This window comes from Sminthopsis crassicaudata, chromosome 4 (assembly GCF_048593235.1).
Source record: "Sminthopsis crassicaudata isolate SCR6 chromosome 4, ASM4859323v1, whole genome shotgun sequence".
NCBI lineage: Eukaryota > Metazoa > Chordata > Mammalia > Dasyuromorphia > Dasyuridae > Sminthopsis > Sminthopsis crassicaudata.
The window spans coordinates 224,252,786-224,324,874 of NC_133620.1; the positions used below are offsets into that span (position 1 = coordinate 224,252,786).

General features: G+C 35.3%; 1 protein-coding gene across 2 annotated transcripts; it reads left to right on the forward strand.

Annotated features, from left to right (window-relative positions):
* Positions 1–15,198: 15,198 nt before the first annotated feature.
* Positions 15,199–41,024, forward strand: CGA (glycoprotein hormones, alpha polypeptide). 2 transcript variants are annotated; one of them, XM_074310344.1, is made up of 5 exons: positions 15,199–15,403; positions 26,207–26,275; positions 37,506–37,612; positions 38,894–39,078; positions 40,675–41,024. In XM_074310344.1, exons 3-5 carry the CDS (start codon positions 37,513–37,515, stop codon positions 40,750–40,752), a joined length of 363 nt encoding a protein of 120 aa, XP_074166445.1. In that variant the 5' UTR covers positions 15,199–15,403; positions 26,207–26,275; positions 37,506–37,512; the 3' UTR covers positions 40,753–41,024. The 2 variants fall into 2 exon arrangements, with proteins under 2 accessions (XP_074166445.1, XP_074166443.1); XM_074310342.1 differs by lacking the exon at positions 26,207–26,275.
* Positions 41,025–72,089: the final 31,065 nt, after the last annotated feature.

Here is a 72,089-nt window from a genome sequence, read left to right on the forward strand (position 1 = left end):
TGGCAAGCCCTCATACCAGAGGTACTAATTCTCCCTGAACACTTCATATACTGTGTGTGTGAGAGAGAGAGAGAGAGAGAGAGAGAGAGAGAGAGAGAGAGAGAGAGAGAGAGAGAGAGAAAGAGAGAGAGAGAAAGAGACAGACAGACAGACAGACCGATGGACAGACAGACAGAGAGACAAAGACCGAGAGAGATAGGCAGAAACAGAGAGATAGAGAGAGAGACAGATAGACTGAGAGAGACAGAGAGACAGAGAGAGACAGAGAGAGAGATAGAGACAGAGAGACAGAGAGAGACAGAGAGAGACAGATAGAGAGATAGAGAGATAGACAGAGAGACAGTGAGAGACAGACTGAGAGAGAGATAGACAGATAGACAGATAGAGAGAGAAAGGGAGGGGAAGGAGGAAGACAGACAGAGATAAAGACAGAGGAAGAAAGAGACAAAGAGACAGAGACACACACAGAGAGACAGAGAGGATTAGACAAGTATTTTAGGAAAATCACTTGGCAGCTGAATGCAGTTGATCTTTGTAGTTAAATTATGAGATCCCTTCTAGATCTGAATTCTGTGAAAAAATAATACGACTATATATAAAGTATGAAATGAAAATAATGATACACAGTATAATAATAGTTCATATTTCTATAGCTCTTTGAAGTTTGCACAGCATTTTTGGCATATCCTCTCACAATCTTCACAAATGCCTTGGGACATAAATGCTGTTATCACTGAGGAAAATAAAACTCAGAGATATTAAGAGCATTACTGTGTTTTTACATTAGGAATAGGGCTTGGGATCTATTCAGGGATTGTAAATTTATATCATCTTCATTATACTGGGAAAGGTTGGTGGCCCCTTTATGAAGGGTGGGGTCTCCCCACTATATAAACAACAAATAGAATATTGAGAACTGGAGATGAGGGAAAATGGCTCCTCATTAAGGGAATCTACAAAAACATAGCTCTAAAAGTAGAAAAGATCTGAGGTCACTTAGTTCACTATGCTTCATTTCTACAGATAAAGAAACTGAAGTCCAGAGAAATTAAATGATTTACCCTGAGGTGACAAAGATAAGATTATGGATGGAATTTGAATTCGGGTCTTTTGACTCCAGAGCCAGTATTCTTTCCATGGTACAAAGCATATTACCAAGTCAAATCTATATTCAGACATATATTAACTCTGTGACTCTGGGCAAATCACTTATATCTGAAAAATGAGGGTAGCATTGTTGTGAAGATAAAATGAGCTAATATTTGTAAAGAGCCTTGCAAATTTTAATGCTTTATCTAAATGTTAGCTATTATATCCAGAATTATTTCCCCTTCTTCATAACAAGGTATATTTGAGAGATCCTTGAAGGTCAATGGAGGACACTAGGAGTGAGAAGAAAAAATACCTGCAAAAATCAAGAATAAAAAGAGGAATTGAATTCTTTTATAAATCTTGGGAGGTAGTGGAGTTACCACTGAAATTTTGTGATGGTGAAAATTTTTATGAAATTGAAAATCATAACCCTTTATACCACAGCCCAGATAAGATGTTTGTATACCTTGGGTAAAGATAGAAAATGGTAGCTCCTTCTGCATTTGAAAATTGTGCTTCTGGCCATATGGGAGGAATTGGATTGTCACTGTAACACATGCAAATTGTTACAAAATAAATACCCACATGCCTTGGGAAATAGAATTTTCTGGTATTAAAAATATGTACAGATATAAAATATAGTATTAAAAACCATTCCTTGTTTAACTTCTCCTCTTCCTCCCCCAGGCAGCTGCCTAACTTTTACATTTCTAGTCCCATCTTTTCACTATGTAGACATAAAGGGAAAATACATGGAGTCTCCTTCTGATAGCATCTTTACTTGCCTCTTCAAAGTGACCAGCCATTCCCCTTTTAGAAAGGAGAGATATTTGATGAATCTACCCCTGGGAGACTTCTAACCTCTCACAGCTCTTTTCTTACTACACTGGAGGTGAGATCATCTTTGTTTCCTCTTATGTAGTACTACACATAGGAATTATTCCATCTATGAGCCTGCTTCCCTTATTGTTTTCCAGAAAACCCATTTCTTCTGTGAAGCCATTCATTAAGATTCCATTACTGAAGACTTTATGAAGTGGAAGTAGGAAGAGCTTTGTATGTACATTGGGGGAAAAAAAAGAAACTGAAAAAGGCTAAGCAAATTATTTTTAACTCAAGAATTTTCTTTGTCTTCTCCCAGTCTTATTTGCTTAGGCTACTGACATTTTAGACTGCAGGCAGATTATATATAATTGGAACAGCAGTTCCTCTCTTTGTGTGGGTTAAAGTGACAGAGATTGTTAGCCTGAAAAACAGGATGTTTGCAGGATTTATCAGGATTTACTGTTTTGACTGAAATGACAGAAAAATCTCTGGACTGATTTATATGTCACACTGTTCCCCTTCATATTCATGAGTTTTTCATTAAAGATATTAAGTTTGCGTGAATAATTAAGTTGATGTCTTGGAAAAACATTGTCTTGGAGACTTCTTCTATGATTAACCTTTTTACCTGGTGATGCTGATTAAAATGATATCTCTATGATGAAGAGGTAATTATACACTTTAGGTGTTGTGGCCATAGTGTAATTGAGTGTTCCAGATGATCTTAACAATAGATACAGATTTCCATGTGGCTGATTTATTTGTGCTGAAGCTGGCTATTATTATAACTACAGAGAAAAACAACTATCACAATTTGGTTGAGCAACAGAGGTGTCCTAAGATGAAGATACTGTACATTCTCCCTTGGTTATTTCTTTCCTCCCTCTTTCCTTTTCCTTCCTTCCTTCCTTCCTTCCTTCCTTCCTTCCTTCCTTCCTTCCTTCCTTCCTTCCTTCCTTCCTTCCTTCCTTCCTTCCTTCCTTCCTTCCTTCCCTACCTTCCTTTCCTTTCCTTCCCTCCTTCCCTCCTTCCTTCCTTCCTTCCTTCCTTCCTTCCTTTCTTCCTTCCTTCCTTTCCTCCTTCCTTCCTTCCTTCCTTTCCTTCCTTCCTTCCTTTCCTTCCTTCCTTCCTTCTTTCCTTCCTTCCTTCCTTCCTTCCTTCCTTCCTTCCTTCCTTCCTTCCTTCCTTCCTTCCTTCTTTCCTTCCTTCCTTCCTTCCTTCCTTCCTTCCTTCCTTCCTTCCTTCCTTCCTTCCTTCCTTCCTTCCCTTTCCTTCCTTCCTTCCTTTCCTTTCCTTCCTTCCTTCCTTCCTTCCTTCCTTTCCTTCCTTCCTTCCTTCCTTCCTTCCTTCCTTCCTTCCTTCCTTCCTTCCTTCCTTCCTTCCTTCCTTCCTTCCTTCCTTCCTTCCTTCCTTCCTTCCTTTCCTTTCCTTCCTTCCCTCCTTCCTTCCAAGGATTCTATTTTCATTCCCTTTAATTTGACTTAATTGTTGTAAGGAATTCTCCAGTAAGGAGATGTTCCTTTTCAATGCAAACAAGTAACTGTTCTGCAATATTTTTAGTCTTAGTGAGCTGTTTATGAGCTCATGAACAGTTAATTGACTTACTTAGGGTCATACAGCCATATGTCAAAGATAGGACAAGAACTTGTTTGTCTTGATTCTGAGGGCAGCTCTATATCTACTATATTATGCTACCTCTTTCTTTCTTCTTAAAAATAGATTAAAAATAATTGTTAATATCAATGTTATGTTCAAATGCCTTGCTTATAGTGCAGAAGTATAAGTGAGCAAAAAAGAAATCCAAATACATTGGCCATATCTGATTATATACACTGCATTACATATCCATAGTTTATTTCTGCATACAGCTCTTGTCATTCTTTTGAGTTGACTGGACATTGCATTGATTAATTCTGATATCTTTCAGTATTGTTGTCCTTTGAATTATGTAAATTGTTCTAGTTCTGTTTGTTTCATTCTGTATCAGTGCATTTCTTTTCCAAAGTTTCTTTATATCCATTTTTTTTTACATTCCAGTGATAGTCTATTACATTCATATATAACAATTTGTTCAGCTATCACCTAATTTATGGCAATATAGTACATTGGAAAGAGTGTTGCCTCTTGAAACAGGGTCAAAATCCACTTATAATGCTTACTAGATATGTCATTTTGAACCACTCACTTAAGCTCCTAAGTTTCAGTTTCCTCATATGTGAAAGGAGGAAACTGGACTGGATGGCTTTGAGGTCACTTTAAGTTTTAGTTCCACTTTATTACCAATTTTTTTCCTAACACAAAGGATGTGGCATAAATGTTTTTATTTTTATGATATCTTTTTAACCTGTGATCTCTTTGGGATATTCACCCAAGTAGTAATATTGTTAGAAGCAAATAGTATGTATAATTTAGGGACTTTTCCATAGAATCTTTGAAAAGAAACCATTTAAAAATATCCACTCCATTTCTTCTAAAGTTATTCTTTACTTCCCTGCAGTTGTTCCCCAAGGTTCTGTTCAATAGAATAGAATGCTATTTTCTCTTCTCCTCTTCTCCATTTTCTCTGTCTCTGTTTTTGTTTTTTTCTTTCTGTCTGTCTTTGCCTCTCTATGACTGTCTCTGTTTTTATCTGTCTATCTCTCTACTCATTAGCTTAACTCTCACTTAACTAGTTTAACTACCACTTCTATAGGAACAATTATAATATAATATAGCATGATATGATATGTGGCACAGTATAATATAATATGATATGATATATGATATGAGATACTACAACATAATATGATATATTAGATTAGAATATAATAAATGGCATGATGTACAATATAATAGAATATAAATAAATAAAATATAATATAAGATAAACAACTATATCATACTATACTATTCTAATCTATACTGTATTATCCTATACTATACTCTCTCTCTCTATATATATATATATAAATACCTACATATATACACATACACATATATACAAATACATACATGCATTCATATATACGTACATACATATACACACATATCTTTCCCTGAACTTTAATTTTGTATTATTATTATTTATTATTATGTATTACTATTAGATATTTCAAATGCAATGTCCCAGAGACATCTTAAATGCAATATGTTCATTATCCTTCAAAGTGTCCCATTTTCAAACTTTTTTATTTCTGTCAAAGTTATTACCATTCTTCTATTCAGCTGTGTTCATAATTTTATGATTATCCTTGATTCCTCACCTTATACACACACACACACACACACACACACACACACACACATACACACACACATATATATATGGTGATTCTTCACCTTATATATCTGATCATTTGCTTATGGCTACCACCTTAGTTCATGCCTTCATAATCTCTTTCCTAGATTATTTTAATAGGCTCAATTTATCTCTCTATTTCAAATCTCTCCCAATTATAATCCATATTATTATTATTATTATTATTATTATTTTTGCTGAGGCAGTTGGGGTTAAGTTACTTGGCCAGGGTCACACAGATAGGAAGTGTTAAGTGTCTGAGACCAGATTTGAACTCAGTTCCTCCTGACTTCAGAGCTGGTGCTCTATCCACTGCACCACCTAGTTGCCCCCTATCCTATCCAATAGAATAATTTTCCTTAGAAGTAGATCTGACTTTGTTAAGTCCCTTAATCAATCAACTTCAGTGATTTCCTATTCCCTTTAAGATCAATTATGCTGAGAATGCTTGTGGCAGCCCTCTTTGTGGTGGCCTGAAACAGGAAACTAAGTGGATGCCAATCAATTTGAGATTGGCTGAATAAATTGTGGTATATGAATGTTATGGAATATTATTGTTCTGTAAGAAATGACCAACAGGATGATTTAAGAAAGGCCTGGAGAGAGTTACATGAACTGATGCTGAGTGAAATGAGCAGGACCAGAAGATCATTATATACTTCAACAACAATACTGTATGATGATCAATTCTGATGGACGTGGCTCTCTTCAACAATGAGATGAACAAAATCAGTTCCAATAGAGCAGTAATGAATTGAACCAGCTATACCCATTGAAAGAACTCTGGGAGATGACTATGAACCACTACATAGAATTCCCAATCCTTCTATTTTTATCCGCCTGCATTTTTTATTTCCTTCACAGGCTAATTGTACACTATTTCAAAGTCTGATTCTTTTTGTACAGCAAAACAACTGTTTGGACATGTATACATATATTGTATTTAATTTATACTCTAACATATTTAACATGTATTGGTCAACTTGCCATCTTGGGGGGGGGAAGGAAGGGAAAAATTGGAACAAAAGGTTTGGCAATTGTCAATGTTGTAAAATTATCCATGTATATATCTGGTAAATAAAAACTATTATAATAAAAAAGATCAATTATGCCGTTTACCTTTTTCATAATCTAGCCTCAATTTATTTTTATAGCATCTTTGCTCATTCCTCTTCCTCTATTCTCAATTCAATCAAATTGGCTTTCTCTCTTATTTATATCCATTTTTTCCTTTCTCTTTTCCTTGCCTTGGAAAGGGCTTTTCTCCATCCTTGGAATTTTCATCTCTATCTTATCTCTACTTAAGAGGCACTTTAAATACTCTTCTTCTCAACAAGCACTGGGTTTAGCTATTTTGTTCCTATTGGTATTTCTTTATATACTTATATACCTATTTATGGTCTTCCCTTTTTTTTGTATGAGTATCCCCAGGACCTAACACAGGTCTTGTTGTTAATTAATTCTTAACTCTTCTGGTTTTCTTTGCCTTCTCTTAACACATAGTATTTCTTCATAATATTATTTTTCTTTTGCTTATCCAACCTCATTTCCTGGATTAAGACTCTGTGCTTAGGTCAGTCTCTGGTTCCTATCCCTACTGAAGTTTAGATGCTGTTGCCAGCTTGCTACCACTGTTTTGAATGAAATGACTGGGTACTGGACCCTCTTTCTTCTCTAACCCTAATTAGGAACGTGAAGCTACGCCTTGAACTGAGTCTAGTAAAATTCTCTGCCTCAATCTCTGGCTTTCTGCCTGCCTCCTTCTGTCTTTTGTTGGCCCATTGTGGTGCCAGTTTTGTTCATTCTTATGGTTCTGCAAGGCTCTGACTGAATTTACCAAATTATATTGGATTCAGGACTTCTGGAAGCCATTCACTGGGTGTCTCTTTTATCTCTGTCCTTCTGAACAGTTACCTACTAGGAGATGGCTGTCACTAGTGCAGTCTTGGCAAGATATTAGAACACTTGCTGGTTTTAAGCCTTCTGAAAGACCTGGAAGGATGGGCTTCCCAGGTGCCTTTGTTTAATGTTTTCCCTTGAGTAATTGCTTACTGGGAGTCACTTTTGTGTTCTGCTATAATCTGGACAGACTTTATTTCAGTCTCAATTTAATGGAAATTACAATGGCTTTAGGTCCTATTCTGGTGTACTTGGTTGCAACTTAAAAGCCTTTAATAGTCTTCTGGTATAATATTAGACGATAGTGAGAAAGTTTTTTGTTTTCCTTTCTCATCCATCAATTAATGCTGAATTTGGCACCCTTTCTTGCCTTTGCTTGGGAATTTTTCATAGATCTGTACTTGCTAAAACCTTTCATCTCAACATCTTTGCCAGAAATTTTTCCTTAGGCATACAACTCTTTCCATTCTTCTTCTTATTTTTTGTTATGTGTTCTTTTTAATTAAGGTGACCGTCCACTTAGAGCTTTTTGGATTGGTGAAAATCTCATTTCTACCAAAATGTTTTTTATTCATCCCAGAAGTTCTTGTAGAACAGGAAACTCTTGTCACTCTAAACAGGCTTTTCAGAAAACCATGCAACAACATACATTACTATGTCATTGTCATATAATTGTGTAGTTTCATTCTCATATAATTGTATAGTTTCTTGCCTGGGGTGTAGAGAAAAGAAGCTGAAAAGAAGAGAGCTGATCAAAGAGCATAGAAAAATCTAGGAAAAGCAACAAGATGAGAAGAGGCAGCTGCTCTTGTAGAGTTCAAATCATCATATACAGATAAATGAGACGATAAAAATGAGATGATGTGACATTTAAAAGTTTATAAGTTTCTTTATTTATATATGCTGTCTCATTTGATTGTCACAATAACCCCATGAGGTAGATGTTCTGAAAAAATCGTGAGATGTGATTGCACAAGCTCTATCAGTGATGGTTGAAAGAATGCTATATAGAAAGGGTATTGACAAGCCTGGGAGTGTCCAGAAAAAAGGCAATAAGATGGTGAGATACCTTAAGACCATATCACATAAGAATTATTTGAAAGACCTGGAATTTTTTAGCTTGGAGAAGAAAAGACTGATAGAAATGGGGAGAATGATGATAGCTTTTGCAGGTAGTTGAAATGTCACTGTTTAACTCTAGAGGGCATCACTAGGAGCAATTAACTATTCACATTGTTTTAAAAAAAAGAAGAGATTTTGTACAAACAAAACTAAAACTAATGCAAACAAGATTAGAAGGGAAGTAACAAACTGGGAAAACATTTTTACAGTTAAAGGTTCTGATCAAGGCCTCATCTCCAAAATATACAGAGAATTGACTCTAATTTATAAGAAATCAAGCCATTCTCCAATCGATAAATGATCAAAGGATATGAACAGACAATTCTCAGATGATGAAATTAAAACTATTTCCACTCATATGAAAGAGTGTTCCAAATCACTATTGATCAGAGAAATGCAAATTAAGACAACTCTGAGATATCATTACACACCTGTCAGATTGGCTAAGATGACAGGAACAAATAATGATGAATATTGGAGGGGCTGTGGGAAAACTGGGACACTGATGCATTGTTGATGGAGTTGTGAAAGAATCCAATCATTCTGGAGAGCAATCTGGAATTATGCCCCCAAAGTTATCAAACTGTGCATACTCTTTGATCCAGCAGTGCTACTCCTTGGCTTATATCCCAAGGAAATACTACAAAAGGGAAAGGGACCTGTATGTGCCAAAATGTTTGTGGCAGCCCTTTTTGTAGTGGCTAGAAACTGGAAAATGAATGGATGTCAATCAATTGGAGAATGGTTGGGTAAATTATGGTATATGAATGTTATGAAATATTATTGTTCTGTAAGAAATGGCCAACAGGAGGAATACAGAGAGGCTTGGAGAGACTTACATCAACTGATGCTGAGTGAAATGAGCAGAACCAGGAGATCATTATACACTTCAACAATGATACTGTATAAGGATGTATTCTGATGGAAGTGGATATCTTCAACATAGAGAAGAGCTAATTCAAATCCAATTGATCAATGATGGACAGAATCAGCTACATCCAGAAAAGGAACACTGGGAAATGAGTGTAAACTGTGAGAATTTTTTTGTTTTTCTGGGAAGAAAATATACAGAGAATTGACTCTAATTTATAAGAAATCAAGCCAGTCTCCAATCGATAAATGGTCAAAGGATATGAACAGACAATTCTCAGATGATGAAATTAAAACTATTTCCACTCATATAAAAGAGTGTTCCAAATCACTATTGATCAGAGAAATGCAAATTAAGACAACTCTGAGATACCACTACACACCTGTCAGATTGGCTAAAATGAAGGAACAAATAATGATGAATATTGGAGGGGTTGTGGGAAAACTGGGACACTGATGCATTGTTGATGGAGTTGTGAAAGAATCCAACCATTCTGGAGAGCAATCTGGAATTATGCCCCCAAAGTTATCAAACTGTGTATACCCTGTATATACTCCGAATCCAATTCTTCCTTTGCAACAACAACAACAACAAAATTCGGTTTTGCACATATATATTGTACTTAGGATATAGTATAAGATATTTAATATGTATGGGAATGCCTGCCATCTAGGGGAGGGGGTGGAGGGAAGGAGGGGAAAAATTCAGAACAGAAGGGAGTACAAGGGATAATGTTGTAAAAAATTACCTATGTATATGTACTGTCAAAAATGTTATAATTATAAAATTAATTAAAAAACATCTTTTTTCAAGAAAAAAATAAAAATAAATAAAAATAAAAAAAGAGAAAGAGGAGAAGGGAAAGCAGAAAAGATAAAAAGGAAAGATGGAATAAAAAAGGAAAGGAAGGAAAATGAAGAAAGGTGGAAGAAGGGAAAACTTTCCATGAAATTTTAAAGGTTCCAAAGAAGTATTATCAGAACAGGAGAGGAAAAAAAATCAGAAATAAGAAGCTTATATTAAATAAAAAAAGGACACTACCATCAATACTTTGAAACTCAAATATAAAGAATAAGAGGAACTAATTGATAATCAAATGAATATTTATTAAGCATGTACTATATAGAATTACTGTTGCATAGTGGACAAAGACCCAGTATTGGAGTCAGGAATGAATTCAAATGTGATTTACATTAGTTCTGGGAAAAACACTTAACCTCTCTCAATGGAAAACTTGCTAAGATTGTAAATTGCAGAACAAGTTGCCAATCTTCATGGTAAAAGGAATTTCTTCATCAGGACTTCCTGACAGAATAACCAGTGCAGACCAAAATGAAACAAAGCAACAAAATCTATATTGGCATTGTACTAGGTTCCAGGGAATACAAAAACTATATAGTCCTTTCATTCAAAGCTCTACTAGTCTAATATGGAAATTAAGATGGATATATAGATAAATATGGTACTGGGTAGAGTGTGATAGGAATAAAAGAGATGTAGGCAATAGAGATCTCAAAAAAATTGAGAAATTTTGAAAACCAGAAATCAAAGTTAGTAGAAAATGAAGGAAGACTTCTTGAAGGAATTAGAAACTGAAACAAGCTTTGAAAAGAGAAGGATTTGAGTAAGTAGAGATGAGGATGACCCATATTTCTGGAATAGCAGGAATGAAAGAACCTGAAGGCACCATTCTGGGGAACATGTGTCAGAGATCTACTAAAACCTTCAGGGGACTTCAAAAACATGGTGAATCATTCCTTAAGTGTTTGATAGTGATTAATTTTCTGACTGCTCCTGGCCTTGTGATGTCCCAGAACTGAAAGGACTTTGTGTTTTGATATGAAATGAAAGGCCTTGAAGAGTTTCTCACTCATTCTTGTATTTTCTTCCCATTTCCCATATTACTCACTTTCTTCCTCCCAAAAAACCCAAACTATTTTCTGCCCTGAGTCTTAAATGTTAGCTTTATAACTGATTGTAATTGTAGTTATAAGATACTTGAATATCATTCTAATTATTAATACCATGATTATAGATAGCATCATGGAAACCATGAACGTGAACTTGGACACAATTAAATGACTGAACAACAGCCACAATTATTTTATACTTCCATTCCTCTTTCTGTATAGAAATTAACATCTCATTACATACCAGATTCATGCTGTGCACTGAGTACCTTTTAGGTCCTAGATTTGAACTATAAGTAAAACCATCTCCCTAGTAGCCAGGTGCAAGGTTTGAATCTGAGGATGGTAAATTTAATCCCTTTAATGTAAAAGAAATCACCATTCCTCAACATTAAACCTGAAACATGAAGTGACTCCAGTCTTTTTGGGATCAGCTGCAGAGGCTCTATATTAGACTTGTATGAGGATCTAAGGAGACAGGAGAATGAAGTACAAATTTGGGAACAGCAAATAATAGGGTTTGGCTGAAATTTTAATGTAAAAAAAGTCTAGTATGAAATAAGATTGATAATAAGTGGTATTAGATTTTGGAGTTTCTTAACAAAGTCTGCATTTTATCCTATTAACATAGGAAGGTACATAGTCAGCTTTTATCAAGGGAATTGGTGTAGTGGAAAGAATACTGGTTTTAGATCAAATTTGCTTTACTACTTATTTGCATTATTTATAGCAAATTAATAATCCTTGATTTCTTTATCAGTAGAATGAAGGGATTTTTCCAGATGAGGTATAGTGGAAAGCACAAGGGATTTGGAAACAGAGGACTTTGGTTATAATCCTGGTTTCATGTTATTTCAGTTATAATACTGATTTCATGACCTTGGACACTTAACTTACCTCTCTGGATCTGAGTTTCCTCCTCTGTAAGATTGGGCGGTTAGATTTGATGACCTCCAATTTTCCTTATTCATAGTTCTAAATCCATGGGAACATGATCTCTAAAGTCCTTTCATGCTCAATCTTATGATGTTTTTTGGTAGCTGTGTATCTGTATACATACAAAGGGAGAGAGAATAAAGTCAGAAAGACTTGTTTGGAGGCTATTAAAATAGTCTAAGTGATAGAGGGTAAGCTGAGCTAATATAATAAAAATGATATTTCTACTTAAATTATCCTATTTATTCAGTACTATACCAACCAAATTGTCAAAAATTATTTTATGTAGAAAAAAAATAGCAAAATTAACCTGTAAGAACCACCCTAACCCCAAATGCCTAGCTGTGCCAGACCTAAAACTATTATTATAAAGTGGCAATCATCAAAGCCATTGGTATTGGCTAAGAAAGGGAGTAGTGGATCAGAGGAGTAGGCTAGGTACTTAAGACACAATGGTCAATGACTGTAGTAATCTACTGTTTGATAAACCCAGACTCCAGCTTCTGGGATAAGAACTTACTTTTGACCAGTACTGGGAAAATTGGGAAAAAAATCAAAGCATAAATCAATATCTCACATCATTTACCAAGATAAGATAGAAAAAGATTTGTGATTTAGACATAAAGGAAGATACTATAAGCAAATTAGGAGAGCAAAGGATAGTTTACCTTTGGAGAATCTTTGGAGAAGGGAGAAATTTATGACCAAACAAGAAATGGGTAATTCTGATTATTTTAAATTAAGAAAAGTTTTTGCACAAACAAAACTAATGCAGCCAAGATTAGAAGGGAATTAGAAAGCTGGGAAACAATTTTTACAGCCAGTATTTCCAATAAAGACTTCATTTCTAAAGTATTTTGAGAACTGAGTCAAATTTATAAGAATACAAACCATTTCCCAATTGATAAATATTCAGAAACTATGAACAAATAATTTTCAGATGAAGAAACTAAAGCCATCTATAATTATATGAATAAATACTCTAAATCACTATTGATTAGAGAAATGCAAATTAAAATAACTCTGAGGTACCATCTCAACTTGTAAGATTGACTAAGATGACAGGAAAAGATAATGACAAATGTTGGAGGGGATGTGGGAAAACTGAGACACTGATGCATTGTTGGTGAAGTTGTTAACTGATCCAGACACTCTGGAGAGCATTTTGGAACTATGCCAAAGGCTATAAAACTGTGCATACACTTTGATTGAGCAGCATTACTACTGGATCTATATCCCAAAGAGATCATTAAAGAAGGTGAAAAACTCATGTGTAAAAATGTTTGTAGCAGCTCTTTTTGTAGTGTAAAGGACTGGAAATTGAGTGGAGAACTATCAGTTGAGATGAGAGATCTTAGGACAGATGACTTTAGTCTTTTCATCAAAGCAGAAGGCCATGCCATTTGCTGAGACACACCATGGATGAAGTTGGTATTGGATACTTTAAAAGAGAGGGGAAAGCTTGGAGTAGTCACTCACAAGAGGGATTGTAATAGAGAGTGAAGTAGAAATGAATAAAAGAATTGCCTTGCACTGGTGAGGGCCTAGTTGCAGTTAGAAAGCATGCCCTTCCTTCTTTCCTCCTTCCCCCCCCCCTCCCTTCCTTCCTTCCTTCCTTCCTTCCTTCCTTCCTTCCTTCCTTCCTTCCTTCCTTCCTTCCTTCCTTCCTTCCTTCCTTCCTTCCTTCCTTCCTTCCTTCCTTCCTTCCTTCCTTCCTTTATTTTCCTTTCTACAGGCCCAGTCAGTAAGGTATCATGACTTTTTCCAATAGCTTTTACTGGCTTGAGAGTACAATCACTAAAAACAGATGTTTGGGGATGACACAAGGTTAGGGATTAGCAGCACAGGAACATTGAAAGGGCAAGAGGATGAAGCACTTAGAGGTGGAGGACAGGATATGGTTGTTATGACATCAATTTTCATAATGCTCAAAATCAATTTGGTGAAGTGTGAGGGGTGGGCAGGGTGGATAATAATCTCTATAGTGGAGAGAAGAAAAAGAAACCAAGTCAACAATTTGAATAGGAAGGAAATAGGTAGCTAGGATAGATAATCACTTTATTTTCTATACTGGCCCCTAGATCATTAGATCTCAAAGCTTCAGAGGGAAGTTTTGTAAAGGATGGTTCGAGATTTGGAAACATCATAGTTATTCTTTCAAAACAGATAAAGAAAATCTCTAACACCCCAAACTACTGCAAAGTGGGTTTAGGATTTTAGAACCTGTGATCCTTAATTATATGCATGATTCTTGTACAAATGAATTGAATATCATGAATTGGTTTGAATTAGAAAATAACCAAATATTTCTATAAATGCAAAAAAAAAAAAAAGAAAAAATAGCCATAAACAAACCTTAAGTCAAATCTGTACCATGGTCTTTCCATGTTCCTCTAGGTATCTGAGAGAGAGAATTTAATTTGATTTGTGATTCTCAAAGTAGGAGTGTCTCCTTCAATATCTCCAATTAATAATGTTTTCCCCTGTTTTTCGGTGTTAGATGTCAGGGAGTGAATCTAATTGAACCCTGCTGTATGGATCCATGGGCATTTCTCTTAAAAATAAAAAACAAATTCGTCCACCTTATCAAAACACAAACAAAATTGGACTATTTTGGGATCTTGGGATCATAGTTTTAGATTTAGAGAAGGTTTTATAGACCATCTAGTTCAGCTCTCTCAGCTTACAGATGAAGAAATTGAGTCCAGGAAGGTTAGATGCTTTGTTTGCCAGATAGGTCTACTGAGCATCAAAGGTAATATTTCATTTGGGTAAGGGATCCACTTCAAATGAGATAATGGAATAGCAAACTTTGCAAACTGTAAAATACCATATAAATGTGTACTGTTATGATTGTCACCATTACTGCTACCACCATCAAAACCTTTCAGACTTTTATGTTTGTACTTTTAAAATTCTCTATTGGAATAATGTCATGATTCAGGAAGTATTTTAAATTTAATTGTTTGAAATTTACAAGTTTCCTATTGCTTTAAGTAAGTAGAATATATTTAATTAAGCTAGATGCTTTTATGGCTTTGTTTATAGGAAAATATCCAGTTTCCACATGCTCCACGGAAATCTTGATAAAATGGGGATCAGATGGTGGGGGTTAAAGGATAGAGAACAACAGCATTCATCAACTGACCTTGATGTCATGGCCACCTTAACAAACTTCAAAACAAAAATTATTTGAGCCCAAAACAAGAGATAAGGCCAAATTGATATGCCAGTGATTACATCAAGGGCCATTCAATCACCGGGCAGACTTTACAGTTGATCCTAGGGCTTAGATTAGGTGGGCATATGGGATTGAATACTGCTTATATAAAAGGCAGGAAAGAACTTTATTAACTGTAGATACTGAAGGGAAAGCTTTTGCTTTCAGAATCCCAGGCAGAAATCTAAACTGCTTTTTCAAATTCTGAATCAACTGTCCTGTCTTCATCCTGCAGAAAAGACCAAAGGAAGGTAACATGAATGAAATGTCTTTTAAAATTCTCATTGAATTGGGGGGTGGTAGAGGTGAAAAGCTTGAGATTAGAAGCAAAATAGGATTTTTTTCTTCTCTGAAAGCTGTCAGGGCAAGATAAATGGAATGAGGAAAGGAGTTAGGTTGAAGCATTTACTCAGACTCTCTAATGTACTTATAGTTGAACTCCCAAGTGAAGTCTGGAAAGCTGGGATCTGTGATCATAGGCAAAGATGACATTATGTCACAGAGTCTAACATGGAGGAAACCAGCAGTTTAGTTTCCTTTTCTGCTGGGATGTAAGTGTGTTCTTTGGTCTCAGAATTCATTCCTAGAAGAGTCTTTCATGTCAACTAGAAGGCCTTTGTTAGGTCACAGCTTCTAAGGGTCAAGCAGAGGAGAAAGAATTAAATAGAAGCTTCAGAGCTTTGTAGATTGTCAGGTTTCAAGCTAGTGGAAGGGCCTTAAAACTGACCAGAGGAAGAACATTTCATAATTTCAGCATTGAGAACAGGAGCTCCTGATATTTTATGATCCAAAATTCCAGATTGGATTTAATGAATCAGTAGAGGAGGAAGTTTCTGAATAACATCTCTTTGTTATCTTACTAGTTTTATGAAATTCTTAAAATATTTCTGAGTAACCAATATTTCTTTAGGGATTAGTGACTATCACTGACATAGAACTTTTCTCTGATAAATTACTCTGATCACCAACAGGAGCAGAATTAAGATTACTGGCATGTCGGGTAAATTCAGTTTCAGGATGGGATGATGTTGGATTAGTGGTAGCACAAGTATAGTTTACAGGAGAGAGCTAGAAACAGTCCAGTTAATGGAGAGAGGGAAGATTCTTTCACCCATTTCTCAGCCATTTCTATTGGCCCATGACCAGATTTCCTCATTCTCTTTCTGCATCTGTCCATGGAAATTTGAACTCCATTAGGAATTTGAATGTTTTAAGGCATAAAGACAGTTTGTTAGTCAATAAGTATTGATTAAGCACCTACTATTGTGTCAGGCTCTGTAGGTGGGATGGAAAACCTTTTTCCCAATCTTGTGCCAGATATTAGCACTTGGAGAAAATCTCTGTCTGTTCTGCCCTAGTTATGCTCTGGTCATCAGGGATTAAATAGTTAGTTGGTCTATGGTTTGAAGTTAATGCTGGTCTCATTTAAATTTTTACTAAATAACTGCTCTCATTTAAAAAAAAAATCACTATTACATCCCTATAACCTTGGTTGAAAAAATCCCTTTAGAGAGCTAGGGATTTGAAAGCAGATATTCAAAAGTTCTCTTTTCCCCTATCTAATTAGTTTTGAAGAACATGAGAAGGGAACATGGAAAATATTGTGAATTACAAATACATTTTGTTTCTGGCAAATGCAGAAAATGTGCTTCAATTGTAATATGTTTCCTGTGTCAATTTTAAAAAGCCCTTTACAAATTCCAAAGGAAGATGCTTTACAGTGAAATACATATTATTCCCTAACAGAGAATATACCTTTTAAATATCTGTAGATGGTTTTAAAAAAGAATTAAAGATAATTTATTTTAGTGTATCTCTGAGTCAAATTATTCAAGATACTGCAGTACACTGTACTTTGGTGTCACCATAATATGTATATATATTTTAAGAAATGTGTCTTTTTTCATTATCAAAGGCTTACTAATTTTTATTTTAACTTCAGGCTTAAGTCTTCTGAAATTTATTTTTATCCAGTAATCAAATAGGTTTTGATTGAATAATATTTCCTGTTTCTTCCTACTTTAGCAGCAGCATGACATAGTAAACAGAGGACTGAGTTTATAGTTAAGCAGGTCCTCAACTCACATCTAATGTTAGATACTTGTTATCTATGTGACCTTGGACAAGTCAGTCAAGCTGGAGTCTCTCTTTCCTTTTCTGTAAAATGAAGATTATATTTATCTTACAGAGTTGTTATGAATATTAAACAATATTAGGTGATGCACTTTGAAGATCTAAAGGTAAAATATAAATGTTAGCTACTAGTATTATTATTTTAAAAGGTCAGATCTCAAACATTTTAGGAAAGGAATTGATTACATTTCAGAATAAATCCTCAATAACATATATATATATATATATATATATATATATATATATATTAGTGTGGAACTCTAATTTACACGAAAATTCTGAAAGAAAAATATGCATTTTGTTCAGGAAGAAATACAAGAGATCCTAGACTCCATGTTACAACAAAAAGCTTCACAGTTGGAAACTTTAATATTAATCAATTAATATTTCCATTTGCAATAGTATAACATAGCATATTAAGTTGTAGCTATTCCTAATAATAAATCTTAGGCTATTTTCACTATGTAATCTATGCATATAATTTTTTACTTTTGTTTTTGGGAGTTTCATTTCAGAGCCATTGTTCTGTTTCACAAGAGTAAATCCCTTGTAAAAATCCTTGAATTCCTCAGCTGAGTGACATACAATTCAGTTGTCTCTGAGGTTTGTATAGATTCAACTCAAGGGTAAGACCTATAGGGATCAGACAGAAATGGTTTTACCTCCTGAATTCTGATCCACTTTCAGTCACTCATTACCTGTATGACTTTGGACATTTTAATGGACCTCATTTTCCTCATTGGGGAATTTTAGTTAGATGGCATCTAATATCTCTGTCAGTTCTAAATCCATGATCTTATAAATGAAACTCTTGTGAGATGAAATCAGGCTAATGGAAAGGCTGATTATTACAGGAACCAATAAAACCCAATAAAAATAATAACTGATATTTATATAGCATCTTGCTGCTTGCAAAATACTTAGAATAAATTATCTTATTTGAGCCTTACAGGAGCCCTGTGTGTGTTACTATTATTATCCTCATTTTACAGATGAGAAAATTGAGGTTTAGAAGATTAAGCAACTTGTTCAGTAACACAAGGTTGGATTTAAATATAAATCTCTCTTGATTCCAAGTTCAGTGACTGTTCCACAATACCACACTCTTCCCAGTGAATTATACAAATTATGTATCCTTAGGTTTCCACAGAGCATAGGAAAAAGCATTGCAACCTAAGAGGCTACCTGAGCATATATGTTATTGACAATACCAAACTATAGAAGGGAACAGAAGAAAAAGTAGAGAGCAAAGGTGGGAGACCCAAGGGATTCATATTGACATAGATTTGAAGCCAGAAGTAACCTTGGAGATCACTTAATCCAAGCCCCTTCAGTTTACAAGTGAAGAAATTGAGATCCAGAAAAGTCAAGGACCATGTCCAAGTTTATACAAGGAGTAAAAAGTAGAAATAGGATTTGAACCTACGTGAAGTAGCACATAGTGGCTCAGTGGAAAAAACACTTGAGCTTTGAGTCAGATAATTTGATTTTAGATCTCAACTCTGTTACTTGCTCTATATGTAATTTCAGAAATAAGGGGTTTGGACTAATGATTTCCAAGGCCCCTCCCAACTCTAAATCTGTGATTCTCTGTCCCCAAACCCAGTGTTCCTTTTCCTTCATTAAGCTGAGAAGTCCAACTTATTGGGAGATAGCAATTAAAACTTACCAATGATAAAGCCAAGGAACTTTCACATTGGGAGGATCATGCTTTGATTTTATCATGGAAACAATAATACTGAAAATGAAAATGTGAATAAACCTCTATTCATAATATAATTTCAGCTACTAGATTAGTAAGGGACCTTGGACAAACATGTAACCTTTTCTGTGACTCAATTTTTAAAACTACTAATTTGCTTTAGGAAAGCTAAAATTATAACGAAGCACTGGGCAAGTATAAAAAATGGGAAGAAGGCTGCTTATCATTAATAATAATAATAATAATGCTTGCATGTGACTTTTGGCTTATATAGATGGTAGTGGGCTACACTGAAACCATATCATATATCATAATTTATTGCTAGAAGCACTTAGTTCATTTAGGTTTACCTGTTCACTGGGTATTCTGGAACAACAGACATTGTAAATGTTCATTAATGAGAACTGAAAACTGTGCTTTATAATGCATGGTTTTCTTTCTCATCAACATTTCTCATTGATTTTTAGCTTTTAGATGCATTGTTCATAGACTATATAAGAACGGCTGCTGAGCTAGTAAAATCAGGAGAGTAATGAAAGAGCTAGTCTTCTAATTATATAATTATATCAGCATCACAAAGCGGCTTTAAGTAATAATTAAAGTAGCAGTAGTAACGGGATCCACCTGAATGGAGTCAAATTAGGAAAAAACAAACTGATAAACATTCGTGATCTTTATAAGAACAATCAGAAGAAGCATTTTAAATCATCCTTGCCTTCTACTTTAGTTTCTGCTAGCCATGGTTACAATTTTTCTTTTTTTCTTTTTCCCTTTTGTAATTGTTAAAACCCTAGTCCTCAGGATCTTATCAATTTAACAATTTAGCAATAGAAAGAACACTGAGATCGACATTATTGTCTGAATCTGAATCTTGGTTATGCATTTACTACTTTTAGGACCTTGGAAAAAATCATCCACTCTTTCTGGGTCTCAGTTACTTTATCTATAAAATAAGGGGGTTGGATTTGATGACCTCAGTTCTAGTTCTATGATGTTGCTATGGTTTCATCATACTTTAACTCCAATCCAGTTGAAGATAACAAACACAAACCAAAATTTCAAATACCTTTAAGTATGTGGGACAAAAGCCTGCTTCAATAAATCAGGAAATGTGACTATTATTCCTGATATGGTCACTATGATTTATGATCTCCTTTCCTTATCTAACTGTCTGTTTTAGGGATGATGATGAAGGGGGAATACAAAATATTTTGGAGTAATTAGAAGGGATTTCAGAAGTTGTTCATATTAATAGCAACTCTGTCATTAAACCACACATACAAATCCCAAAGTGACTTAGAAAACCATGTATTGTTATCTATGTTGCATAGTATTTTTATTTATTTTGTTAAATGTTTCCCAATTACATTTTAATCTGGTTCAGTCTAAATTCAGGAGTATTGCAGCCCACAGTCCTCCAGGTGGTTGAGTGTATAGATCTTTAGTCTATAAAACATTCACTTCTTTCCAGAGATGAGGCAACTGAGGCCCAGAGAGATCAAGGAAACTTTTCAAGGCCACCCAGGTAGTGGTAGAACTGAAAACTGAACACAGGTCTTTTGATTCTAGAATCAACATTTTTTGGGGAAGTTGTGAGTTAATGGATATTTGGAGCTTTTTGGATAAATATCACTTCGTTCATATATCATTCCACATTTGTAATCGTTATCCCATTCAATTCTTTATTTCTTTAAATCCATCTACTTCATTTTAGTCACTACAGACTAATAAGAACAGTAATTCACCAAACAATAGAAATAATGGTTTTGCATACTTCACTTCCATATTAATCCAAATGATTAGGCTACTGATTTATCCTCAAGATTTTGGTCTCAGTACTAGCTGTTTCTGTCCACTTTTAAAGTTGAAACCATCTATTTTTAGTTTTGTCTTCTTTATTGCTATTTCCTTCATTTTGCTGTACTACCAGCCTACCCTGTTAAGGATCTGTTATTTCAACTCTAACCTCCTACACAAAGATCTGATTCTAATCTCCCCAGTCATGCCAGCAACATGCTGTTCTCTGCGCTTTTTATTTAGTGAAGGTTTTCTGAATTCCAGAGACCCAGGAAGCAAAGAAAATTAGAACCATACAGCTGAATTAGAATGGATTTTAAAATTACTCTTCTTGGAATGGGAGGAGTGATAGGAGAAGGAGTCATCGACCTACCTGACATTGGAGCCAGTTGTCTAGCATTATAAAAATACTTTAAGCAAAACTCTCTTTATCCTCGTTCATTGAGCTGCCATTGGCACAATCATCTCTTCTCATATCTTTAGCTAGAAGCCAAGAAGAACCCTGTTAGAGAACACTCAAGTGTATAAACTTTTGAGGTAAGGATGGAGTTTGCAGGTGAGCAGCTAAGGTGAAGAAGGAAGGAGAGAGGGAGACAAAGAAAAAAAAAATAGAAAACATAGGTGCAAGACAGAAAAGTAGAAGTGCTTAAAAGAAGTGAAGGAAAAAATGTGGACAAAAATGAGCCAAAGAGAGGTTCACCTCCAGGACTAGTGCAAAGTCCCATCTTTAGAAATGAGGAGTTGAGCTCAGTCTTTGAAGTTCCTTTCAATTCTGAGTCTATGCTTCTATGGAAGGTACTAGTGGGAAAGAAGGAAGGAAAAGTGCCTCAGGATGGGTTCCTAGAGTGAATCATTATGGGGAGAGGCCCTGGGAAAATGGTAGAAGATGGACATCAGGCTAAATCTGCTGTTAATTAGGCTTTGGCCCTCACTTGGAAAGGTTGATGAGTCTTAAGCCAAATCCATGAAATTCCAAATCTGTTATTCATTAGGAAAAAAATTAAAAATAAAATAAATCCTATACTTCTTCATTTAACATTTGCAAAGAATTCCAAGAATAGCATAGTAGAGTGGTGAGAGGCTTTGGAGTAAAAAATCCTGGACTGGAGCTCTAGTTACTGAACTGTACTAGCTGTGTGATCCTAAGCAAGATATTTCATCATTTTACCCTTGTTTTCTCATCTGTAAAATGGAGACAGTAATGCTTCTACTTTTTTCAGGGTTGTTGTGAGAAGAATGGCCTATAAATCTTAAAAGTGATAGGTATATGTGAGATATTATTGTGCTCAAACTGGCTTCAAAGATGAGAAGTTTGACTAAAAGGGAGAATGTAAAAAGCAAAAAAAAAAAAAAAAAACTAAGAATATAAGAAAACATCAAAATACCGTCGGTGTGTTTGTTTGTATGAAGAGGGATGAAATTGTATCTGGTTCTTACCAGATTTTCCATGACAGGATTCTCCTTAACTATTGGGTATATAGCTGCACAGCTGGAATGGATTATGTGTGTTTTACTATCATTTGTGGTTTCGTGCCTTTGGACTTTCCATTAGATGAAAAAGGCCAACTAAGTTGAGGACCCAATATTTCTTTCTTCTGTTTATCCAAACCCACTTCCTCTCAAAGTGAGTCTAATCAAAGTATGTCAAGGATAAGGCAATCAGTGCTGAAATTTATAAGAGGCATTGATGGTAATTTCAAATTTTTTTTATTTCATTTTTTAAAAATTTATTTTAAAAATATTTCCCCCCAACACAAAACAAAATTTGTTTTAAAAATTTTTGAGTTTTAGGTTCTCTTTCTTATTCCTACTCCCAAATAAAAAGCCACATTTGAAGTTATGCAAAATATTTCCATAAAAGTTGTGAAAAAATAGATCTCCTACCTTAATGAAAATAAAAACCTCCCAAGAAAAATTCAGTTAAAAAGAGAGAGAAATAGAGAGAAAAAGAGAAAATTCCTTAATCTGTATACTTCTTTGGGTATGGATAGGATTTTTCGTTATAAATCCTTCAGAGAAGTCATAGATGATTGTATTACTGAGGATAGCAGTCATTAGCAGTTGATCATTTCAGAACATTGCTATTATTTTGTATATAGTATATTTCACTTTGCTTTCCAGGTTTTTTTCTTCAAAGCATCTTCCTCATTGTTTCTCATAGAACAATAATATTCCATCACAAATGCACACCATAGTTTATTGAACCATTCCCCAAATGATGGGCATCCCCTCAATTTCTAATTGTTTTTGCCTGAGAAGAGAGTTTCTAGGAATATATTTTTGTACATATGGATCATTTTCCCTTTAAAAAATTTCTTTTGGTATTCATGCCAAGTAATGCTGGTGTTGTGCATGAATTTATAGTCCTTTAGGTACAGATCATATCTTTTGACTATTTATCAATTGGGGCATACGGTATTTTTTTTTAATTTACAAATTTGACTCAGTGTTCTCTATGTTTGAGAAATGAGGGCTTAGAGAAACGTGCTTCAAAATTCATTTTACAATTACTATTGCTAACTATATTTCCCCTTCTTCCATTTATTCTCTCTCTCCTTTTACCCTGTCCTTCCTCAAAAGTGTTTTGGTACTGACCACTCGCTTCCCCATTATGCCTTCCCTCCCTTCCTATATACCATTCCCCTCCTATTTTCTTTCAGGGTAAGATAGATTTCTATACCCATATTGAGTATGCATGTTATTTTCTCTTTGGGCCAATTTGGTTTACTCTCTCCCCCTTTCCTTCCCCTCTTTCTCTCTACTGTAAAAGCTTTTTATTGCCTCTTTTTTATGGCAGATAATTTGTACCATTCACTTCTCCCTTTCCCTTTCTTCCAGTACATTCCTCTCTTATTTCTTAATTTTATCATTTTAACAAAAGATATTATTCCTTCATATTCAACTCACACCTGTGCCCTCTGTCTACATAAATTCCTCCTAACTGCTATAATAATGAGAAAGTTTTAATGAGTTAGAAGTATCATCTTCCCATGTAGGAATGGAAACAGATAAACCTTATTAAGTCCCTTATGTTATCATTTTTCTGAGCACCTCCTTATGCTTCTCCAGAGTCCAGTATTTGGAAATCAAATTTTTCATTCAGCTCTGGCCTTTTAATCACAAATCCTTGAAAATCCTCTATTTCACTGAATGGTCACCTTTCCTCCTGAAGGATTATACTCAGTTTTGCTGAGTAGGAGATTCTTAGTTGTAATCCTAGCTAAATAATCTTAGCTCCATTTTCTCTGGATTATCATATTTTTAGCCCTCCAGATTTTTAATGTAAAAATGCTAAATCTTGTGTTATCCTGACTATGGCTCCATTATACTTAAGTTGTTTCTTTCTGGATGCTTGAATATTTTCTCCTTGACCTGGGAGTTCTAGAATTTGGCTATAATATTTTGGGAGTTTTCATTTTGGCATCTCTTTAAGAAGTTGATCAGTAGATTCTTTCTATTTCTATCTTACCTCTGGTTCTAGAATATCAGAACAGTTTTCCTTAGTAATTTCTTGAAAGATTATGTCCAGTCTCTTTTTTTGATTATGACTTTCAGGTAGACCAGTAATGTTTAAATTATCTCTCCTGGATTTATTTTCCAAATCAGTTGTTTTTCCAATGAGATATTTCACAATTTTCTTTTTTTTCCATTTTTAGTTTTGTTTTATGTATCTTGATTTCTCATAAAGTTATTAGCTTCCATTTGCTCAATTCAATTTTTTAGGAATTATTTTCCTCACTTGAGCTTTTGTGTCTTCTTTCCCAATTGGCCAATTTTGCTTTTTAAGGCAATCTTCTCCTCATTAGCTCTTTGCATTTCCTTTTGTACTACTCTCAGTTCTTTTCCTAATTTTTCCTCTATGTCTCTTACTTGATTATCAAAATTCCTTTTGAGTCTTTCCATGGTTTAAGCCCAATTCTTATTTTTCTTAGAAGCTTTGGATGAAGGAGCTTTGACTATTATCATCTTCTGAGTGTGTTTTTTTTTTTCCTTCCTTGTCACCATAATAACTTTCAATGGTCAGAAATTTTTTTTGTTATCTGCTCATTTTCCTAACTTATTACTCAGCTTTTAACTCTTTGTTTAAATAGGGCTTTGTTTCCAGTGTGGAAATTTCAGGGGTTTTGTGCAGCTGTTTTCAGAAATCCTTCCAGGAATCTGACCATAAGCAATCTTCTGTCCTGGAGCTTTTAAATGTGTCCCTGCCCCATTTTAGCTGTAAGATCCAGTTTGTTGGCCAGGGACTAAGGCTGATGACTTGAGCTAAGCTGAAGTGGTCTGTGCTAGGATTGCCCATATGGGTTTCCACCCCATTGCCACAGGCCCTCTCCACTGACCTTCCAAGTCCTTCCTGGGATTTCTGGGCTTGAAGTCTAGAAACTTCTAGCACTGCTGCTGCTTCAGAGGTCCTATCTTACTGACATTGGGGTCCAGATTGAGGTAGATCCAGTCCAAGCTGGCGCTGGGAGTGGGGCTACATTGGTGCAGAATGCACTGAGAATACATGCTACATTTCCACCCTGGTTCCACAGACCTTTTCTTCTGATCTTCTAAGTCTTCTTTTCTATTTCAATTCTTCAATGATAGAAAAATGATCATGCTGAGTACCTAGTTAACAAGGATAATTTATCTAAACATGAAGCTGCTTTGTAGTTGCACACTGGATGAACCCCTCTTTTTTATCCTAGTTATGATCTACCTTCCATTCCTAGCAATGTCTGTGTAATATTTAGGGGTCTCTACCCCTCCCAAGTCAGGGTATTTTTGGGTGTCATTTGCCTTGGGTACAAAATTGATAATAATCATTCTCTTATTAATCATGTTAATCTTTGACATTTATACAACATCCTAAAGTTTTCTAAATACTTTATCTAATTCAGTACTCTATTTATGATTGATATTCAGTGATGCAGGCTAACTTCAAAGCTGATAAAATTGAATGTAAGGTTTTTCATTTTTTATGTTAAGTTTTTCATTTTTTATGTTAACAGAGGCTGCATGCTATTTGAATGTAGCATTTTATGGTTATCTCATAAAAGTCACACTAAACATTGAAAACTAGGGAGGGAGGAGGAGAAAAAGGAAAAAATATGCTAAACAAGACAAAGACTACATGTCTTCCAAAGTAGTCATTCTTCCAGTTCAAAACTTGAGTGCCTTAAAATAACAGCAGATAATTTGTTCCTCTGTAGATTTTAGCTTTATAGAATGGAATGGTGATTTGAAGTCTTGTCTATTTAAGTCTTGGTGGAAATGTATTGTAAACTCCTAAAGGGCAGAGAATATTTTTTTTTCATTTTTGTATTCTTGTACACTTTTCTCTCACCCATCAAGCAATTATCTCAGTTTTTTTCCTCCATTGTTGTTTGATTGTTTCAGTCATTTCCAACTCTTCATGATCTCATTTGGGTTTTCTTGTCAGACACTGGAGTGGTTTGCCAATTTTTTTTGCCAGCTCATTTTACAGATGAGAAAACCAAGGCAAGCAGGGGTAAGTAACTTCTCCAGTCACACATCTAGTAAGTGTCTGGGGCTAGATTTGAACTCAGGTCTACCTGACTCTAGACCCAGAGCTTTATCCACTGTGCCACCTACTTGGCATATCGCAGGTTCTGCTATATGTTGGGATGTTGAAGTGGGAGGGAGAAGAGGGGAAAAGATATATAAATATTGTTCTCTCTTTGGCTCATTTTGCTTCCATTCAGAATTTACTGTGGGAAAATCACTGAATATCGTTTGTGTTTAGATTTTCATATATATAGGTTAAAAAAGGATCCATAGCTTAAGTACTCAAGAGTAACAAGTGTAAATATCATGGACAGGAAAGCCTTATTTTACTCCAAAAACATGTAAAAGACTCATAACATTTCACAAAAGAATTTGGAAAACTACAACAAAAGACATTCACAATAGCTTATAAAAAAATAGCACCCTCATCCCTCTCTATTTTCCACCAAAATCTTAAAATCTTCCTGCCTCAACATGCTATTGTTTAGATTTTCTTTAGAAGGGAACTGAACTTGGCACTTCTAGACCGACAATGCCTTCATATTCTGGTTAATTCCTGCAGACTGCAGAGATTCATACAAATGGTCAACTTTATGGTACTACTCTGAGGTCTTAGACTGTCCCAGAAGAGAATCATACTTGGGACTGCTAGATAGGGAACACTCCCAATGGATCCCTATCATCTGAATAATTTACTGTAATAATAAAGTGCCTAGTTCTCTTTGCTACTACTTTCTCCTACACTGGGCCATCTGTAGTCATTTTTCTCTCTTAAGAGTTTTTTTTAAAGAAATTCCTCTTGTCTCTGTTGAGATTGCATTCCTAAACTTTCAAAGTTATAGTTACCTATGAGGCAACATTAGGGTTAGTGCTGTCCAGGAAATCCCTTATGTTTGAATTCAGATACTAGGATTTATAGATAATGTTATCCAGGTCACATGGGTAAGCATGTGCCCAAGCCACAAGGTATCCACTAATAATTGTGTGTGTGTGTGCGTGTGTGTGTGTGTGTGTGTGTGTGTGTGTGTGTATGCTGTGCGCTTCAATATTAAGAGTTTTGCAGTGAATGAACCCTCCCCATCGTTATGATTTCAATACTTTTCAGAAGAAAGGTAAAGCCAAAGAATTAAGGTAGGATATGTCTGTTAATTAATTCCCTTATAATCCAGCAAATACTATTCTACTTGTTGAGTCCTACAGGACACCATTCTCTTGAGTCTTGTCCAACCAATTCATTGTGAAGACTGTACAGTCACAGAATCTTAATTAAGAATGTTTTTTGACCTTTTAACAAGATGCCTTTATGGGCATATTCACATGCTCCCTAAAGAAACACTTTCCAAAAGTTCCAAAGTCACTTCACTTATAAGATCACTGAACTAATCAAGGAAGTCTCTTTTTCAACCACTATCCGATGGGAAGACTTGTAAAAGAGCTAGAAAAAAGGCATTTTAAATAACATGTGTAATTTCAAAATTATTTAAATTTTTTCATAATGACTGAATTTCATTTTTCTCTGTCTAAATTATTTTCACTTCTTTTTTTCTCCTCATTCAGCCAAAATCTTTTAACTACCTACTATGTATACTGCCCTGTGATAAGTCATTAGAGATAAAGAAATAAGACTTGGTCCCTGCTCTAAAGCAGATTAGAAGCTAGTAGGTGGAGATACAGCACACAGATAAATAACACATAGATGAGAATATCAATTCAGGAGAGATATGTAAATATTTACTGATCTGATGAATCTTACTCATTTCTATTTCTCTACCTCCTTTGATCTCTGTTAATATCCCCTTTAGTCTTCCTATCTTTCAGACAATCAACTTGGATATTAAATTTCACTCCTTTCACATTGGAACCAGAGCTAAATCATGCTAGTACAGTACATTTAAAATGCTTGCTTTTCCATTTCAACAATTCAAGTCTTTGAAGACCTTTGCAAAAACTGGACATAAATAAAAATTTGTTTTTGACAAGGCCTTTCTTCCTTTTCAAATCATAGGTCTTTTTCTCCATTACCCTGTAAGGTCTGCTCTTTCCTGAAGTGTTTCCTCCTCTCTTTCCTAATGCAGACTCATATTTTTTCTTCTGATATTAGTGAGGTATTAGAAAGAAAGAAACTTCCTAAAATGAATTCATATTAAGTCATAAATGACTGTTAGCCTCCTTAACTTTACTGGAATATTTGAATTTCAAAAGAGGATTTAAAAAAGAATATATTTCTAATTTATGGAATTTCAGGCAGTATATGGTTATATTTTTGGGTGAAGGGTCTTGCTGAGTATGTGTCCCAATATTACCTTGTTGTTTCTTCTTTGTTCTCAAAAAGGAGCATGGCATCAGGAAGTTGATGCTATGACATGTAAATGAATTGGAATTAAGTGGGGGAGGGCTATGTAAGGTTATCTACCTCAATTTCCCCTCCAGAGCCACCTGGGTCCAGTGGCAAAATATAGATCAAGACAACTGGAGTTGGTTCTGGATGCAATCTTGGCCTTTTTAAGCCAATGTCTTCAACAGGTCTCAATTTGACTGAGACTATACCCATTCAGTGATTAAGACTAGAGAGAGCAATTGAGGCAACTAATCTTATCTGAGGAGTCTCCCAATATTATCTATGTAGGTAATTATTTAGTCTGTGAGTAAGGTTACTCTTGTCTTCCTTTCCTAAATGGAAAGACTGCTTTTGGATTACCATCTCTGTTTAACTGATGATTATTGGTAGTTAAGATGCTGATATCTTTGAAATCTTTCCTTTTGTTAGTTATTACTTACAGAAGTCCAATCCACTCCTTATCCTCTTGCTGATATGTTAATCATTTAAATAAAGATAGTGCTATAGGCTCAATTCCCTAGGAACTTTTTGATCATTTCATCCCTTTACTATCACATATTCCTGAAAGGGGGTTCTGTGGGTCAAATGGGTCACCAAATGGTTCAGCATGACTGCTGGAAAAAATACTCTGTGAATTCCTCACCTATTGGATAAATTGGCATCATTGAGAAAACATTGTTTGCTATTTAAAATAATCTATTATTATTTAACATGTATATTATATTCATTAAGATAAGATCTAGCCCTATGTCTAATTCTAATGTTCTATATGTATTTACCTTTATTGCATTTTAGTATATGTTTAATTAAAGCAGATCATTAGAACTCCAAAATCCTCAGTACTTTGGCATTTTAAAAACAATTTTACTCTGAATACATTTTCTTCCCCTCCCCCGTTTACCTACATATTATATTGAAGGCAGTAAATAGACACAGATCTGTATTTGTGCACAAATATATTCTACTATATATTAGGAAATACATAGCTCAAATCCTGGAACTCACTTATGTAATTCCTTTGTGTGTGTTCTTTATAATTTGTAGTGTATGAGTTTTATAGTCAACACAGGAATGGCTCCTGCCTATGGCACATTTAACACTTGTAAATTCCCATGGCAGCCAGCTAAGAATCCTGCAGCTGAATGGATTGAGAAATCATCTCCTGGTGAATTATAATCTTTGGAGATTTTGTTCTATTTTGGGTTTTACAGTCTTTTTCCTTTCCCTTTCCCCTTTCAGTTTTTCTGCAGTATAAACACAGTTATCTATTTGCACTTTTATTTGCATTCTTTTCTTTATTATTATTTCAAATTTGGGGTTTTAGCATACTCAATTTAAACCAGAAATAGCACAACACAAATACATTCTAACTGATTTATCATGTATTCCTACCTTGTCTTTCTTCTTCTGCTTGTCCCATCTTTCTAATAAATTCATAGATATTTACAAATTATTAAGAAATTCAGAATTCATATCCCCAAACAGTCGCTTCTCTGATCCCTGAACCTCTCTCCCCTTCCCTCCAATATTGACAAAACTCAACTTGCTTGGAGGACTTGCATTGAATTTAGGTGAAAAATACCTGCAACATGTACACTATTTAATCCAAATTCCCCCCAAAAAGAAAAAAAAAAGAGAAATCCCTTTGAAAATCCATAACATTTGAGGATGACCTCATTTCTCTCATTGTCCTCAATCCCTTCCTCACCTTTAAAAAAATTTTAAAAAATGAATGACAAGTAGACCTACAGAGATATAATATGATAAAACAAAGAACATATCTGAAGTCTGAGGATCTGGGTTTGAATCCCATCTCTGTGTCTTACTACTTATTCCAATATGAATGAGCCATTTATCCTTTCTGAGTCACAATTTCCTCATCTGTCAAGTGAAAGGGCAAAATAGATGATCTCCAAGATTCTTTCCAGCTTTAATTCCTAGGATCACTCTGGATTTTCTGCTCATTTAATACATCATAAGATATATTTTTAAATCTGCATTGAGTTGTTCCTCTCCAACCCTGTAAACCTGTTATGAATAGTCTCTCTCTGAATTAATCTCTAAGTAATGGGTCTCTGAATAATGTGCAAATTTTCATAATATATGGGCTGTGAAGTCAAGGCACAAAACCAATACAAGCTAAAAAGAAAAACCAGTTTCAACTATGAATTTTTTTCATGATTTTATGTGCTACTTGGGACATCAATTCATATGGGATTTGGGGCATTAATTATGTATGAACATAAAAACCAAATTAGCTATGCATGAATATATGCATTAAGTAAAAATCATGACCTATATATTTATTTTAGCTATTTCTATGCTTATAAATTCTCTACTTTGCTGGGTTTTCAACCTGTTAGCTGTACTAATCAATTAAATCACTTATAAGGGTCATGGTATATGCTAGCATATTCCTATGCACATTTTACTGTTAGTCTAGATGAAAAATGAACATCAGTTTTGAGCCATGGGTATTTTAAACTCAGCTCTCGATTGCCTTTTGATGGAAAAAGGCAGCACAGATATGGTGGAAAGGATACTGATCTTGGAATCAGGTGTTCTGCTTTCAAATTATGGCTCTGACATTTGCCACTTATGTGACCATGGACATATTATGTCTCCTTTCAGTTCCTTATCAAATGGGATTAATAGTACTTTCTTTGCATTCCTGATAGAAATAGTGGAAATAAAGAGTTTTGCAAATATTAAAGCATCTTTGATAAGTGTTGTCAGGGAGGACTGTCACATAATTTTTAAGTCTTGCTCTTTTAACCCAGGATGTTAAGGATGCTCTAAGGATTTAAAGGTAAGTAATCAACTTGATTCCTTATCTTCAAAATTCTCAGTGACTTTTCAGTTGCATCTAACAAGTTCTAGTGGAAAGAGAGTTGGATTTGAAATTAGAAGACTTATATTTGAATCGCAACCTTAAATTTGAAAAGTTATATTAATCTGGGCAATTCATTAACCACGCTGGTCCTCAGTTTCCTTAACTGTAAAATGGGGCTCAATAATGTATTACCAACCTCTTCTGACTGGTGTCAGATAAATTTCTTTTTTTTTTTTTGGCAAGGCAAGGTTATGCAGATAGTAAGTGTTAAGTGTTTGAGGTCTCATTTGAACTCAGGTCTTCTTGATTCCAGGGCCAGGGCGCTATCTAGCTGCCCTCAGATGAAATCTGTAAATCATGAAACACTATATTATCATGAGTTATTATCACCCAAGTGATATCCAAGTATCCTAGGTTCCTATGAACACAAGAAGTGCATTTAGATCATATGTAGGCAAAGTACTCTGGTGTCAGAGTATTCCATTATTCTTATAAGGATCATGGTTTATGTAGGTGTGCAGAAAAAAAAAAGTTTTATCCTATCAGACAGACACATAAGTAAAATATGCAAATGATTTGTGATTTCATCAGTATGAAGAAATTCCACTGTGGGGATTTCTTCCCCTAAAAAAAGGTCTCAACTTAGGAGAAAAGTCCTAAAGAGTTTTCTGAGACACATTGAGGTTAAATGATTTGCTCAGTCACATAGTCAGAGGTGTGGTTTGAATTCAAATCATGTTGATTCTATTGTATTTCCTGGCCATGCATTTCCATATGAATGGCCTTTAAAACTTGGAAGATTCTTAGCCTAACTTCCACTCTCCTAACTTAAGTTAGATTCCTGAGTAAGCTATATCTCCCCTTTTGTTCTCTAGAAGTACTCTAAGGGATGAGTGATGTCCTTCTTTATTGTCATCAGCCTAAATCTCTATTTCAGTGTATTTTCCTTAATATCATCAGCGATGAAGGCCCTAGTTTTTCCTTCTCATTTAAAACTAGTAAGTTTTTACAAAGGAAATTTACTGAGAAGATAGATCAAGAACAAAAGAGCAAACACTTCCAACACCTAGGGAAATATTATCCTTTATACTCCCACAGAGAGAAGATTCAAACTCAATAGCAGTTACTATAAAACTTTGCCCCACTAGACATAACCAGTGAATCTCTCTCTCTCTCTCTCTCTCTCTCTCTCTCTCTCTCTCTCTCTCTCTCTCTCTCTCTCTCTCTGTCTGTCTCTCTCTCTCTCTGTCTCTCTCTGTCTCTCTCTGTCTCTCTCTCTCTCTCTCTCTCTCTCTCTCTCTCTCTCTCTCTCTCTCTCTCTCTGTCTCTCTCTGTCTGTCTGTCTCTCTCTCTCTCTGTCTCTCTCTGTCTCTCTCTCTCTCTCTCTCTCTCTCTCTCTCTCTCTCTCTCTCACACACACACACACACACACACACACACACACACACACACACACACACAGGACTCAGTATTTTAACCTCTGAGACTATTCCTTGATGCTTTGGGTCCCAGCAGATCCTTGATACTGCTTTTAACTATGGTTCTCAGACCTTGGACAGCTCTGTCTCTCTCTCTGTCTCTGTCCGTCATTCTCTGTCTCTTTGTGTCTGTGTGTTTCTCTCTTTCTCTCTCTGATCCTCTGTCTCTCTCTATGTCTCTCTGTTTCTGTCTTTGCCTCTCTGTCTCTGTCTTTCTCTTTGTCTCTTTGCCTGTCTCTGTCTCTCTGTCTTTGTCTTTCTCTCAGATCTCATAGGACTCCGTATCTTGGCCTTTGGGGTTATTCCTTGCTACTCTGGTTCCTAGCAGAGCCTTGGTATGGCTTTCAACTATGGTTCTCAGACCTTGGACAGCTCTGGCTCTCTCTGTGTCTGTGTTTGTGACTCTGTGTCTCTGTGTTTGTGTGTTTCTCTCCTCTATCTCTCTCTGTACCTCTTTGTTTCTTCCTGTCTCTCTGTCTCTATCTCTTTCTGTCTTCCTCCCTTTCTCTCTCACTCTGTCTCTGTTCCTTTGTCTCCCTCTCTCTGTCTCTCTCTGGGTATCTCTGTTTCTCTCCCTCTCTCCCTGGCTCTGTCTATGTCTCTTTATCTCTGTCTCTCTCTTTCCATCCTCTCCTTTTTAAGGTTTCAAATTTATAGGCTGGTTAACTACTCTGCCACCTAAAAACAAAAGAGATTAGAGACATAACAGAGATAACATTTGTATATTTCTACACAGATATAAATATGTGTAAAGATATAACAGAGATAGAGTTAGAAACAACAGAAGGGCCATGTGTTCCCAGGCCATATGGTGGGAAGATAGGCAGCTGGTTTCAGGTCATTGCTGTTACTACAACCATATCTCTTAACAAGATCAGTGCCATGTGTTCTGTGTTTCATGGTAACTTCAGGTAAAGAGAGCTTGAGATCTCTCATGTATTTGGAGGATGGCCATAGTACCTCATCCTCCCTACTGTGTTCATCACCACAGAAGGAAAAGGACAGGTAGTTACCAGGCTTTTTGTATCTACTTCCTATTCTAACCTTAGCAGGCAACCCAAAGTTAATTTCTTCACTATGCAGTTAGCAAAATGGAAATGGAATACCTGTCCATTTTTCAAAATCCACATCAGCATAGTCTCAAGCTCAGTGTTAGGTGGCACAGTGAATAGAGTGCTGGGCCTGGAGTCTGGAAGACCTTAATTCAAATCCAACTTCAGATGCTTATTAGTTGTGTGGCCCTGAGAATGTCAGTTCACCTTGTTTGCCTTGTTTTGGTAAAATGAGCTGAAGAAGGAAATGACAAATCATTCCAGTACCTTTGCCAAGAAAACCTCAGTGGGATCATAAAGAGATGGACATGACTGAACATCAACAAGCTGAGTCCACTGTTTATATTCCTAAAGGCAGAGCTCTTGTTGATCAGTCCCTTTTACATTATACATATACCACTTTTTATTCTATAGTAAGCCCACTTTTCATAACCATGGTGAAAGAAATATTATTCAGAAGAAGGAAAACACAACATGGGCACATTTTATTCTCTGATATTGAACTATGTTATCCACAACACTCCAATTCTTTCAGATAAAGTCTATTGAAGGGCTTGTGCCAAAAAGTATATCTACTTTGGGGTTCTTTTATTTCAGTAGAAAAAAAGAGTGAGTAAATATGGAGTTGGTGTAAATTCAAATTCCTGATCTATTTCTTTTTTTAAATGCTTTTATTAAATTAATTTTCAACATTCACCCTTGCAAAACACTATATTCCAAATGTTTTCCCCTCCCCTCTACCTTCTCCTCTAAATGGCAAGTAATCCAATATGTTAAAACACATTCAATTCTTCTATACTTATTTCCACAATTATGCTGCACAATAAAAGTCAGACCAAAAAGGGAAAAATGAGTAAGAAAACAAAATGCAAACAAACAACAATCCAAAATTGAAAATACAATGTTGTGGTCCTCAGTTGCCACAGTCCTCTCTCTGGGTGAAGGTGGTACTCTTCATCATAAGACTATTGGAACTGGGAATTACCTCTCTGTTGAAAAGAGCCATGTCCACAAGAATTGATCATTGTATAATCTTGCTGTTGCTGTGTACAATATTCTCTTGGTTCTACTTACTTCTCTTTGCATCAATTCATGTGAGTCTCTCCAGGCCTTTCTGAAAACATCCTGCTGATAATTTCTTTTAGAAAAATAATATTCCATTACCTTTATATACCATAACTTATTCAGCCATTCTCTAAGTAAGGGCCATCCACTTAGTTTCCAGTTTCTTGCCACTACATAAAGGGCTGCTACAAACATTTTTTGCACACATAGATTATTTCCAGGCCTAATTTTTTTTTACTATCCATTTAATGTTAGGAATGTCCAGTAACCTCTTTAAATCTAGTAGGAGTTTAATAAATGTTAGTTGACTGACACGATTTCTAAAAAAGATAGGCAATAATTGGTTACCTAACAAATAGATACCCATCTAACTGCTAACAACTAATTAGTAATGTAAAAGTTATTTCAGAATTATTTGGCTGCATGCAAATAGTTTAGAGGAGAGTCAAATTAGAAGAAAGAACGGAAATGAGAAGATAATGATGACATTGCTAAAAAAGATTATAGCAGCTCCAGTTTGACTAGCATAAGTGAGCTATCAATTCCAAAAAAAATGAGAAGTAGACTAAAGTAAAAATATTAATCCCAACTATTACCAATTCTTGAAGATGTTTAACTCCTGGTTAAATTTTAGGTGATAAGTTAAAAGTTAAAAGTTTAAAGTGGTTTAAAGTGGTAAAATCACCACTAAATGAGGAGTTAAGGAAAGCTCAGAAACAATTTTAGTCAACGAACATTAAACTTTGACAAATGGAAAGGACATTCATGTACAATGGCAACTTAATATATAAGGACATTAACAAAAAATTATATAGAAGGATGGCATAAGACTAAGAGTGATAACATCTCATATAACAGCACAAAGTATTTGAGGTTAAAATAAGCTTGGAGTGAAGTCCAACTAAGCCAATTCATTCTGAAAAAAAATTAGTAAAGGAAACTAAAAGGAGAAAATGAAATAGATATAAAATGAAAGAGATTCCTAAGCATTTCTGTAGTAACCTATTCTTATCAGCAATGATCTTAGAACAGCTAAGTAGTGACTAATGATTTATGTACTATGTGAGGAGGTGACAATGGTACTTAAGAAGATGGTCCGGAAGAGTTAATTGACTTGAACAAATATCTAGAGGAGGAAATCCATGCCAAAGGCTCCCAATACTCAACTATTCAAACAGATCTGTGGTCTCATCAAATCAGTTACTCTCTGATGAAACAGCAACCCCTCAATGCTTGCCCATCTTGTGTGACTCGGTTCATGTCCTTCCTTGAGAATCTACCCAATGTGCTGGAAATTTTCTTTGATTTCTGCCAACATTCCTCTGTTTATCTGCTGGTTATCCCTTGATCTTGGCAAATTATCAGTACTATCTTTTCTTCCTGTCACACAGTTCCTTGGTGATGTAATTTTCTGTGTTTTTTTTTTTTAAATTTGTTATTGTCTTTTGTAGCCTACTCATGTTTCTCTTTGTATAAGGAAGGGTTTTTTAAAGGTTGGGAAGAGGGAGAGTATTTTTAAATGATAATCACATGCACTTAAAAAATCAATACAACCTTTTTTGTTTTTTAAAGAGAGATAGGAAAAGAATTATATAGGATGAGTTTTTTGTTGATGCATGGAGCACCTACACCAGTTGGATTGAGGTTCATTAAAATGAGAAGCTGTGGCTAGAACAAAAATTATGGATCATGATTTTTTATTTAATGAGTCTATTCATACATAAATTCTATTTTTATTTTCATACATAATTCATACACAGAGATATTATATACTTCTGACTTGAATACTTCAAATAGCTTGTGAATTTTTTGGTGTGGATATTCTTTCTTCTCATGTAGATCTCAATGATTTTGTGCCTTGTTAGATGAAGTTCATGAGTTATCATAGTCAGAAACTAAGTCATAGCTGGTAGTCAACTTAGATCTAGAGCTAGAAGGGACATTTAGACCAATCCTCTCTATGACTTATCCAAAGTTACAGAAGAAGAAAATATCAGAAATGGTATTTGAACCCAGGATTTCTGACTTCAGAGAAAGTATTCTTTCCACTGTGCAATGATCTTGTTGTTGATGAAGCTAATGATGATGATGATACTCACATTCTTATTGATACCAGTTCTTTAATACACAAATTATATATGTGTGTGTTTATTATATATATATACATATATATATATATATATATATATATATATATATATATATATATATATATATATATATATATATATATATATATACATATATTTTCAACAGCAGTCATCTTTGTAGATTTGTATAGAATCCAGCCTTTTTCTGGCTTCTTTCCAATAAAAGTGACCAATATAGCTTCAGTGTATGCTCTGCTGCACTCTGTAGACTGGTAATAAATCAGGATAGTTATTATGAAAAAAGATTCATTATCATTACACATGCTATATTAATCATTTGTTTGTCTATCTTTGCAGGAGAGCCATGGATTACTATAGAAAGTATGCAGCTGTCATTCTGGCCACCTTGTCTATATTTCTGCATATCCTCCACTCCTTCCCAGATGGGGAGTTTATCATGCAGGGTGGGTGAGCTAACTTCACTATTCAGCAATGGGGACAACACATTGTTAGACATACATCAATAACCACATTAATTACATTTCCACCACCTTACTTAATGTGGTCATAAATCTTTGCTCCCAGATAAATATCTAGGCACTTTGGGGGTTGTGAACATAAAATGAAAATAGCTTCAGAAAATGTAAAGCACTAGCGATATTTTACATCTCCATTTATATGCCAGCAAGGACATTTTCATCTCGAATGGAGAAGTCTGTTATTATTCTTCATTTATTTCGCAGTCTTACAAATAGAAAATTCTCCATGTTCAGTTGTCTTATTATCTTTTTTCATCTCCCAAAAGACTTGGGGAAATTGTAAAATTCTATTTGGAGAGGAATTTCACATCAGTTATAGAGTGAGAAAAACTATTTTTGTTTCTATCCAACATTTTTATGCAATAAATTTGCTTTGCTATATTGTTTGAACAATCACATCTTGCAGCTGGTTTACTTCCATCTGCTATGAAATTGTAAACCATGATTGGACTCGATTTTTCTTCTAGATAAGTGGTTAAAATCTTACATAAGGTCTTCAATAGAGCTACTTTGTTTTTTATTTGTCTGGACTTGAGTTTCATCTGTGTGCAAATATCCCAGTGTGTGCAAATTCCCTGTAGTTTTGGTGAATTCCCTTATGACATGAAGAGCTAATTACTTGTCAATGGTCACATAACCACTGTGTGCTAGAGGATCTGAATCTAGGCCTTTCTGAGTCCAAGATCAGCCTTCTCCACCCTATCCCGTTCTGTTTCTGATGCTGGACTTAGTATCAAACTCTTTTTTCCATCCACTAAAACTTTTTAAACAACATATGCATCTTGCTCTTGATGCCTTTCCCCTTAGGAGAAGTGAATAACAAACTACAAAGGAAAGAACATTTTACTTCTGGGCAAAGTTCTGTTTTTCATACCAGCATGATATTTTCAACCCTCATATTTTGCTCTCCCTATAGGCATCCTATTATCACCAGACTGGGGAATCCATGCTTGTAAAGAAAGGAGCTATCACAATTGAAACTTCAACATGCACATCTGTTGGAATTGTTTTTCCCATGTGCATCATTCTAATCAGTGTTAATAGAATGTTATGTACAAGCATGGAGATGAGACTATATCCTAAGGAGGACTGATTATCATTTTCTCAAAAAGAAAAAAAAAAGAAGCTGTTAAAATCAGATACATCAAAATATTAGTAGCTTTTTTTTTCATTATATTCTGTAATATTCTTATGCCATTATGACAGGTTGTCCAGAATGCAAGCTGAAGGAGAACAAATACTTCTCCAGGCTAGGAGCTCCCATTTACCAGTGCATGGGATGCTGTTTTTCAAGAGCATATCCTACTCCACTAAGATCAAAGAAGACCATGTTGGTTCCAAAGAACATTACATCAGAGGCTACATGCTGTGTGGCCAAAGCATTTACAAAGGTGAGCACTTTTAGTCTGCAGGGTTCTATAGCATTCAAATAGAAACCAAATCCCAATCACCATCTGTATAGTCAATCTCTGAGTTTCTAGCTTGGTGGATATCATGGTGGTGGTAGGTCTCTCCCTTCCTCCCTCCCCCCACCTCTCTCTAAATAACACATATTTAGTCATTTCTCCTGAGGGGGCCTGAAAGAGTGATTATAGAGCAAACCTGATTAATTTATAGTAGGAAGGAGTTGATTAAGGACAGGTCTCACTCAAGAGTGCCTAAGGTAGTAGTAACAATCAGCTGTATCAGTATTGGATTGTGCAGCATCAAGTTTCTTGGGAAGTGATGAACATTTTAAAGAGTTTATTAAGGACAAAAAGTATGTCCAGTGAGTCTCCATAAAAATTGCTTTGTCTCCCATCAATCACATATAATCCACCTCTGTTTTTGTAGTTCACTATTATATAGAAATGCCCATTCTGTGGATTTTTTGTACATCAGACATTACTAGTAAGACTTCTGCAATAATTCCCTTTTCTTAGGGGGAAAAGGAAGGGAATAAAATTTATTTACATACTGCTTACTATGTGCTAATTATTGCTACAAATATTATTTCAATTGATCTTCACAACAATCCTGTAAGGTGTATGCTAATTTTATGCTCATTTTACATTTGTAGTAAGTGAGACAAAGAGATGTTAAAAGACTTGCCTAGTATCACACAGCTAGTAAATGAGGCCAGATTTAAATTTAGATTTTTCTGACTGCAGGAATATAAGCACGAGTCTTAAGAGGGTCTTAAGTCCATCAAAAGAAAATCTGGGCTATCAACTATAGAGTGTTTACTTGTGGAATAGATTTCCTTTCTATTATTCCAGTTACACCTCTATATATAGGTAGTTCAGAGAGAAGCGTAGAAGAATGGGCCCTTTTGATTTGTTGGAATTATTCCACTTATTTTTATATCTGCCTCTTAGGGAGTCTGTAGGCAGGCTCTCTCTCTCTCTCTCTGTCTCTCTCTCTCTGTCTCTCTCTCTCTGTCTCTCTTTCTCTCTCTCTTTCTCTCTTCTCTCTCTCTCTCTCTCTCTCTCTCTCTCTCTCTCTCTCTCTTTCTCTCTCTCCCCCTCTTTCCCCCTTTCTCTTTCTCTCCCTCTTTCTCCCTTCCCCCCTCTCTCTCTGTCTCTCTGTCTCTCTCTCACTTTCTCTCTTTCCTCCCTCCCTGTATATATGCATATAAATATATACATGTACATACATATATGGAAAGAGAGAAAAAGGGGAGAAACAGGGGGACTAAATGGAGTAACGTCTTTATGTTCATACAATTCCTTACTGCATGCTCAAAAACCCAAACCATATCTATCTATCTATCTATCTATCTATCTATCTATCTATCTATCTATCTATCTATCTATCTATCTATCTCTCTTACAACTATCAAGAGAAAAGAAGACATTTTTTATATATGATTAGCAAACAATTATTTAGTTCCTAACTTCCTCTCTCCAGAGTTTTAAACCAACATACAACTCATTCTTTCTTTAGTAAAAAAAAAAAAAAAAACTTGATTCATCAGCATTTATTACTTTGTTGTTGTTTTTTTTAAGGCTACGGTGATGGGCAATGCAAAAGTGGAGAACCACACAGAATGCCACTGCAGTACCTGTTATTATCACAAATCTTAGCTATTTTTCAAGAACTTTGTGGATGATTCTTGACTCACTCAATGAAAAATCAAGTTGTCCAGATTTTTTAGTACTGCTTTGTGAAAAGTCTGGTTTTCTTTCTGTACCAGCTAGCATATTATAATATTTGTGCCAGTTGGATTGCCTCTGTCCTTTCCTTCATAGATGAATAACATTTTAGCTCTTTTCATTTGAAGTGAAAAATAGAATTTAACTTCATAATCAAAAGTTGGTTCTACTGAAAATAAAGTATGTATTGAATCATCATGAAATAATTGATTCATTTATTTTTCTCAAAGATTTAAAAGTATTGGCTTTGCACAAGGTTGACTAACAGGAATCAACTAATCAAAACAAAAACTATAAACCATATTTTATGAGAAGTAGCATGGTCCTGAGCTTCAGCACCAAATAGATCTGAGTTCAGATCCTCTGGACAATTCTCTAGGATGGTAAGTTGCAATGTAACCTGGATAGGTGGAAACAATTCCTTATTTGAGAATTCCCTAAGTCAATGAAATAAGTCACAATTCTAATCCTTCTTCTGTTTGGTTATCTGACACTTTATTTTCACTTGAAGTCTGATAGGGCAGTTACTTTGAAATAGAAATTGTTTCTATGTACATACCATAGTCTCAGTGGTCCTCAAACTTTTTAAATAGGGGCCAGTTCACTGTCCCTCAGACTGTGGGAGGGCCGGACTATAGTAAAAACAAAAACTCACACTCTGTCTCTGCCCCTCACCCATTTGCCATAACCCGGCAGGCCGCATAAATAAATGTTCAGCCTGTGGGCAGTAGTTTGAGAACCCCTGCCATAGGACCATTGGAAGCAGAAATAGAAAGAATTTTGGAGAAATCTGTCCAAGAACAAAGGCCTAGAAAGTTGAATTGATTTGCCTGTAGCCATACAATCAGCAAGTCATAGGGGCAGAACTCTGAAGCTTCTGCACTTTCTATTATCCTATGCTCTTTCCCTGATATGCTAATTTAAAATAGATTCTAATAAATCTGTAAATTTATTAAGGTGTTTTCCCTCCAATGATTGCTCCTGTTCATAACTATCAGAGGGGATCAACCCAATGTCCTGAGAAAGGGGTGTCTTCCTCAAAGTCTCTTTAAATTTATGAAACAATGGAGTATGTTATCCATTGGTGATGTCTTTCACTCGCTGTGCTTTCATTTTCTTGATTGCACATGCCTTCCGCCCTCTATATCATTACAAGATACCCCTTTTCCTAATGTGTCCCACATGCCTGACTAAAAGGAAAAGTACTTCATTAGTTGGCAATCATGACATAAGTGGATGGTTTTCAGAAGAGAAGCATTCAGTTACACTCATCTTAAGTTGAAACTAGCCATACAGGACCAGAGGCAGAAGAGGAACCAGCTATATGATTATTAAAATTATGTATACCCTATTTTTAATTTGTTTTTCCATGAACTGCATTTCCTGTAGGCTTTCAGAACTTGAGAAATACTTAGCAGTCTTAAGTATTTAAGATATCAGAATTTAGATGAATTCTGTCATTGATTAATTATTTTTTATATGTCTTAATATATGGAAAAGGGAAGAGACAAAGATCTCAAAGATTAATGAAGGTTGTTGAAGGTAGCAATGGATAGCATCTTTATGCTTACATAATTCCCCAAGTCATCCTCAAAAACTTATTAGTCAGCAAACATTGTACATGTAGCAATCAATTAAAAAACATTTGCTAAATGCCAAACATGTGTCAGGTACTGTAAGGATATAAGGATGAAAAAGGAAGTCTTTGCCTTTAAGAAGTTCTCATTCTATGGGCATCATATGTACAGATAAGTACACTTTAAAAATTAAGAGGCATTTTGTGAGGGCAGATATTAGCAGCTGGGGGAAGAATCAGTAAAACACATGATGCTTCAGTTAAGCTTTTAAGGAAGAAATGAAGGTGAGGGGGAAGGGCATTGAAAACATGTTAAAAGGTGCAGGGATGAGAGATGGAATTAAAATATCACTATTATTAAAAAAAATAAAAGCCCCATTTACCTTTTGGATAGTGGGACCTAGCCACTCAGGAACTTTATAAACATGGAGATTTGAAAATTAGAAAAAAATCAAAGATAACACTAAGTTTTATCTTTCTAAATAACACACAAGGCAAACAATAAGGCATTACATTTCAAACAATCCCAGAGTCTTTTTAGAAGTAATTTTTAAATCCAATACTCCAATCTAATAAGTGCTCATTATGTGTCAGGCACTGTGCTAAGTGCTGGGAATTTAATTAATAAAAAGAAACACAACTCCTGTCTTCAAGGAACTTAAAGTCTAATGGGAGGAGATGATGCACAAATGGAGGTAGGAAATGACAGTGGAGGGGGGAGGCACGGAAGGTGGGAGACTCTGAAGCATCTCGTTCAGTAGAGTTGAAATTAGGCAGAGCAGTAAATGTAGAATATGGTGATTTGGACTCTCCAGAGTGGAGAGATGGCTGAAGTAGGCAGTATCAGTCAAAGACTTGAATTATCATCATGGTGATAAGATTAGAGATGATAAGTTAGGCAGCAAATGCTGGAGTGCAGTGACAGTTCTTAGTGATATAATTTAACTTCTTATCAGATAAACAGGCAAGACTTTACAAGGATGATTTTGATCTGGAAGTATCAAAAAAAAAAAAAAAAAGTGACTTGCCCAAGATTGCCTGATGCCAAATACTTAGGAACTTTATAAACATGGAGGTTTGAAAATAAGAAATCAAAGATAACACAATTTTTTTTCTCTTCTTAAATAACACAAGACTAAGTATATACATATATACACTAGTATATGTCATATATTTATCTTTTCACCACATCATCCTATTTCATATTGCTTCCAGGACTCTTCTACCCTCCTTTCCTTCCTTTTCCCTCCTCTCTCCATCTCTCCTTTCCTCCCTTCTTCCCTCCCTCTCTCCTTTCCTCTCTCCCCTCTTTTCCTCCTTCTTTTTTTCTTTCCTCCCTCCCTTTCTCTATCCCTTCCTTCTTGACTTTTTTCCTCCCTCCCTCCCTCCTTCCTTCCTTCCTTCTCTCTTTTTCCTTCCTTCCTCCTTCCCTCCCTTTCTCCCTTCTCTTTCCTTCCTTCCTTCCTTCCTTCCTTCCTTCCTTCCTTCCTTCCTTCCTTCCTTCTTTCCTTCCTTCCTTCCTTCCTTCCTTCCTTCCTTCCTTCCTTCCTTCCTTCCTTCCTTCCTTCCTTCCTTCCTTCCTTCCTTCCTTCCTTCCTTCCTTCCTCCCTCCCTTCCTTCCTTCCTTCCTTCCTTCCTTCCTTCCTTCCTTCCTTCCTTCCTTCCTTCCTTCCTTCCTTCCTTCCTTCCTCCCTCCCTTCCTTCCTTCCTTCCTTCCTTCCTTCCTTCCTTCCTTCCTTCCTTCCTTCCTTCCTTCCTTCCTTCCTTCCTCCCTTCCTTCCTTCCTTCCTTCCTTCCTTCCTTCCTTCCTTCCTTCCTTCCTTCCTTCCTTCCTTCCTTCCTTCCTTCCTTCCTTCCTTCCTTCCCTCTCTCTTTTTCCTCCCTTCTTCCCTCCCTCTCTCCCTCTCTCCCTCCCTCCCTTCCTTCCTTCCTCTTTTCTTCTTTCTGAATTCCTATCTTGTCAGAAGTGCTGAAATAGGTAACAAGGATAATGATTACTAAACCTTATTATTATATAGCATTTTACAGTTTTCTGAACACTTTTATATCTCTATAAATAATTCTGTTTCTTTTCACAAGTGAAAAAAGCACTGAATTTAGACATAAAGGACCTGTGTTTGGGTCCCAGCTCTGCTATTTACAAATTATGTGATCTTGGTCTTAACCTCTTCCTAGTTCTTCATCTATAAAATTAGAGTCTTGAACATTAATATCCTTTCTAGTTCTAAATCCTTTGATCCTTTGAGGTAGGGAGGAAAGGTTTTAACAGCACTACAAACAGTCTCCATCCTACCAATAGGCACATCTGTGTTTCAAAAGACTGTTTAGAATTCAGAACACATTTTCCCTATAGAAATCATGTATACGGTGGTTAAATTCTTGGGTCAAGCCCACAAAATCCTAAGTGACCTATAATGTACCAGAATTAGACTATCACTCTAAGAATTAGTTAGTCAATAAATAATGTGAATATTCTCTGTCTCTGTCTCTGTCTCTCTCTGTCTCTGTCTCTGTCTCTGTCTCTCTTCCTTTCCTTCCTCCCTCCTTCCCTCCCTGTCCTTCTCTCTCTCTCTCTCTCTCTCTCTCTCTCTCTCTCTCTCTCTCTCTCTCTCTCTCTCTCTCTCTCTCTCTCTCTCTCCTCTCTTTTTCTCTGTCTCTCTCTCAAACAGACATTATTTACTCATAATATATGACTACACATGCTTGTCATGATGTTCAAATATGCAGTTCTCATAGCTGATATATTTCATTCCACTCATTATTATTGTGGCAGGAACTTGCTGACTTTCCCCCTCCTCTCTCTCTTTCTCTCTCTCTCCTCTTACATCAGTAGACCCCAAGAATTAGCTAGAAGGTTATCTTAATGGCACTCCTATTGGTTTCTCCTTATTATTGGGTATCTTCCCAACTTTGTTTTCTTCTATATGTCTTGCCCACAATGATAGAGCCAGTATATGGCAGAGGCAAACCTTCAATCTAGTTCTTTCTTACTCTGAACCCATCTGTCTATTCACTAGAGCAGCTTGTATCTCAAAATAGTAGATATAAATTTGACATGTTTTCTATTTCTCTCGCTTTATGGTTCTGGGGCAAGTGAATTTCTTGCCTTGTCTTTGTTACAGTTCTATAATGGGGCCCTAAAATAGTTAAGGGCAGTTGAAATGCACATAACATTTGGACATAAAAGCAGCTAGGTGGTACAGTGGATAGAGTGCTGATCTGGATTTAGGAAGACAAGTTCAAATCCAGCCTCAGACTCTTATTAGATATCTGATAATGGTTAAGTCACTTAACCCTGTTCGCCTCAGTTTCCTCATCTGTAAAATGATCTGGAGAATGAAATGGTGAACCACTTCAGCATTGTTGCCAAGGATACTTCAAATGGGGCCACAAAGAATTGAACACAACCAAAACATGACTGAACAAAAAAAAATTGGATGTCAAGTTTGACGGAGCTAACTCCCTTCAAAAAGTCCAATGGAGTTGTGATTTTTTTAGTGAAACCTGCTTTTCCATACAAATATCATGGAAAATAAGTTTTGATTTTGGCTACTTTCTTTTCTTAATTGATTGAACAACTTTTTACTCTCCTTTTAAGTCCTACTATTGCTCACTTTATCAATCTAACCTCAGTCAGAGGTGAGAAATTCTGAGCTAGAAAAAATGATATAGAAAGGGTAGTCATTTCAGATGACACCTGGTTTAAGGTAGGGAGAAGGAGTGGTTTGAAGAAAGGATAATGTCCTAAATGACTATCAACAAAGGCAGCTTGACACTTTGTTCTGCTAGTATTCCACAGTAAGCAAGCTAGGAGTACTGGGGGACATTTCTTATCAATTATAATTTCTTTAGTTGGAAAAAGAAAATTAAAGGGATGCCTCCCACTCCCCAAATTAAAAAGAAAGCAGGATATCTAGGTTAAAACATGGGATCTAGGGAGGAAATGAAACTGAGAAATCATATAGGTTAAAGAGTTCTCTTTTTTGTCTAGGACCCTTGTGGCAATGTGGCAAAGCCCATAGAGCCCTTCTTAGAATAAGATTTTTAAAATGTATAAAATAAAATATGTAGGATTCCAAATAAAACCTATTATATTACAATATAGTTATCAAAATATTTTTAAAAACAAAATTCATAGATTCTAGAACCTCTGATCTAGGTGCCCACAAAATTTGCCAGTGGGAAAATCAAGACCCAAGGAAGAAATGAAGGTCACACATACAGAAATTAGCAAGAGATTAAAACCTATGTTCTTGAATTAGGGATTCATTGCTCTTCCTACTGTATCATAATCAACTGAGAAACAAACATTAAGCACCTATAGTATGCCAGACTAGGTACTGAAGATACAAAGAGAAAAGTGAAGCAGTCCCTGACCTCAAGGAGATGGCATCAGGGCATGTATGATAAATTGGATATGAAAGCAAGGTGTGATACTGTGTGGGGAGAGGGGGCACTAATGACTGAGGACAACAGGAAAGATTTCATGTAGGAGATGATGCAGTAACTCAACTTTAAAGGATATTCAGGATTTGAAGAGGTGGAAGTTAGTGTATTCTAGCCATCAGGGATGGGGACAGCCTCTGTAAAGGCATTATATTACCTTTCTCCATATTGCTTGAGTATCCTAGAGCAAACATTACCTCAAACACAGTTTGGTTTCTTTTTGACTTTCAGCTTCCCCTAAGAATCTTTTCCCCATGGGATTATCAAACCAAAATGACAAGTGCTACTCTCTGCTATTAGTAGCCTAAAGAAAACTTCTAGAGGGAATGAGAACTCAGCCCTACATAGTTGACAAAAGTTAAATCAGAAAGACAAAACCATTTTATATTTGCATAGAATTTGAAAAATTAAAGAAGGCTTTAAAATCTATTATCACACTAATAATAGCTGACATGTATAGCATTTAAAAAGACTATAAGGAGCTTTACATACATTGCCTCATTTGATCCTTACAGCCAGGCTGGAAAACTATTAGCTGGGACAGGCATGATTAACTGATTTATCCTAGATCCTTTACCAAGAATCTTGCTTCAATGCTTTTCTCATTTTCAGTTGTGTCTAACTCTTTATGGTCCCATTTGGGATTTTCATGGCAAAGATACTGGAATAATTTGCCATTTTCTTCTCCAACTCAATTTAAAGATGAGGAAACTGATGCAAGCAGGGGTAAATACTTGTCCAAGATCAAAGTTATAATTAAGATCAAATTTGAATTCATGAATACACCAACTTGTTTAGTACTCTAACCATTGTGCCATCTAGCTGTCCTTGACCCCTTGCAATATGGTTCTGCTTCTCCAATTCTAATAAAACTGATTCTTAAAGTAATAAGATTCTCAGTAAGATCCAATATAGGTTCTCAAAGGGGAAGCCCAATTCTGGCAGCTCCCAATAGCTGAGAAGGCTTTGAGTATAAGCCCAGTGATGAACTGAATGCTAACTTGAGAACCAACTGAACTTCCTGGAGAATGAAGATTTCAACTGGCAAGTGCTGAGTGATTTTGGTCACAATCTCTTCAAATACAAATGGATTCTGATTCTGGATATGTTATTTTAAGAAAGATGTTGAAAAAATTGAAGCCTATCTAAAGAAGGGTCTGGAGATTATCTCAAAATGGAATGTTGAAATACAACATAAAAAAGAACCTTCAGTTCAGACCTTTAGGAAAAGATAAAGCCTTGCATGGATGCTAAGGATGAGTCTTAGTACACAAAAGACTGAAGTAAGCTATTTTTCATAGGAAAAATCATACTAGATCTTACTGGGACTCGTATTGGGAAATAGTTTCTGTAAAATTAGAAAAGTATAAACCAGATTGTGAAGGGTCTCAAGGGCAACTAGGTAGCACAGTGGATAGAATGCTGGGCAGACCAGTGTATTTCTGAATTCAAATCTGGACTTAGAAACTTACTTATAACTTTGTAGCCTTGAGCAACTACTTTAAAAAAAGTTTAATGTTTCATTTTTCACAATTACATGTGGCAACAATATTAACTTATGTTTTTAAAAATAATTTTTAGCTCTAAATTCTCTCCCACTCTCTCTCTCCTCTCCATTTTTCTACTTCTCTTATTAATTTTTATTTTTTAAAATAAAATCTTTTTATTTTCAAAATATATACACAGATAATTTTCAACATTCACTCTTACAAAACCTTGTGTTCTCATTTTTTTCCTTCCTTTCCCCTTACCCCTCCTCTAGATGGCAAGTGATCCACTATATATTTAAAATGTACAATTCTTCTATACATATTCTACAAATATCATGTAGCATAAGAAAAATCAGATCAAAAAGGAAAAAAATGAGAAAGAAAACAAAATACAAGCAAACAACAACAAAACAGTGAAAATACTGTGTTGTGATCCACTTTCAGTTTCCACAGTTCTGTCTCTGGATGCAGATGACTCTCTTAATTACAAGACCATTGGAAATGGCCTGAATCATCTCATTGTTGATGAGAATTGGATAAGCACTTAACTGCTTGCCTCAGTCTCCTTATTTGTAAAATGAGTTGGAGAACTCCACTCTAATATCTTTGCCAATAAAACTCCAAATGGGATCACACAGAGTTGGATACAACTAAAAATTAACGAGGATAAGTAATGTTTGAGGAAGTGGAGACAGAGAGTCTAGACTACTATTTACTCCCACTTGATGTGCTGTATTCTGCTTTGTCCTTTCTCTCTTGGGATTGGTTAAAGTACTATGGGCTTTAGGGTTGTTTGACTGAGTTTGTCTTAGCTTCCTTGACAGGACCCTCTTTCTGACTGTCTTTTTATATAATCCTAGGCTGGACTGAAGGGGTTTTCTATTTCTTTGTTTTTTTTTAATTATTTTTAAAAATTTTATTATTTTTTAAATTATTATTTAGTCAAATTAGTCAAGTATTTCTCACATCATTCCTGGAGCATATGGGGGAAAAGCCTGTCTCCACTACAATTTTCTTTCACCATCTTAATCAAAAATGATCCTCTCACTATTCCTTAATACATCTACTTTTAGATTATACCTGTGATTTCACTCTTGTAGGATAAAGAAATTCTTCACCAATACAGATTAATAAATTATCTGCAATTTAGATTTGCCTGGAGTATTGAATGGTTAAATGATTTACTCAAGATGATATATACATTCTTTGCTCTAACTAAATAGGATTCTTTGTGACTTATAAACATATCCTGTGCATTCCTGACTTCCAGATCTCTGCTCATATGTTTAGAATGCTCATTCTTGCCTTTGCTTTTTGAAATCAAGGCCCTTAAGTGCATTATCTTCCTTAGGCAGTTAGGTGGTACACTGGGCAGATCACTGGTCTGGGTGAGGAAAAATGACTTTATGTTCCAAATTTTCCCCTCCTTTCCCCCACATCCTCCTTTAGATGGCAGGTAATCCAATACATGCCAAATATGTTAATATATATGTTAAATCCAATATATGTATACATATTTATATATTGTATCAAGAATGAGAAAAAAAACTGAGAAAGAAAACGAAATGCAAGCAGACAATAGAAAGAGTGAAAATGCCAAGTTGTGATCCACACTCATTCCCACAATCCTCTCTCTGGGTGTAGACAGTTCTCTTCATCACAAGATTATTGGAACTGATCATCTCATTGTTGAAAAGACCCACATCCATCAGTATTGATCATTGTGTAATCTTGTTGCTATGTATAATTATCTCCTGGTTCTGCTCATTTCACTTAGCATCAGTTCATGTAAGTCTCTCCAAGCCTCTCTGTATTCATCCTGTTGAATGTTTCTTATAGAACAATAATATTCCATAACATTCATATACATAACTTATTCAGAGTCAATGTTGAAAAATTACCCTTACATATGTTTTGTAAATAAAAAAAACTTTAATTTAAAAAAAAGAAAGATGACTTTAAATCTTGCCTCAGACACTAGTTTTATGTCCCTGCATAAGTCATTTAACCTTTCTCTTTGTTTTATCACCTGCAAAATGGGAATAATAACAGCGCCTTACTTCCTAGGACAAAATGAGATATTATTTGTAAGGTGCTTTGCAAATTGAAAAGTATTTTATAGAAGCTAGTTGGTACAGTAGATAGAGTGCTGGATCTGAAATTAGGAAGACTTTAGTTCATATTTTGCTTCAGATGGTAATTATTTCATTCTGGTCAAGTCATTTAACCTCTGTCTGCCTCAGTTTTCTGAACAGTAAAATGGTAATAATAATAATAGCATCTACTCTCCAGGATTGTTACGAGGATAGTATTTACAAATTGATTAGCACAATGCTCGGCACATAGTCGATGCATAGCAAATGCTTATTTCCTTACTCCTTTTCTTTCTTCCCTCTCTCTCTTTCCCTCCTTTCTTCCTTTTTTCTTCCTTCTCTTTCATTCTTTTCTTCCCTCTCTCTCCTTTATTCCCTTTCTCATTTCCTTTCTTCTTCCTTTCTACTTTCCCTCCCTCCTCCATCTCTCTTTCCCTCCTTCTCTCCTTCCATATTTCTGTTGGTTTTGATTATATACAACAGGTAAAGGTTTCAGGTAGTACAATTTTGGTTATATTTTCCCATCTCGCTGTGTAATTAAAAAAAAAACCCACCAATCCAAAACAACTAAACCTAACTTCTAAACACACTCCCTTAAAAGTCTTGTTACTATTTCTTTACACAAATATACATATGTGGGTAACACTTTCTTTCAACCATATAAAACACAAATTTCGCACTTTTTAAAATAAACATTTGCTAACACCTTGGGCCAGTAGAATTGTTGAATCTGTTTTGTACAGTACTACAATTCTCTTTTGAACTGAGCTGCCTCACAAATACCTTGGTTTGTTTATAAGATTTATAATATGTTTGGATAAAGCTGGTAGTGAATTCAAGGCAATAAAGTGAGAAGTCATGAGCACCTTCCTGGTATTGAGTTTAACATAGATTCATAGAATATTGGAGTATAATTTTTTAATTTTTTTTCAAAGATACCTGAATAGGCATCCTACCTGTGACCAGCCATACAACCTTCATGTGAATATTTCCAAGAAGGAGAAAATTTCTACTTCCCAAAGGAATCCATTCCTTTTTTGGGTCATTTTAAATATTAGGGAATTTTTCCTTTCATATACTTCAGGTCTACCACTCTGCAGTTTTTATCTTTTTTTTCCAAGTAGAACAAGATGAAAAAGTCTAGAAAACTTTTCAAATATTTGAAAAAAGCTTTTATATACTCTTTGTATTCTCTAATCAAGACTTACTATTCTAATTTCTGTCAATCTCCTTGTTGGTATAGTTAAAGGTCTCTTATTATTCTGATTGCCTTTCTGTGGTAATGTTTCAACTAGTAAATATCTTCCCTAAAATGTGGTGCCCAGAAATAAGCATAACACTCGTGATGTGGCTGAATTGAGAGCTATTACCTCCCTAGTCTGAAACAATATGATTCCTTTAATTTGTTGTCCAAGACCATATTGACTTTCTTGAATGCTATAACACACATTTCTCATATTGAGTTTGCAGCCTACAATGTCCAACTATGTCATACACAGTAAGCACTTAATTGTTTATCGGAAAAATTAATGAATAAAGAATAGATGGTTAAGTGGATGAATGATATATGTATCCTGGGGTCCAGAAAAGTTAGTGACCTGGCTAACTTTCTACAGTGAATTTATTTTAAGTAGAGAATACAAATCTCATATACATTTAATTTTGGACTTAATTTGCATGGCTTCTTCCCATCCCGCAAGCAACACAAGAAGCTCCTTTCCCTGAGTATCTTGTTTAATTTCCATATTATTTTTTACAAAACACTGCACTACATTAAACTGTAAATATTAAACGCTTTTTTTTTTTTTTACAAAAAGCTGATGCACTCTCAGAATCTCCTCAGAGCAAAGAGGAAACTTAATTATCGCATTGGACTTCAAAACAGGAGACATGAAAAGGAAATAAGTGCTGGTGTTCTGAATGCATTCCTTTTCTGAGTCCCAGAAATGCATATGTTTTGATGAATGCTGGTCTATTGAATCTGATTCCCAGGACTCACAAATCACAAGGACCTGAAAGCAGAAGTATAGAGAGGGAGTGGAAAGAGGAAAAACAGAGGGGGGAAAAGGAGGGGTCAGGTTGCTGAGGAAGCAGTCAAGATTTTCTCTAAGCAGGAAGAATAAACAATATCTTTCACATCAATGAAACTTCATATCAAAAGCAGCCTCACAAATACCTTGGTTTGTTTATAAGATTTATAATATGTTTGGATAAAGCTGGAGATTTAAGTGGAAGGCATGGTTTGAAATCCCAGGTAAAAGTAAAAATCTTTCACAAAGGAAAATAATCATGTCTCTCAAAAGATTGCTGTTTAAGAAAATATTATTTAATATGAGGAACCTTGAGGATAATGGAAAGCATTCTGAATTTAGTGACAAAAGGATATAGATTCAAATCTTGGTTCTTCCACTTGCTCTGTGATTTTGGGCAAGTAATTTGTCTTCTCTAGATCTGTTTTCTCAACTGTGAAATGAATGGATAGACTAGATCTCTCTTTGAGCTTTAACTCTTTTCCTATAATTGGATTAATTTTTCTTTATATTTTTTATTTCTTTTGTGTCTTGCTGAAGGCAAAAAATGCATTATCTGGTGGCCAGACTTCTGAAAATGAGCCTTTCCTTAGCAAGGCTTGGTCATAAGCAACACATAGAATCTGTTGTCAGATTCAAAAGCTTTTGATCTTAGTAGGTCCTGGAAGAACTTATGCCCCAATTTTAGAGACTTTAGGAATCTAGAATAATTTCTTTGTCCAATTAAGTTATCTAAATGTGTTCATTTTCAGGACTCAATTTAATGAAGCACTTACTTTAGATTGTAAGCTTAGATTTAGAGAGGTGAACAATGATTGGCTGGTTCAGAATGTGAACAGTTCCCTAGCCCCAACTTATCATGGGACAAAGATGGGCAATATTTTTTATCTCTCGTACGAGAGGGAACATCAAGGAAGTGTCTGTATGGTTTTTGAACCCTGATAGTGGGTACTACTTTAAAAAGAGAACATGCAAGAATAGTTAGGTGATTTTCTCTACATCTGATTATGGGACTGAGAATCAGTATGGGTGGTGCTATACTTTCAAGATGTAGATTACTACTTATGTGATTATGGATGACCACTTTAATTCTCTGATTAGGCAAATCTCTGAAGACTTTTCTAGGTTTATTCTATGATTTGTCTCAGAAAAAAGTTACAAAATAGGATGTGAAAAGGGTGAAGGATGACATCCAAAGTGTCTTTAGAAAATTTGAGATGGAGTGGAGTAGAGAAGGTAGCATCTGATCTAATTTGTAAGGAAGAAATATTTCAGGTAGGGTAGATAAAAATATATATGTTCCAGGTCTAAGGTCAAATTGCATGAATGTACAGGGATAAGAGAGAATAGGAAAAGATCAGGAAAAATCTAGTTTCCTACTTCTGGATTGGCTTAAATGTGGAAGGCAGGAAAGGGATTAACCAATAACATTGGCATTCTAAATTAGAGTCAGACTATAGAGTGATCAGACTCAGAGGGATTTAGAAATTTACAGATCAGAATTAGGTTTAAGGACTTATAGTTTAATCTTATCCTGCTTCACCAGCTCTATTTGAAAGGAGTTTATTATTATGGATAGAGTATTGAACTTGGAAGACCCAAACTTCAATTCCTTCTCAGATGCTTGCTAAGTAATATGACTTTGGGCAGATTACTCAATTACTTTCAAACTTAACCCCAACTGGGGTTTCTTCATATGTCAAAAGGAAATAAAACTAGCATATATCTTATAAGGTTTTGTGAGCCTCAAGTGAAATAATATATGTTAAGTGTTTTGCAAACCTTAAAGCACTATATAAATATTGGCTGTTGTTAAATAAACTTTTTGAGGACAGGGGATTATTTTAATTTAAATATTATTACACAGAATATGAATCTTAGCAATACAATGGTTTTAAAATATGGTGTTCTTTTTAAATCCTGTGCATTTAACACATTTTTTCAATACTGTGTATTCATTCACACGAATAGTATATAAGTAGCAGTTCCTACCTTATTAAAACAATTTTTACTTAGCAAGATGATACAGTATATTTTCAACATTCCCCTTTGTAAGTGTTCAGTGCCTGAGTGTTAATTCAGAGCAATGCTGCTATAGAGCTATAAATCATATTGAAATACATAGCATAAAGATACTTTGTTCTTTTTTAAAAAATAATTCATTCCTCCAACTATCCCCCATTGAGCAAATTATACCTGGAAAATCCCTGCAAAAGAAAGTTCTCAATATATAACCTCATAGAGGAGCAAAACAAATTCCTGCATGGTTCATATCTGAAAATGCATGGGTTTTTTGCATTTTACATTTGTGTATTTCATCTTCATTCTTTTGGATTCATGGTTTAATATTGAATTGATCAGAGTTTTAAAGTCTTTCCAAGTTGTTTTTCTCTATTGTATAATGTTTTCTTCTAATTCTGCTCTCTTTACTGCATATCATCTAATAAAAGGTCTTCCCAGTTTTCCTTTGAAACTATTCATTTAGCAATTTTTTTTTTGCTGAGGCAATTGGGGATGAGTGACTTGCCCAGGGTCACAGAGCTAAAATATATTAAGTATCGGAGGCCAGATTTGAATTCAGGTCCTCCTGACTTCAGGGCTGGTGTTCTATATACTGTAACACCTAGATGCCTCTAACAATTTCTTAAAACACAATTATATTCCCTTACATATTCTCTTACATCACAATTTGTTTATTTATTTCCTAATAGGTGGGTGAACCTTTAGTTTATAATTTTTGGATATCATGAAAAGAGCCTCTATTAACATTTTTGTACATATAAGTTCTTTTCAGCAGGGACTGTTTTACCATAGGAAGGACCTGAGTGAATATTTTACTTATTCATTTTGTCTACTCTGTGCTTTAGAATCTGGGGACCGGCAAAGAGTTAAGAATTAAATCAGAAATTTAGTCCATGAAAAAACTTAATGGCACCTTTGTTCTTTGCATGAGCTCATGACCACCTGTGCAGGGGAAAATTTCTCAGAAGTCTAGCCAAGTCTATGAAGAGCTGGCTCATATCTCTATGAGAACAGGCCCAAAGTCAGTCATGGAGTGAATTATATTCTCTCTTTATTTCCTTTTCTCTATGATTTGTCCTTTTAATCAATGATAGTGCTCAAAAATACCAAAGCATAGATCTGAAATTGAAGGTAACAGATAACACCTTGTTTTTCCACCTTGGAAACTTCTTCACACCCCAATCAAAGGAGTATCCCTACAACATGAGACTTTTCCTGTGCAAAAGGGAAAATTTGAGAAACCTTTTTTGATGTTGTTCTTGTACTATGATTCAATCTGAGCAGAGACTTAGAGAGCCACAGTCTTCCTTTATGTCTTTCATCTCTCTAAGGATTCAAGCCTATTACTGAAAATCCTTAAATAAATATCAACTGGACATGAAGATTTTTTGCATGGGTTTGTCTCCTTTTTTCTTTCTTAGAGTCAACATGGAATGACCACAGAATCATTTATATGAAGTTGCCTTCATCTCTACATATCAGAATTGAAAAAAAAGACAGGGGTAATAGATCAATTCTTCTCTTTTAAAACTCATAGAATTAACACAAATAGTCTCATTGAAATTGTGATAGTGAGTATTCATAATTTAATAAGTGATACAACCAAAATTTGAACCCAAATCTTCTACAAGTGTAAGGCTGTTTAATACATTACAACTGCCTTGTCAGGACTACCTCCCACTAAGTCACAAAAGTACATACAATAGTGGTAACAGGATCTGAAGTACTGCTAATTTATAGAAAACTACTATCAGATATATTTATTCTCTTGCTCTGCACTCTGCTAGAACTCCTTCCTTCCCTCTGCCAAGCCTAAGTTGGGCAAACATATCTTGAGTTCTGGGCACTGAGTTTTGCTTCCCTTTGTTTTCTCAGTTAGAAATCAGGCAGAGCATGAGAGCTTGCAATCATCTTGGAAAAGGCCTGAGATGGGACCTTTGTCAATATAATTCTAGCTGTGGATTTATGGGTCAAAGGACTCAGCAGTGGATTTGTCCTACCAGACTCCTAGCAGCAGAGATGTAAAAGTTTGAGATCAGAAAGACAAAGGTAGACAGTGAAATGGGCTATTGCCTGTCCTAAATCTATAATTTTATTATCTTTTTTGGGGGGGTGGGGATGGGGGAAGAGTATGGGCTCCGAGCTTGGTGTACCTCATAAATAGAAATTAGTTTTCTAAACTTGGGTTAATCCTTGGAAGACTTTTCTTTCACATCTTAAAACTGCCAAGTGATTGGCAGTCTTTGCTTAGAGAAGCCTTGAGCTTGAGCCAGAGGGAATTGTCCTGGATGCTTTGGAAGGCAGGAATAATTAGAATAACTTAATAGAGAAGCCAATGACTTTTCTTAATACAGAACTTGAACTTAAGTTTTTTAGCTTGTTTTCTGCAAGTAGCCAAGTGAATTTTAATGATGTTGGATAGCAACAGAACACAGAAGGAACTAAGGAAAAGGGGGTATTGTGTACTGTTTGCTCATGTTTTGTATGAGCTAGCTCAAACCTAGACATCTTTTCAACTGACTAAAGTTTATCTCCTCCCTCCTACCAGGTATAGTTTCAAAATCTTTTTTTTTTAATCTGAAGCATGAGTCTAAGAGATCACTCCTAATGGTATTCTGTCCAGGGAGCTTATGAACCTAACTTTCATGGATTTTCAATTACTGAATTGAGAGTTGACCCTAATATCTTCCATGCTCTCCAAATTATGGCATCAAATATCTAAGTTATCCTAGCTCAAGCTAGCTGTATTAACTCACCAAATTTTTAACCTTGATGCTAAAATTTACTTGACCTTAAAAGACCCTCTTACAATATTATAATTTTTGTTTTTTGATGGTGTTTTGAATACCTTATTCTCCAATTAGATAGCATTATAACTTTAGAAGACTTAAACTGCATCCCTGCCAATGACATTGCAATAGCTTTTGCTAAAGGAATTCTTGTGCTATGTCTAGATTACTAGACTTGGAATCAGGCAGATCTAGATTTGATTTAGAGGTTCTCACTTCTGACATGTACTACCTGTATGGCAATAATTAAATTACTTAGTCTCTCTGAGACTGAGCCTTCTCTTCTGTAAAATGATACTTATAGTACTTATTTTGAGAAGTAATTTGGTTATAATGGATAGAGAGTTGGCCTTAGAGCTTGGAACACCTGATCTCTAACACATACTGCCTGGTTATTGTAGGCAAGACAATTAATACCTCAATATTTTAAGCAACTTTGAGACTATAAGTTGCAGAGAAGGTGTTGACCTGAATAATCACAGATCCAGCAGTGCTACCTTTAGATCTAAATCCCAAAGGGATCACAAAATAGGGGAAAAGATCCACATGTGCAAAAAATGTTTTTAACAGCCCTTTTTCTAGTGGCAAGAAATTGTAAAGTGAGTGAATGCCCATCAATTAAGGAATGGCTGAATAAGGCATGGTATATGAATGTAATAGAATATTATTGTCCTATAAGAAATGATCAGCAGGCTGATTTCAGAAAAGATGTAGTGAAAGTAGATCTAGATGTGATGGCAGTAGTAATTGTAGGGAACAGCCTCCCACTCCTCTGGATACCTGGCAAAAAGAGATCTGAAGGGACCCCTTTACTAGAATTGAAGTAGGAATGGGTGTTATTAACAGTTCTGTCACTCATTACCTAATGCCAGGTGACAGTTCTAGGATGTAAAAAAAGTAGTCGTATTCATAAGTGAGCAACGGCCCTATCTGTGTAAGGAGAATAGTGTGTATTGTAAGAGAAGTAAAGAACCATTTGAAGTAAACAACCATTTTCCTGAATCTCGTCACTTTAAAAGTTCTGAAGATTTATAGGTCTCCTGACTCAACTGTGAAAGCAAAAAGAGATAAAAGACAAAAGCAGAAGTCAGTCATCTCCTCATCCCCAGTGGTGAGCAGATCCCAAATCTAACTTATTGTTAAATGGCAACCATTGAGATAAGTCAAGAGAATTGGGTGAGGGATGGGGCAAGTTTATATGTTATTCTTTTGCTCCTTATTTATGCAAAATTCAGTATCCTAGACTATATCAAAATGGATTATTTCTTTTCACAGTTCATCCTGACATTCAATAAGTATTTTAGACCTTGAGTCATAGAATAGGTAAGGTGATGATCTCTCCTAATCCTTTTTCAACCTCTTGAGACCCAAGGAGTTTATAGAATGTAGATTGCATTATATTTTAGGAGGTGCCAAAGTCTGCTTTGACTGAATTTTTTTCTTACCTGGAAAGAGAAAGAACCAATAATTCTATTTCTTCATGTGATAAAAATTTCTTAAAATCAAAAACAAACCCACAAATCTACTTGATTTAGTGGTCAAGAAATTATGGCAAATTCAAGCTAAATAACTTTTTAAGGAATAAGTCAACATAATGCCTTTGACATATAGTGAGGAGAGGACATTACTATAACACCTCTAACATAAAAGAGCTCCTCTCTGGAAGGGAAATATGAGAAAAAAGCATCATTTTGTCTACTCCTATTACTCCCTTGGATGATTATTTCTTTGATTCTATTCTAACTTCTCTGGCTTTGGACCATTTCTAGAAATTCCACTCTTTGTCTCTCTCTCTCTCTGTGTTTCTGTCTGTCTGTCTGTCTTTCTCTCCTCTTTCTCTGTCTATCTTTTCCTCTGTCTCTGTCTTTTCCTTCTTCTCTGTCCCATTCCCTTTGTCTATTTCTAACTCTCTGTGTCTCCACTTGTCTTTGTCTTTCTTCTTTCTTTCTCTTTTTCTCTCTGTCTGTCTCTCCCTCTGTTTGTCTCTCTCCATCTCTCTGTGTCTGTCTCTCTTCACATTAATTAAATACCTATATGACACAGTTGATGGCGAGCCAGTCTTAGAGTCAGGAAGGCCTGAGTTCAAATCCTTTTTATTTTTTTTTTAACATTATTAGTATTAGATTACTCACTTAATCTCTCAATGCTCTAGGCAACTCTAAGATCATAAACTGGGGAGCAAGTGGTTATTTGCATAGGTAGAGAGAGTTTCCTCCTTCAGTTTCTGAAGAATTGAATTTGAGGATTTTGCCATGGATAATGGAGATATTCAAGGTGGTATGAACAGACTCCAATATATTACACATAAAAATTATTAGGGAGAAGAGGTTATAAAGTATTTCATCAAATGTAGGTCAAAACCAGAAGATAGATTTGTCATATTATTAAAATGAGGAGTACCAAATGTGCTCCACTGATTTCCTATTGATATCCAGATTACTTGAAGATCCTTAGTATCTAATTAGACATTGCGCTCCCCCCCCCCCGCAAAAAAAACAAAAAAACAAAACAACCTTATACAATGGCAAAGACAATATTTGCACAAGATAGTCCAACATATGGAGTATGGGGGGGGATTTGCAATCGGCATATTGGAGAGAATAACAATGCTGATGAGATCACAGATCCATAGGGGTATTATAGGAATTACTGATAGAAGCTAAGCACATCTCCAATAGAGGATAAGGATTTGGATTTGAAACACCTATTTTTCATATCCATTTATTTGTTTATTGATTGATTATTCACTATGCCTCTAGTGCTTTTTATTTGAAAAATTTCTCTTTGTCTCAGCTCAGATACCACTCCCTTCACGAAACTTTCTATTGTTCCTTGACATGAAAACTTCTTCAGACATTAGTTTAACACCTTCTAATGGACTTTTCATGAAATCATGTGTATTATATTTATGATTAGATCCCTTTAGTGGAAAAAATTGTTAATCTCCACTAATAAAATTCTGGATGACAAAAGATACCATTAGAACATTTGGGGCTCAGTTTTTGAGATATTGTGTCCGAAGCTGTGACTTTTGCAAGCATAATTATGTCAATGCAAGCATTTGAACCTGGGTTCAAATCTGCTTATTTACTACCTGTGTATTCTTGGGCAAATTACTTAAGTTCGTGGGACTCAGTTTCCTCATCCATAAAATAAGGAGGTGAAACTATTTGATTCCTAAATTTCCTCCCATTTATAAACCCGGTTGTCACATAAAAATCATGTTTGTGACTGAAAATGTCAGAAAACATAACTGCATATGGAGTTTAGAGATGGTGAGTAAGCTTAGGCCTCATCTATATGAGTGAATATAGAGGTATAGGAAAATGCATGTCAGCAGACTGCTTTGTCAGAGCATGGTAATTATACCCCTAGAGGATCTGTGGGCTGTGGATATAAGCTAGATGGGAAACCTGCCTTGGTTACGATCATTATGAAAATTGTCTCTTATAATAGATCTACTCCAGCAGTTACTAGGCCTGGAAAGGGCAGACCCATAAATGGAGCAACTGCAAATCTTGCTTAATTTCATAATCACAAATGGCAGACAGAAGGGGAGAGAAGGAAGAAAGAAAGAGAAACAGATAAAGAAAGAGAGAGAGAGAGAGAGAGAGAGAGAGAGAGAGAGAGAGAGAGAGAGAGAGAGAGAGAGAGAGAGAGAGAGAGAGAGAGAGAGAATGGAATACATGAACACAACAATGCAGCTGTCATCTCTCTCACTTATTGCATGTCTTAGATGTCCAAATGCCAGATGAGGATCTTTGTTTTCATGGTTGTTTATCATGTGTTTAGTTAGAACATTCTCTGGAGACTTATTTTCTGACTGATGTAAATTTGGCATGTAGGAGAGTCATTATAAGGTGTAGTCCTGAGAAATCTCTTTTGCTTAAAATTTCAATATTCTCTTTTCTTCTGGCCCTTCTGTGTAACATCATAGTCCCCCATGCTACTCATGCTGCTCTCAAAGTTCCTAGGTTTAAAGTTAAAAGGGACCTAAAAAGCCATTTAGTCTAACCCTCATTTTGTAGATGAAGAAATGGAGACATGGAGAAATGAAGTTCATGAGGCCAGAAGTGAAAAAACTGGTATTTAAATACAGGTCATCTGACATCAGAGACTATACTTTTCCCATTGTTATCACTTCACCTGCCTTGAGAACTCTGGCTGAGTGTTTGTTGGTCTGTATTAATTGGTGGTCAAAGGGAAGTCTTAGGGACTACTTGGACTTAGCCATGATTTTACTTGGGAGTGATGAAACAAACTTCGGACTCTGCCAGTGAATACATGGCTGATAATGAGTTTTTTGGTCCTCCTCCTGTTCTAATTCTTAAGATCTGTTTTCAGAGAAGTGAGCATGGCTTTATATCAGACTGGCTTATTTATACACAGCTGAAGGGGTCAGCTAAGATTTTTTCCTCCCTTACAGTCAGTGAAAAGGAAGCTATAGCTGACAAGTTATTTTCCTTAATTTTATGATCTCTTTAAATCTTATGGAAGCCAAGACTCAGCCTACAATATCTGGTAAATCACTTAAAATTTAAAATAAATCCATGAGAAGAATAATTGTTGCTGTTGCTGAGAAGCAGACTCTGATATTTGCAAAATTATTTGCTACAATTAACTTTACAGGTTCATTCAGGATGAATACAAGGTATGATTCAGTTTTTCAAATAAAAAATCCCTTTGTCTCTTTAAGACATTCTGAGCAACAAGACAGGAGGAGATGTTTAATAAACTTTGTGCTTTTGGCTTCTGCCAGATTGTTAAAAAAATAAACAAACTAAAACTTGATTTTACCAAAAAACCAGCACAAGATCAAGATGAGGAAGAGAAAAAAGGAAAAGGAAGAGGAAAAGGGAGAGAGAAAGGCAAGGGAGAGGAGAAAGTGTGATTGAGGAGTTGAGGAGGAGAGGGAGGATAAGGGGAGGAGTGGAAGAAGATGAGAGGAGGAAAAAGACAAGGAGAGAGAGAGAGAAAGAGAGAGAGAGAGAGAGAGAGAGAGAGAGAGAGAGAGAGAGAGAGAGAGAGAGAGAGAGAGAGAGAGAGAGAGAGAGAGAGAGAGAGAGAGAAAGAGAGAGAGAGAGAAAGAGAGAGAGAGAGAGAGAGAGAGAGAGAGAGAGAGAGAGAAAGAGAGAGAGAGAGAAAGAGAGAGAATTTGGATTATGAAGTACCTTAAGTAATTGGGAAAATTTCAATAGAGACAGAGAAAGACATAGAGAGAAAGAAAAAGAGAGAAGAGACAGAGAGAGAGAAAGAGAGAGAGAGAGAGAAAATTTGGATTATGAAGCGCCTTAAGTAATTGGGAAAATTTCAATCTTAGTAATGAACATAAAAAATCATCAAAATTTGTTCTGCATATTGAGAATTTAATACTTAAGAGTAACTACTAAAATATAATAAATATAAATATTTTTTTAAAAAAGATAATAGAAAGGAATTACTAATCAATAATCTGCCTAGGTGAAGCAGCATCCTTGTGCAGCCATCTGAAACAATCAAAAGAGGCAAGAATTATTCCTTCATTCAACTAGAGATCAGGAGAGATCAAAATTCTCCAGAAATAATTCTTAGTCTCCTTCCATTTTAATTAGGTTGCCTCTTGGACAACCCAAGGTCTTGGTTGGAAGCAAAACCAATGTCAGTAAGCAAGCATTTATTAAACACCTTCTATGCAGCAGGTATTGTGCTAAGCCCTGGAAAAACCAAGTATTTCAAGTTTTGAGGACAACAGAGACAGTTTCTCCTCCCACCCCACAGGATAAGTCAGTTTTAAATGAAGGATATTCTGCCCAATTAACAGCAAATCTTGAGACCCTCTATTTTTTTGGCTAGAACTGAACAAGATATTTTTTATCCCTTTTTGAGGGTCATTTTTGAATCATAGAGGTACAATGCTGTTAATGATAGAAAGTTTCTGGTAGAGTTGTGAACTGATCCATCCCATTCTAGAGAGCAACTTGGAACTATGCTCAAAATTGTACATATCCTTTTATCCTGCACTATCACTGCAAGGTCTATATCCCCAAAAGATTTTTTTTAAAAAAGGGAATAGGATCTATCAGCAAAAATATTTATAGCAGCTCTTTTTTTTGTGGGGGCTAAGAAATGGAAATGGAGGAGATGCCTATCAATTGGGGAATGACTGAAAAATCTGTGGTATATGATTATGATAAAATATTATTGAGGTATTGGTAGTGGCAAACAGGATGATTTCAGAAAAACCTGGAAAGACTTATATGAATTGATGTAAAGTGAAGTGAACAGAACCAGGAGAATGTTGTATACAGTAATGACAATATTATACAATTATACAATGAAAAACTTTGAATGACAGCTATTTTCAACAATACAATGATTTAAGACAATCCCAAAGAGTTCATGACAAAACCTGCTATCCTCCTCCAAAGAAAAACTGACATTGTCTGAACATACATTGAAGCATACTCTTTCTCCCTCTTCTTCTCCCTCTCCCTCTTCTCCTTCTCTGTCTCCCTCTCCTTTTCCCTCTCTCCTTCCCCTTTCTCTTTCTCTCATTTGAGTCTTCTGCATAAAATGACTGATATGGAAATGCTAACATGATTGAACATATATTATCTATATCAGATTATTTACTATCTCAGGGAGGGTGAAGGGAGGGGAGGAAAGATAGAATTTGGAACTCAAAACTTTAAAAAAGTTTAAAATTGTTTTAACATGTAATTAGGGAAAAATAAAATATTATTTAAACACAAATAAATAAATTGGCTACTGGCTTACAGAAAATATACTAAAAAGTTGCCTCTTCAAGGGTATGGCATGACTTCTGAGGCTCATTTTCCTGAGAATTATTATCTTGACTGAAACCAGTTAAGGAGAAGTGAGTCATTATACTCTTCCCCTTAATTCCAAATACCTCTAAAGTAATTCAGGCATCTAGTGGTACAATGAATAGAATACCAAAATTGGAATCAGGAAGATTCATCTTCATGAGTTCAAATCTGGTTTCAGACACTTACTAGCTGTTTGAATCTGGGAAAATCACTTAACTCTGTTTACCTCAGTTTCTCATTTGGAAAGGAACTGGAGAAAGAAGTGACAAGTCACTCTATTATTGGCAAGAAAAATTTCAGATGGAGTCATGAAGAGTCAGGACAGCTAAACACCAAAATAAGGTAATTAATTAGGTGTTAGTTATTAATTACTAAACTGCTAAGAATAGCTAGGCAGGCAGCAGTCTCCTAATACAGATTTATAGATTCATCAAGCTTTTGGATATTCCTTTAAAATTCTATATAACTGCTTTTTCCCCTCCACTTGAACTTCAATAAATTACAGGGTAAGTTTTTAGAAGCTAGCAAATTACATGAAGAGCAAGACAATTTCAGGAACAATTATTCAACTACTGTTAACTCACTGAAAAAAAAAGTGAAAAGAATTTAAGACTCTCTTTAATATTTCATCAATCTTTGACTCAATAGAGAAAGATTGTAATTCAGAGCTTACTTGCCTTTTGAAAGAGGGTGGTATGTCCACTCATCCTTAGGCCTGTCATAGATTTGGAAAAGCAGAAGGTATGATGTTGTCTATAGAACCAAGGCTTTACCAAGGAGTAAGAAAGGGATGAATACATAGGAACTGATGAAGCTGGATATAAGTAGGATTGCCTGCATTCAATGAACAACTTTTCTGAATTCTTCCTCCTTATTGTAGTACTGACTGGCAACAATTTTTCTTTTTCTTTCTCTCCTTTATTGTGAGTATGGAAGGATAGCAGGGGATTAGATCAAGCAGCAGCTGATGGTAATACCTTTACCCTTTCTCCGTCAGATTTTCTTTGATGGCGGGAGATAAGATTCATTAGGACTTCTAATTAGAATAGAAGGATATATATATCTATCTCATATAGGGATAATTAGATATGATAGATTCGTATAATAGGCTTCAAACTTTAATGTTATGTGCACTACTTGTTTCCAGTTATGAAGTTCACTTGCTCAAACACAAGAGTGTTGACAAAGATATCTCCATTCTGTTTTGCTCAAATTTTGTTCAAATCCACTATAGTGGGATGCCTCGATTCTTTGGAAAATTCCTTAATTTATTTGTACCTCAATACCACCCTTTCTTCCTCAACATGAGTTATCTTATGACCATTTTAGGACCACTTGGTTACTGGAGATTTTGCTTTATCCATCTTAATTTTTAGACCTTGAAGCTAGGTCTATCAAACAATGGAATTCTATATTTTGTGCAGTCCATCTCAAGTGTTTAAACATGAATTCTGGTATCAAGCCTTATAAAAATAAAATTCTGGAGGAAGGGATATCTCAGATCATGTGGAAAATATGAGGTCACTTCATGAAAGGAGACCAAGGAACCTTTAATAAAATGCCATTGATTCAGAGCTCTGCCTCAGGAATTTTTCTTTTTTTTTTTTAATTCAATATTTTATTTTTCCCAATTACACATAAAAACAATTTTAATATTCTTCTTCCTCCAAATCTTGAATTCTTTCCCTCCTTTCCTTCACTCCCTCCTTCATTGAGAAGGCAAGCAATTTGACATAGGTTTTACATGTGTAGTCATACAAAACACATTTCCATGTAAGTCATTTTATAAAGGAAAACACAGATTAAAACCCCTAAGAAAAATAAAGAAAGTAAAGAAAAAGTATTTTTGATTTACATTCAGGCCCTACTAGTTTTTTCTTTGGAGAAGGACAGCGTCTCTCATCATAAGTCCTATAGAATTATCTTAGATCATTATATTGCTGAGAATAGCTAAGTTCTTCATAATAGAAAATCATACAATAGTGCTATTACTGTGTACAATGTTCTCTGATTCTGTTCATTTCACTTTGCATTAGTTCATATAAATCTTTCCATGTTCTGGGGGGAATAGTCTGTTAATCATTTCTTTTTTTTCCTTTTTTCCTCCTACTTAAAAGCATTTTATTTTTTCCAACTACATGTAAACATAGTTTCCACCATTAATTTTTGTAAGATTTTGAATTCCAATTTTGTTCTTCTCTCCTCCCTTCCCTTCCTTTTCCCCAAGACATCAAGCAATCCAATACAGGTTATACTTGTACAATTATGTTAAAAATATTTCCATATTGGTCATATTATAAAAGAAAAATAAGAATAAAAGATAAAAACCACAAGAAAGAAAAACCAACAAAAAAGTGAAATCTGCATTCAGCCTCTATAGTTCTTTCTTTGGATAAGGATTGTGTTTTCCCTCACAAGTCTATTGGAATTGTTTTGGGGCACTATATTGCTGAGAAGAACTAAGTTTATCAAAGTTTATCATTGCACAATATTGTTGTTACTGTTATTGTGTACAGTGTTCTCCTGGTTCTTCTCACTTCACTCAGTATCAATGGGTGTAAGGTTTTCTGAATTCTGTGTGTGCATCATTTCTTATAGCACAATAGTATTCCTCTACATTCACATACCACAACTTGTTCAACCATTCCCCAATTGATGGGCACCCCTTCAATTTTCAATTCCTTACCACCACAAAAAGGGCTGCTGTGAATATTTTTGTACATGTGGCTCCTCTCCCCCCCTTTAATGATTTTTTGGATTATAGAGCAAGTAGTGGTATTGATGGATCAAAATGTGTGCAGTTTTACAGAGAGTTAGATTTTCTTTTTCTGTCATCTTAGCCAATCTGACAGGTGTGGGAAGAGGGGAGGAATATATGCATTTGTTTTTCATTATTAACATTTTCTCCATCATTTTCTTAAGTCTAAGTAATCAAAGTAATAACTAAAGCTCTTATTTGTGCGTTTTCAAGGTATAAATGATCACCCTGAAAGTTGAATATTGGCTCTTTCTCTCTGTCTCTCTCTCTGTTTCTCTCTGTCTCTGTCTCTTTCTGTATATATACATGTGTATATATATACATATACATACACACATATATATGTATATGTATATATAGTGTTATCAAATTAATTTTCTTCAAGCATATTTATGTCATTTATCTGATAAACCCTAAAACTTTCAATAGCTCCCCATTTTCTGTTGAACAAAACCCAAATTCTCTTCCTATTTTTAATCTGTTCTGATTTTTTCCTTCCCAATAGAAGAAAGTTTCCTCTCCCTTTTCTGTACTCTCTGGTTATGTTTCTTTTATTAAACTTTCTCTTTTATATATCTTATTAAATATTGTACTTTTAACTGCTATGTCAGAGGTGTTAAGGGCTTGGATTTTATTCCGCAGGAATAGGGAGTCATTAAAGCTTTTTTTTAAAGGCAGATAAATTACATGATCAGATCTATGTGTTAGGCGCATTAATTTTAATAACAGAATGTAGGCTAGATTGAAGAAGGGAGATGAGTTAATAGATTTTTACTAACCTGTAAAAGATATATTTTATTTTACTGAAGATAAGCCATACACTTGGCTATCCTCAACTTTATTCAACTGAATTTGCTTTGGAATCTTATTCCAAATGTGATGACAAAGGAGAAGGACACCAGGACAGTATGTCCAAAGCCTTCCCCCCATGCATGGTATTGTTAGAAGTATACTACAAAGATTAAAAGGACTCAAGAATGTATGAAATAAATTGGTTTATTTGTGGTTTTTGTAAGAAATTGGCAATCCACACAGGGACAGTCCCTGGGCAGATCCACACTTACAGAATCAAGAATGAGTCTTTTATTTTCTAACCTGAAGCACAAGGGTCCAATTGGCTGAGGATGATGAAGTTAACAGACTTCCTGGTCCTCCTAATACATGCTCCTCCTTGACATGCTCTCCCTCCCTCATCATATAACCCATGTTCAAAAATGGCAAAAAATGCCCTCTTTGAGGAAGAAATGTTAATTAACTCATTAAGCATGCACACTCAATGCATTGGGGTGAATTTTTTTTTAATCAGTTTATCAGTTCAATGGTTCAAGATCTTGTTTTGTACAACTAAGTCAACTGACATGCCCTTTCTCTAAGTCTTTGTCCCTATATGGAAATACAATTCTATAAATTGCTTATACTATACTCCAGTCAAACTAGCTTAATGTTTTCTATATATTCCTGCTTTCATATCTCCATGTCATACCATCTCTTTGCCAGAAGCACCCTCTTTATTGAAATCATATTTATCCTTCAGTAATCTTATCTCCCTTATCACTTCATTTGAGCAAGAAGTGATCTCTTCCCTCCTTAAGACTACCACATCATTTTATTTGTCTCATTTTCTCTTGAATATCTCCTTAACCATCATCCTTCACATGCTATATTGGAATTACTTGCATATTTTTTTCTTCTTGACTAGACTAGGACCCTTTTGAGTAAAAGAGAACATAACTTAATTCTTGTAGTATATCCACTACAATATATGGTCCAGCCTTCTTAAATGAGTATTATGACAAATTAAATATTATTTGACAATTAAATGAAGAAAAAATGGACTTAAGTAACTACCTATAATAGAAGGTGGTATAGTATAGTGGAAAGATTAATGGATTTGGAATTAGAAGACTGAAACCCATTCCCTAATCTCTATGTGACCTTTAGCAAGTCACTTAACCTCTGTCTTCCTCAGTTTCTTCATCCATAAAAATGTTGAACTAAATTGTTGCCACGGTCCCCTATATGCATAAATATATGCATATATAAATGTTAAAATGCTATGTAAATATTAGTCATTATTTTCTAGGTAAATTAATTTAGTTCCTTTGGGGGGGTTATTTTAAGCGAACTGATTTTGGGTGACTTATCAGGGTGAAGTTTTGCTTAAGAACACATTTTAGATTGGCTATACTATGAGAATTGAATGGGGATTTAGTTTCCACAAAGTTATGAAAAATGAATTAATACAGAGAAATGAAACTTAAATTAGAAAATTGAAACCAAAGAAATGGGAGACTGGGATCTGGAACAAGAAATGTAATGAAGGGGGTGTGTGGAGTTTAAGTTTTGAAAAAGAACACTCTGGACTTTACCCTCTTACCCTTCTCTGGTTCCTTCCTGTGTTATCTTACCTCAGAAGAATGTAAGCTTCTTGAGAGCAGGGACTGGCTTTCTTTTTTCTTGTATTTATTTTACCAGGGTTTGTTTGGCACAGTGTGCTTGGCACATAATGACAGGATGTAATCTAGAGTGGAGAATTAGAATAAGAGATACTTGTGAGATGTAATGAGGAATGTAGATTCACACTCTGTAATTTCTGTAACACAATTAATGGGGAATCAGGGGAGGAATTTGCACTTTAGGATAGGAGATAAAAGACTGCCTTTGTGATTTCAAAAATGTGTTTACTAGTCTAGACACCTGTTCTTTCAAGAATGTAAAATAAGATTCTTCCAGGATTCATCAGTCAGTGAAGTTTTTTGGTAAGGTATTTTGTTTCTTACATGTACTGAGGTTCTATTATGAATGAAGTAAAGTTGCTTCTTTCCTAGGCTTTTCTTTCTTCCCTCCCCCCTCAGGATAGTCTCTTTTATGTTTATATAGTATACAGTTGTAGGGTCCTAAAAAGGAATTCTTGATGTGCTAATAATTTCAAGTTTCAAAAGGGAGAGAAAGCCACAAAAGGTATCACTCTTCTTGACCTGATCCTGACCAATATGGAGGATCTAAGAAGTGTAAATTGAAGAGAACCTTGACAGTGACTATAACTTTTTAGAAGGGAAATATCTAGTATAGTATAAAGTATGTTCAGACATTAGGATGATGCACTTCAAAGACTACAGACAAAGAAGAATAGCATCCCAGGCTTCAAGTTTCTAAAATAGAAGTTGTTTTAAGAGGAATAACATTTTGGAGATGTATTTAGGAATATTTCTGACTAAAAAAAAGAAAAGAAAAATAGAGGGCTTCTTAGGTAACTGTTTTGCCAAAACAAAATGTATTAATAAATTCTTAGATGAAAAAAAAAACACTTGAATCATTTTATTTTAGTTACCCATAGGTATAATTTAATTTAATAACTTCAAAATTCATAATGGGGAAAATCTTCAGATTGGTTCAGACACAATTCACAGATACCAGAGCCAGCAGTTGTATCTTGTAATCACACCCTAACTCCTCTTCTTCCTTCTCTTCCTCCACCTCTGAGTTTTCATTGAAGGCGACCTCTCTGACATCTTACACTATTACATACAGTATTACATACACCCCTCTCCCTTTGCTATGTCATCTTGTTCAAAAATGAAGAATGGCTTCTTCTTAAAGGAGAAGTTAATATGCATGAATCTTATAAAGCATGTTCAACTGAAAATTTAGCTTTCCCAGGGCACAAATCCAGGCCATTTGTAGTCAACCAGAGATTGTGTCCATTTCTGTTGATTTAAGACATTCTTTATATTTCCTTATCCAAAAGGTGATGACTCCAAAGCCTACATCACATTTTTTTTCTTACCCTGGTGACCTCTATAAAACATTTCTTTGAGGATCAACAGGCATTTATTACCAATTAATTTTATCTAATTAAATTTGCCTCAATTTTATAACTGGTCAAAATTTATTGGAAGTTTTTTAACTGTGGAAACAAAAATATACAATATACTTTACTTTTCACATCACCTACATACTGGTGCCTCAAATAATCCAGAATCAGGCCCACATTTTCCCTAGTATCTTACAGATATATCTGTCTATCTTTCTTTCTTTCTTTCTTTCTTTCTTTCTTTCTTTCTTTCTTTCTTTCTTTCTTTCTTTCTTTCTTTCTTTCTTTCTTTCTTTCTTTCTTTCTTTCTTTCTTTCTTTCTTTCTACCTATCTATCTATCTCAGATACATCAATAGTCCAAAAAGAAACCCTGATCTCTGGAACACAGAAAGGATAAAATATGTATAACCTGGACTGAGTGTCATAACTAGGAAGTCTTTTGCAGAGCATGTTCACTTGGTGGTTGTTGTTACAAACACAATAGTAGATGAGCCAATTCTCTAGCAGAGGAGTCACAGTATAAATCCCAAAAGTTTGAACTGAGTCACAGTTTGAATCCAAAAAGAACTATTTAAATTATGCATCAAGGAATAGAAAAAGCACTATCATTTTTTTTTTACAATGGCTTCATGTAAGAGCTCCAGCTTATAAACCAAGTAGTAAAAATATATATATATATATATATATATATATATATATATATATATATATATATATATATATATATTAATGGGGGGGGTAGAATGTCTCTGGGCTACTCCATCCCCAAACATTATCAATTGATTATCCTCTAGTCAAAGAATAGGATGTAATGATAGAGGAAGGTGATCTCAGGAAATAAGTGTCACAAAATGGCTTTTGTGCTGCTAACTCAAAACTAGGCCAGGGAACATGAGTAGGTGTATCTTGTGCTGTAAACCTGTAGAGGAATACAAAGTATAGGAATGTCAGATAGAATTGTGTCCCCACTAGATATCAGTGCCCTGGTTCGAAATCCTGATCTTTCTTTCCTGGTAAGCATCCCCACTGTCCTGTGCCAGTACCTCTGGCTGAGAGTAGAAGATATATAGTTCACTACATTAGGAATGAAGGGGCTGTCAGACACTGTAGGGGAAGAGTATATTAGTTTCTGAACAGCTATCTCACATTCAAACGTCTCAGAGCTATTGCCCTGAGGAAAACTTCTCAACTCAGTGAAAAGGTATTGGTATTAATATTAACCAGATTTTTTTAAAGATGTGAAGCTGGTTTGTGCTGCTGCCTGGATAGATAGAACCAAAGTTTCCAACACAGAAACAGTTGCATTTATGAAAGTTTGTTTATCTTCAGTGTTTATGCTAGGACTCAACTGGCTCCACATCAGGGCTATGGCTAGGGTTCCTAGTAATTTTTAACTCTCTGTTTAAAATATTAAGATCATATCAGAAGTCTAATTGTAAC

Bases quoted from the DNA above. Each gene is read 5' to 3' on its own strand.
- CGA (XM_074310344.1), top strand. From the start codon at position 37,513: ATGGATTACTATAGAAAGTATGCAGCTGTCATTCTGGCCACCTTGTCT. The intron at 37,613-38,893 runs GTGGGTGAGCTA...CCATTATGACAG, and splicing joins TGGGGAGTTTATCATGCAGG to GTTGTCCAGAATGCAAGCTG. The intron at 39,079-40,674 runs GTGAGCACTTTT...GTTTTTTTTAAG, and splicing joins TGGCCAAAGCATTTACAAAG to GCTACGGTGATGGGCAATGC.